Below are 72089 nucleotides of genomic sequence, written 5' to 3' on the forward strand. Positions count from 1 at the left end.
TTAAATACTAAAAAGTAAATTATTCACAATGTTGTAAATCCACTGCTTCATCTTTCTAGTTCCAAAATATTTTCAGTATTCCAAAAGAAAACCCTATACACATTAAGCAATTATTTTCTATTCCCTTTCCTCTAGTCCCTAGTGACTACCAATTAGCATTCTGTTCCTAAGTATTTACCTATTATGAAAATTTTATATATACAGAATCATACAATATGTGATTTTTTTAGTCTAACTTTTTTCCTTTAGTATATCACTTTCAAGGTTCAACTCTGCTGTGGCATTTACAAGTACTTCTGTCCTTTTCATGACTGAAGAGTATTCTGTTATATGTATTAATTATGTTTTAGTTCATTCATTCATCCATTAATGGACATTTGAGCTATTTGTACCTTTTGCTATTATGAACATGTGTGTCCATGTGTCTTTTCTGAGTTTTCAGTTCTTTGGGGTTGAATTAACCCTAGCTGAGGACTGCATGAAAAATCTGTTTAACTTTGTTTTAATTTGTTTTAATTAGTTATACATGACAGTAGAATGCTTACGTACTTTGATATATCAAACATAAATGGGATATAATTTCTCACTTTTCTGAGTGTACATGTTGTAGAATTATATTGGTCATGTACTCACATATATACATAAGTAATAATGTCTGTTTCATTCCACTATCTTTTCTATCTCCACACTATCTTTTCTATCTTCTGCTGCCCTCCCATCACTTCCCTCTACCTAAACTAAGGTAACATTATTCTTCCCTAGTACCACCTGCCTTATTGTGAATTAGCATCTGCATGTTAGAGAAAACATTTGGCCTTTGGTTTTGTGGGATTGGCTTATTTTGCTTAGCATGATAATCTCCAACTCCAACCATTTACTGTCAAATGCCATAACTTCACTCTTCTTTAAAGTTGAGTAATATTTCATTGAGTATATACACCACATTTTCTTTATAAATTCATCTATTGAGAGACACCTAGGTTGGTTCCATAGCCTAGCTATTGAGAATTAAGCTGCTATAAATATTAATGTGGCTATGTCTCTATACTATGCTGATTTTAGATCCTTTGGGTATAAACCAAGTAGTGGGATAGCTGGGTCAAATGGTGGTTCCATTCCAAGTTTTCTGATGAATCTCCATACTGCTTTCCATAGTGATTGCACCAATTTTCAGTCCCACCAGCAATGGTTGAGTGTGCCTTTTTACCACATCACCAACATTTATTGTTTCCTGCATTCTTAGGAAGTGCCATTCTGATGGGAGCGAGATGAAATCTTGGAATAGTTTTGAATTTTATTTCTCTAATTGCTAGAGATGTTGAACACTTTTTCATATATTTTTTGATCAATTGTATTTCTTCTTCTGGGAAGTGTCTGTTCAGTTCCTTAGGTCATTTATTGACTGTGTTATTTGTTTTTTTGGTGTTAAATTTTTTGAGTTCTTTATATATCATAGAGATGAATACTTTATTGGAGGTGTATGTAGTAAAGATTTTCTCCCAATCAGTAGGCTCTCTCCTCACATTATTAATTGTTTCCTTTTCTGACAAGGAGCTTTTTAATTTAAATCCATCCCATTTATTGATTGTTGATTTTACTTCTTGTGCTTTAGGAGTCTTGTTAAAGCAGTCAGATCCTAGGCTGAGATAGTGAAGATTTGGGCATACTTTTTATTCTATTAGCCATAGGGTCTCTGTTCTAGTACCTAAGTCTTTGGTCCACTTTGAGTTGATTTTTGTGCAGGGTGAGAGAGAGAGGTTTAATTTCATTTTGCTACATATGGATTTCCAGTTTTCCCAGCATCATCTTTTCTCCAGTTGAATATTTTAGGCACCCTTATCAAGTATGAGATAACCATATTTATGTGGGTTTGTCTTTGTGTCCTCTATTCTTAACCATTGGTCTATAAGTATATTTTGGTGCCAATACCATGTTGTTTTTGTTACTATAGCTCTGTAGTATAGTTTTTTTAAAGTCTGGTATTGTGATGCCTCCTGTTTCACTTTTCTTGCCAAGGATTGCTTTAGCTATTCTGGGTCTCTTATTTTTCCAGATGAATTTCATGACGCTTTTTCTTTCTATGAAGAATGTCATTAGGATTTTAATAGTAATTGCATTAAATTTGTATAAGGCTTTTGATAGTATGGCCATTTTGACAATATTAATTCTGCCTATCCAGGAGCATGGGAGATCTTTCCATCTTCTGAGGTCTTCTTCATTTTCAATTTCTTCCTTTAGTGTTCTGTAGTTTTCATTATACAGGTCTTTCACCTCTTTTGTTAGATTGATTCCCAGTATTTTTTTTTAAATGCTATTATTAGTGGAATATTTTCTTTCCATGATGTGTCTTTGTTTGGTTTTGGTATCAGGGTGATATTAACCTCATAGATGAGTTTGGAAGGGTTCCTTCCTTTTCTATTTTGTGAAATACTTTGAGGTGTATTGGTGTTAATTCTTTGAAAGTCTTATAGAACTTGGCTGAGTATTCATCTGGTCCTGTGCTTTTCTTGGTTAGTAGGTTTTTGATGGCGTTTTCTATTTCGTTACTTGAAATTTATTTGTTTAGACTTTTTAAGGGAGCAATACTGTTTTGCACAGTGAATGAACAATTTTACATTTCCGTTTAGAATTTATATCGGCTCCAAAAAAATTAACAACCTCAACTCAATTTATTTTTCATCTATCCTATAGGATTTGAATTAATTCCTCATCTTGTATTTTATTTTTATTTCTCCAATGCTACTAATATTGAGAATTTTTACACGTGTGATTGGCCATTTGTTTATCTTCTTTGGAGAAATATCTATTCAAATCTTCAGCCCATTACTTAAAATTAAATTCTCTTTTCTTTTTTTCTTTTCAGGTGTATAGCCTAGCTTAAAATACATACAAAATATCTGTTCCTATATAGTTCAGTCCCATTTTATATATTTATGTTCTTACATATGTCATGTGCCTGTTATAATTATTGCTAGGAATGTATCTTTTAAATAGTGGAGAAAGTAGGAAGACAAGTAACAGATTTTCAAAATGCTGACATTTTTGCTATGAACTGTTGATTGCTCTGTTATGCCTAATGGATGCCAAAATCCATGGGTTCTCAATTCTCTTATATAAAATAACATAGAAGTACTTACAACCTAAGTATATCTTCCTGTTAACTTTAATTATCACTAGACTACTTATGCTACTTAATTTAATGTAAATACTGTGTAATCAGTTGCTCTATTGAATTGTTAAAATGAAAAAAAATCTCTGTGTGTTGAATATAGGTGCAACCATGGTACCTAGAACACATTGGCAACAACTTCATGTTTTAATCTGCCATTGAGTGAATCACACATGAACAATCTATACATACACAAGACCACCGGTGCTGTCTTTATCTATATATAGTTACCTTTTATTTCTTTCTGTGGCTGCAGTCTAATATCTAGTTTCCCTTCATTTCAGTCTTCAGAACTCCCTTTAAATTTTCTTATACTGGCAACAAACTTGTTCTGTCTTTCTTTATTTAAGAATGTAACTTCTTCATTTTTAAAGTAATTTTGGCTGGATACAGAATTCTGGGTTGATAGCATTTTTAAAAACAGCCCTTTAAATACTACTTTACTGCCTTCTGGACTCCATGGTTTTTAAAGAGAAATTGACTGTTAATTTTATTGAGATTTCCTTATACATAAAAAAATCATTTTTTCTTGCTTCTGAGATTCCCTTATACATAAAAAAATCAGTTTTTCTTGCTTCTTTCAAGATGCTTTTTGTCTTTGTATACAGTTCGAGTGCAATGTGTCTCTGTGTGGATTTCTTTGATATTATTCTGCTTACAGTTTGTCAAACTCCTTAGATGCAATATTGACTTAATTGGGGAAATATTCATCTAATTTGGAAAGTATTTTGCCATTATTTCTTCAAATATTCTTTCTCTCTCTCCTCTTTTTTCTCCTCAATGTCCTGTGAATGCACATGTTTCCTGACCTACAGCTTACTTAGGTTTTGATTATTTTTCTTCACTATTTTACCTGCTCTTTCGATTGGACCATTATAATTCTTCGGCCTTCAAGTTCAATGATTTACTATTCTGTTTGTACATACGTGTCATTTTCTCCTGTGAACTTTTTAATGTACTTACGTTTTTCAGCTCCATAATTTCTGTTTGATTCATTTTTTATCATTCTATCTCTTTATTTTTTTATTCTCATCCTGTTCTTATATCAACTTACTGATTTATTCTTTTGGTTCTTTGTTCATGCTTTCCTTTATCTCTTTGAGCATATTGAAGACAGCTGTTTTGAAATTGCAGCTAGTAAATTTTCTCATCATTCTAAGAGTCATCTTTCTGCAACTTGTATTTTTTCTTTCAATGGGCTGTGCTTCCTGACTTCTTCTACGGCTTTTATTTTTCATTATTGTTAAAAACCAAGGATTTGAATAAAATGATGAGATGAATCTGGAAGTAAGATTGTTTATTCTTATGATTTACTGGTTTTACTTGCTGAGTTCTATAGTTATGAATTTAAGAAACTTAAAAAGTATTTTTTGCAGAATCTAGTCCTGGTCAGGTGTGGTCACTGAAGAATCTGTTCCATTATCTCTCTGATCATCCAGTGACCTGAAAGAGATTTTTTAAATCTCAGTACCAGGAGGAGGGGAATAATAGTTTGATCGTCATACAAGCTTAGTTGTAGGACAACATAACTGGGACACTTCTTTAATATTAAGCAGGATGCCTATAGCTTTTCTTTTACCTTTATTTCCTACTTGCACAGATCCCATGTATCTGCCAGAGGTACAAATCTAGAGTCTTCTGAGATTTTTTCTAAGTATGCATCAAGTCCTGAGCATATGCATATGTATTGCACTCCCTCTTTAGAATCCTTAGTCCCATAGAATACTTGCTCCTTTGCCTTCTCCTGCCCTTTGCTTATGGGTCTGCATAACACTTGCCCCATCTGCTGTCCTGTGGCCTGGATGGTTACATAATGCATGTCTTTAACTGTTTTGACAGATGTTGCTGCTACTCAGAAAACTGGTCCAGTCCAATGTATGGAGGAAGGAGCAGCAAAACAAAGGTTAGCCTCTGCACTAGTACCTATGGGAAATATCAGAGGAGTCAAAATGTGCAACTCTAACATTTTAAAAACAAGATGTAGGCTCTCTGTTCACCTCACAGATTGTTTCTTTTGCTGTGAAGAATTTTTTTTTTTAGTTTGAGTCCGTCCCATTTATTGATTATTGGTTGTAATTCTTGTGCAATAGGAGTCTTATTAAGAAAGTTGGGGCCTAATCCCACATGATAAAGATTAGGGCCTACTTTTTCTTCTGTTAGACACAGGGTCTCTGGTTTTATTCCTAGGTCCTTGATCTGCTTTAAGTTGAGTTTTGTACATGGTGAGAAATAGGGGTTTAATTACATTTTTGTTGCATATGGGATTTCTAGTTTTCCCAGCACCATTTGTTGAAGAAGCTATCTTTTTTTTTCCAATGCATGTTTTTGGCACCTTTGTCTAATATAAGATAATTGTAATTTTGTGGGTTAGTCTCTGTCCTCTATTCTATACCATTGGCCTACCAGTCTATTTTGCTGACAATACCATGCTGTTTTGTTACTATTGCTCTGTAGTATAGGTTAAGTTCTGGTATAGTGATGCCACCTGCTTTATTCTTCCTGCTAAGGATTGCTTTAGCTACTCTGGGTCTCTTATTTTTCCAGATGAACTTCATGGCTGCTTTTTCTATTTCTATGAGAAGTGTCATTGGATTTTGATCAGAATTGCATTAAATCTGTATAGTTCCTTTTGGTAATATAGTCATTTTGATAATATTAATTCTTCCTATCCAAGAGCAAGGTAGATCTTTCCACTTTCTAAGCTCTTCTTTGAATTCTTTCTTTAGGGTTTGTAATTTTCATTACATAAATTTTTCACCTCTTTCATTGATTCCCTAGTATTTATTTTGAGGCTCTTGGGAACAAATCTTTACCCCTCACACATCAGATAGAGCACTAATCCCTAGGGTATAAAGAATTCAAAAAAATTAATAACCCAAACAATAAATGGGCCAAGGACTTGAACAGACACTTCTCAGAAGAGGATATACAATCACAACAAATATACGAAAAAATGCTCATCATCACTAGCAATTAGAGAAATACAAATCAAAACTACTCTAAGATGTCATCTCACTCCAGTCAGAATGGCAGCTATTATGAAGAAAAACAACAATAAGTGTTGGTGAGGATGTGGGGAAAAAGGTGCACTCATACATTGCTGATGGGACTGCAAATTGGTGCAGCCAGTATGGAAAGCAGTATGGAGATTCCTTGGAAATCTGGGAATGGAACCACTATTTGACCCAGCTATCCCTCTCCTCAGTCTATAACCCAAAAACTTAAAAATAGCATACTACAGGGACACAGCCACATCAATGTTAATAGCAGCACAATTCACAATTGCAAAACTGTGGAACCAACCTAAATGCCCTTCAATAGATGAATGGATAAAAAAAATGTTGCATTTATACACAATGGAATATTACTCAGCAATAAAAGAGAATAAAATGATGGCATTTCAGGTAAATGGATGGCATGGGAGAAGATAATGCTAAGTGAAGTTAGCCAATCCCCAAAAAACAAATGCCGAATGTTTTGTCTGATATAAAGAGACTGATACATAGTGGGGTAGTGAAGGGGAGCATGGAAGGAATAGAGGAACTCTAGATAGGGCAGAGGGGTGGGAGGAAAAGAGAGGGGGCATGGGGTTAGAAATGATAGTGGAATGTGATGGACATTATTATTCAAAGTACATGTATGAAGACACAAATAGGTGTGAATATACATTGTATACAACCAGAGATATGGAAAATTGTGGTGTATTTATGTAATGCAAATTGTAATGCATTCCTCTATCATATATAAATAAAAAAAATTAAAAAATATTTTAAGAACAAAGTTGTTATTAGTGTCCTGACACCAACAAGCTGCATCAGAAATGTGGGAAGCCTTCCCATGCTATCACTGTCCTAGAAGATGGAGACTGTGGATGAGAAGGTCGCATTAGTTTTTTTACCAAAACTCAAGTTTTCTTATCTCTAATCAAGCAGTACTCCTGTTGGTATAAGTTTTGGATAAGATTCATAAGTTCTGCAAAACTTGTGTTGACCCATCTTTGAGTGTTCCACTCTGTCATTTTCTCTAATGTTACTCTTAATGTCAAACTTCAATATTCAGTGCTGATATAATAGGAGTGCTATTTTTTCCTGTATTTAGTATTTATGAGCTTTTATTTTTTCTAATTCCAATATGTCCAAGTGCTTGGCATATTAATTTTTACTTTCTAGAGGGAACTGGGACCAAAGACAGAGCAGGCCCAGCGGCTTGCTGAGGGGCAGAGCCGCCCCCCACCCCCCTCGCCTGCCAGGTAGGGGAAGGGTGACCACCGACAGAAAAGGCCCAGTGGCCCAGGGCGGGACAGAGCTTCCAATCACTCCTGCAAGGTAGGCGGGCCTGCGACCCACTGGCAGAAGAGGAGCAGCCGCCTGCTGAGAGGCTGGGCCGCCCCCTCCCCCTGCGCTGACATAGTAGACGGAACTGGGACCAATCACAGAGCAGGCCCAGCGGCCTGCTGAGGGGCAGAGCCGCCCCCCACCCCCCTCGCCTGCCAGGTAGGGGAAGGGTGACCACCGACAGAAAAGGCCCAGTGGCCCGCGGCGGGACAGAGCTTCCAATCACTCCTGCAAGGTAGGCGGGCCTGCGACCCACTGGCAGAAGAGGAGCAGCCGCCTGCTGAGAGGCTGAGCCGCCCCCTCCCCCTGCGCCGGCATAGTAGAGGGAACTGGGACCAAACACAGAGCGGGCCCAGCGGCCTGCTGAGGGGCAGAGCCGCCCCCCACCCCCCTCGCCTGCCAGGTAGGGGAAGGGTGACCACAGACAGAAAAGGCCCAGTGGCCCGCGGCGGGACAGAGCTTCCAATCACTCCTGCAAGGTAGGCGGGCCTGCGACCCACCGGCAGAAGAGGAGCAGCCGCCTGCTGAGAGGCTGAGCCGCCCCCTCCCCCTGCGCCGGCATAGTAGAGGGAACTGGGACCAAACACAGAGCAGGCCCAGCGGCCTGCTGAGGGGCAGAGCTGCCCCCCACCCCCCTCGCCTGCCAGGTAGGGGAAGGGTGACCACAGACAGAAAAGGCCCAGTGGCCCGCGGCGGGACAGAGCTTCCAATCACTCCTGCAAGGTAGGCGGGCCTGCGACCCACCGGCAGAAGAGGAGCAGCGGCCTGCTGAGAGGCAGAGCCGCCCCCTCCCCCCCGCGCCTGCAAGGTAATCGGAACTGAGACCACCATCAGAACAGGTCAGACCTGCAACCGAGAGACAGAACAGGCCCAGTGGCCTGAGGAAGGGTAGAGCCGCCCCCCCCCCACGCCTGCAAAGTAGGCGGACCTGCGACCCACTGGCAGTACAGCCCCAGAGGCCTGCAGAGGGGCAGTGCCGCTGCCTGCGCCTGCAAAGTAGGCAGAACGGCGACCACCGACAGAACAAGCCTAGCGGCCCGCAGAGGGACAGAGCCGCCGCCCGCGCCTGCAAGGACGGCGGACCTGCTACCGACTGGCAGAGCAGGCCCAGCGGCCTGCCGGCGTGGTAGGCACATTGCCCCAATTGGCGGAGGGGCAGAGCCGCCGCCCGTGCCTGCGAGGGAGACTTTGCAACTATACAAGACCAATATAAATATATAGGGGGAAAATTCAATAGCACAACAGTTTCACCAAGAAGAAAGGAACGCGAACAGTATGAAGAGACAAGGAAAGAAAGGACCACAAGCATTGCAGTTCAACTCAACTTTAGAAGAGGTAATAGCTGCAGCTGATGGAATGTCAGATAAAGAATTCAGGATATACATGCTTCAGATGATCTGGAGTCTCAAGGAAGACATCAGACAGCAAAATCAGACAATGAAAGATCACTTCAACAATGAATTACATAAACAAATCCAAGAAGCAAAAGATCAACTATACAGGGAAATAGAGGTTATAAAAAACAAACAAACAGAAATCCTAGAAATGCAGGAAGCAATAAGCCAACTTAAAAACTCAATTGAGAATACTACCAGCAGAGTAGAACACTTAGAAGACAGAACATCAGACAATGAAGATAAAGTATTTCAACTTGAAAAGAACATAGACAGCTCAGCAAGACTGTTAAGAAACCATGAGCAGAACATCCAAGAAATATGGGATAACATCAAGAGACCAAATTTAAGAGTCATTGGGATACAGGAAGGAACAGAGTTTCAAACCAAAGGAATGAGCAATCTATTCAATGAAATAATTCGAGAAAACTTCCCAGACTTGAAGAATGAGACAGAACCCCAAATCCTAGAAGCCTACAGGACGCCGAATGTGCAAAATCATAAGAGACCCACACCTAGACACATTATAATGAAGATGCCCAACATACAGAACAAGGAGAGAATTTTAAAAGCTACAAGAGAAAGGAAGCAGATCACATTTAGGGGTAAGCCAATCAGGATAACAGCTGATCTTTCAACACAGACTCTGAAAGCTAGAAGATCCTGGAATAACATATTTCAAACACTGAAAGAAAATGGGTTCCAACCAAGAATTGTGTTTCCAGCGAAATTAAGCTTCAGGATGGAAGATGAAATTAAAACCTTCCACGATAAACAAAAGTTAAAAGAATTTGCAGCTAGAAAACCATTTCTTCAAAACATCCTTGGCAAAACATTACAGGAAGAGGAAATGGAAAATAACAATGAAAACCAACAGTGGGAGGTAGGACACTAAAGGGGGGAAAATAATCAAAGTGGAAAACAAACCATGTTTAGTAACATAAATAAACAAATATGGCTGGAAGAACAACCCATATCTCAATAATAACCCTAAATGTTAATGGCTTAAACTCACCAATCAAGAGACACAGGCTAGTAGAATGGATCACAAACAAGACCCAACAATATGCTGCCTACAGGAGACGCATTTGATAGGAAAAGACATACATAGGCTGAAGGTGAAAGGTTGGGAAAAATCATATCACTCATATGGACTTCGGAAACAAGCAGGAGTATCCATACTCATATCAAATAAAATAGATTTTCAGCCAAAGTTAATCAAAAGGGATAAAGAGGGACACTACATACTGCTCAAGGGAACCATACACCAACAAGACATAACAATCATAAATATATATGCCCCAAACAATGGTGCAGCTATGTTCATCAAACAAACTCTTCTCAAGTTCAAGAGTCTAATAGACCACCATACAATAATCATGGGAGACTTCAACACACCTCTCTCACCACTGGACAGATCTTCCAAACAAAAGTTGAATAAGGAAACTATAGAACTCAATAACACAATTAATAACCTAGACTTAATTGACATATATAGAATATACCACCCAACATCAAACAGTTACACTTTTTTCTCAGCAGCACATGGATCCTTCTCAAAATAGATCATATATTATGTCACAGGGAAACTCTTAGACAATACAAAGGAGTAGAGATAATACCATGCATCCTATCTGATCATAATGGAATGGAACTGAAAATCAACGATAAAAGAAGGAAGGAAAAAGAATATATCACTTGGAGAATGAACAATAGGTTACTGAATGATCAATGGGTTATAGAAGACATCAAGGAGGAAATTAAAAAATTCTTAGAGATTAATGAAAACACAGACACAACATATCGGAATCTATGGGACACATTGAAAGCAGTTCTAAGAGGAAAATTCATTGCTTGGAGTTCATTCCTTAAAAAAAGAAAAAACCAACAAATAAATGATCTCATACTTCATCTCAAAATCCTAGAAAAAGAAGAGCAAAACAACAGCAAAAGAAGTAGAAGGCAAGAAATAATTAAAATCAGAGCTGAAATCAATGAAATCGAAACAAAAGAAACAATTGAAAAAATTGACAAAACTAAAAGTTGGTTCTTTGAAAAAATAAACAAAATCGACAGACCCTTAGCCATGCTAGCGAAGAGAAGAAGAGAGAGAACTCAAATCACTAACATACGGGATGAAAGACGCAATATCACAACAGACACTTCAGAAATACAGAAGTTAATCAAAAATTATTTTGAATCCTTATACTCCAATAAATTAGAAGATAGTGAAGGCATAGATAAATTTCTTAAGTCATATGATCTGCCCAGATTGAGTCAGGAGGATATAGACAACCTAAACAGACCAATATCAATTGAAGAAATAGAAGAAACCATCAAAAGACTACCAACTAAGAAAAGCCCAGGACCGGATGGGTATACAGCAGAGTTTTACAAAACCTTTAAAGAGGAACTAATACCAATACTTTTCAAGCTACTTCGGGAAATAGAAAAAGAGGGAGAACTTCCAAATTCATTCTACGAGGCCAACATCACCCTGATACCTAAACCAGACAAAGACACTTCAAAGAAAGAAAACTACAGACCAATATCTCTAATGAACTTGGATGCAAAAATCCTCAATAAAATTCTGGCCACTCGGATACAAAGGCACATCAAAAAAATTGTGCACCATGATCAAGTAGGATTCATCCCTGGGATGCAAGGCTGGTTCAATATAAGGAAATCAATAAATGTTATTCACCACATCAATAGACTTAAAAATAAGAACCATATGATCATCTCGATAGATGCGGAAAAAGCATTCGACAAAGTACAGCATCCCTTTATGTTCAAAACTCTAGAAAAACTAGGGATAACAGGAACATACCTCAATATTGTAAAAGCAATCTATGCTAAGCCTCAGGCTAGCATCATTCTGAATGGAGAAAAATTGAAGGCATTCCCTCTAAAATCTGGAACAAGACAGGGATGCCCTCTCTCACCACTTCTGTTCAACATAGTTCTCGAAACACTGGCCAGAGCAATTAGACAGACGAAAGAAATTAAAGGCATCAAAATAGGAAAAGAAGAACTTAAATTATCACTATTTGCAGATGACATGATTCTATACCTAGCAGACCCAAAAGGGTCTACAAAGAAACTATTAGAGCTAATAAATGAATTCAGCAAAGTGGCAGGATATAAAATCAACACGCATAAATCAAAGGCATTCCTGTATATCAGCGACAAATCCTCTGAAATGGAAATGAGGACAACCACTCCATTCACAATATCTTCAAAAAAAATAAAATACTTAGGAATCAACCTAACAAAAGAGGTGAAAGACTTATACAATGAAAACTACAGAACCCTAAAGAGAGAAATAGAAGAAGATCTTAGAAGATGGAAAAATATACCCTGTTCATGGATAGGCAGAATTAACATCATCAAAATGGCGATATTACCAAAAGTTCTCTATAGGTTTAATGCAATGCCAATCAAAATCCCAACGGCATTTCTTGTAGAAATAGAGAAAGCAATCATGAAATTCATATGGAAAAATAAAAGACCCAGAATAGCAAAAACAATGCTAAGCAGGAAGTGTGAATCAGGCGGTATAGCGATACCAGACTTCAAACTATATTACAGAGCAATAGTAACAAAAACAGCATGGTACTGGTACCAAAACAGGCGGGTGGACCAATGGTACAGAATAGAGGACACAGAAACCAATCCACAAAACTACAACTATCTTATATTTGATAAAGGGTCTAAAAGCATGCAATGGAGGAAGGATAGCATCTTCAACAAATGGTGCTGGGAAAACTGGAAATCCATATGCAACAAAATGAAACTGAATCCCTTTCTCTCGCCATGCACAAAAGTTAATTCAAAATGGATCAAGGAGCTTGATATCAAATCAGAGACGCGCCGTCTGATAGAAGAAAAAGTTGGCTACGATCTACAGTCGGTGGGGTCGGGCTCCAAATTCCTCAATAGGACACCCATAGCACAAAAGTTAATAACTAGAATCAACAAATGGGACTTACTCAAACTAAAAAGTTTTTTCTCAGCAAAAGATACAATAAGAGAGGTAAATAGAGAGCCTACAACCTGGGAACAAATCTTTACTCCTCACACTTCAGATAGAGCCCTAATATCCAGAGTATACAAAGAGCTCAAAAAATTAGACAATAAGAGAACAAACAACCCAATCAACAAATGGGCCAAGGACCTGAACAGACACTTCTCAGAGGAGGACATACAGTCAATCAACAAGTACATGAAAAAATGCTCACCATCTCTAGCAGTCAGAGAAATGCAAATCAAAACCACCCTAAGATACCATCTCACTCCAGTTAGATTGGCAGCCATTATGAAGTCAAACAACAACAAGTGCTGGCGAGGATGTGGGGAAAAGGGTACACTTGTACATTGCTGGTGGGACTGCAAATTGGTGCAGCCAATTTGGAAAGCAGTATGGAGATTTCTTGGAAAGCTGGGAATGGAGCCACCATTTGACCCAGCTATTCCCCTTCTCGGTCTATTCCCTAAAGACCTAAAAAGAGCATGCTACAGGGACACTGCTACATCGATGTTCATAGCAGCACAATTCACAATAGCTAGACTGTGGAACCAACCTAGATGCCCTTCAATGGATGAATGGATAAAAAAAATGTGGCATTTATACACAATGGAGTATTACTCTGCATTAAAAAATGACAAAATCATAGAATTTACAGGGAAATGGATGGCATTAGAGCAGATTATGCTAAGTGAAGCTAGCCAATCCCTAAAAAACAAATGTCAAATGTCTTCTTTGATATAAGGAGAGTAGCTAAGAACAGAGTAGGGTCGAAGAGCATGAGAAGAAGATTAACATTAATCAGGGATGAGAGGTGGGAGGGAAAGGGAGAGAGAAGGGAAAATGCATGGAAATGGAAGGAGACCCTCAGAGGTATACAAAAGTACATACAAGAGGAAGTGAGGGGAAGGGGAAAAATAATACAAGGGGGACAAACGAATGTCAGTAAAGGGGGCAGAGAGAGAAGAGGGGAGGGGAGGGGAGGGGAGGGGAGGGGAGGGGAGGGGGGATAGTAGAGGATAGGAAAGACAGCAGAATACAACAGACACTAGTATGGCAATATGTAAATCAATGGATGTATAACTGATGTGATTCTGCAATCTGTATATGGGGTAAAAATGGGAGCTCATAACCCACTTGAATCAAATTGTGAAATATGATATATCAAGAACTATGTAATGTTTTGAACAGCCAACAATAAAAAAAAAAAAAAAAAATTTTTACTTTCTTTTTCTTTTAACCGTTCCTCGGGATTTTTTTTCCATATTTTGTAATTTTTGCTGTGAGATCTCATTTAGTGTGTGTGAAAGGTTGGGACATATTTATAATGGGATATAGAGAGAAACTGAAGATCTACCTTGCCAGGCTTTAGCTTTTGTATACTTCCTTAGCTTACAAATATTGTCTACAGATAAGTAATACAAATTCAAACTTCACACCAATTTACTCTACAATACCAGAGTTTAGTTAATCCATGTTAAATTTCATTATTTTTGACCTACAACCTCAGGAGTAGCAAGAAGCTTCATTACCCCTTTGAGTCATTAGGCATACTTTTTGCTAGCTTGTATAAGCATAAATAATCTACAAGAGATGTATAGGAATAGAATAAAGGGAGGGGCAAAACTAGTAGTGACTGTAAAAAGAGTCTCTGGTCAGGAATTGACTCAGTTTACGAGACTCCTTTCACATTCCAGAAAAAGGCCTAATGCTCTCTCCTTGGGAATTATAGGTATTTATCATGATCCGAAAGCCATGCATGTCCCCTAAAACTGCTCAAAGGATAAGTTGACTGTTACACGATCTTCCAGTTATATGACCAGATAGTTATATATGACCTTTCCAACCAACCAGTCTTGTTGGGGATAAAAGGGGAAGATGACAATAATCAGCAGACATATGCCCTCTATTTTTACCCAGCACAGGTGTATGACATCTCCCAAATGGGCAACAGCTAGACAGAGTAAGTTTCCTGGCACTGCAAGCACTACCCTTTCTTAACAAATGATAAAACTTAATCATCTCAGTATATTTTGGCCCTCAGGTCCCTAGCCAATCAGTCTAACCTCTTTGTCTGCAGGTGTATCTCCTTTTCTCTTGTCTTTCTTGTTCCTTGCCATAAGCCTGTCTTAAATGCTTTCTCTCCCACATTGTATACTTATGTGTGTCTCCCAGGATAATTGTTTAATCAAGGACCAAGAAACAAATCATGTGCTCCACAATGGATTCTCTACCTCCTTTAACAATTTTTCTAATGGTTCTATATTCTATGCATGTTTCTCAGATCTAACTTCAAACCATGTATTCTCTTTAATGGATATTTAAAGCCATTACAAAGTTGGATTATAGTTTATTCCTTCCCATGAGACTCTCAACTCTCTCTTTCTCTCTCTCTCTCTCTCTTTTTTTCCTGATAACTGGGAATGTCCCTTTTTTTATAAGTACTAAAATAGATTTTTTGGGAAAGCTTTCAGTTGCAAAACATGTCTAAATATTTCTAAATAGAACAAAATTCTGCATACTCTTGTCCTATTTTGACTGAGCCTGATGAATTTTTTTTGACATATATAATAATATCTTTCTTTTTATATTTGGCAGCAACTGGTAAAACAAATAATTTTTTTCTTTTGAACATACTTGTATAGTTGTATTTATTGTCTGATATATATATTTACCTTCTGATTTTTCTTTTCATTATTTTCCCTGGATGTTGATTCAATAATCTTTTGTTATTGAAAGTTTTCTATAGTTTAATACCAGGTTCTCTTCATTTCTCACTCTGTAGTGTATTACCTGGTATTTTCAAATATTCTTATGACTTATTAATACATATAGATACATATATGTACATAGATACATTTTTTGGCTTGATTTTGACTGATACAAATGTCTCATATTTATACTTAATTCCTTAGGCATTTCAACCAAATACTTCCAAATTTTAGCATTTATTGTTTTTCTTCCTAAAATAAATATTTTCACTCATTTTCTGTAAATACCAAATCTATTCTAATTTATTGCTCAAGTTAGGATCCTGTGAAGAGTCAGTTAGGCTTCATCTTTTCATTCTGTTAATTATAAATAAAACTTGTCATCTCTACTTGTAACATAATCTTGATTCCACTCACTTTTTTTACCATTTTAATTGTTACATCCTTATCTAATGCATGATCTATTCTCATGTAATAGTATACAACTTCCTAATTAGTTTCATAATTTCACTCTTCTCTAAACCATCAAATGTCCCAAAAAAATCAGAAATCTTTTCCAAAAATGAAAAAAGGAGGCTGCAACATGTCTGATCGAAGTTCATCTATGGCTTCCCAAAGCAAATGATGATTGAGAAAATAGAAAATACAAAAAGAACAAGCCAAAGACAAAAAACAAAGTGGCAGACTTAAATATTAATATAGCAATAACTGCATTAAATATAAATGATCTAAATACAGCAAATAAAGGCAGAGTTTCAGAAGGAATTTTATAAGTTACCTGAAAATATGCTTATCTATAAGAAACTCACTTTTACTGTAAAAACTAATTCTGAAACTTCTAGATATGAATATGTAAAAAAGGAACATTGGAAACTTCTTCCTATAATGCTCAGAAAATAATTTAAGGTGTGTTATAATCTTAAAGATAAGTGAGTCAAAAGTATAAGTGTTTTGGATGACATCATGTAAAATATGTATAATTTTAGTGAATTCAAGTATTGCTTAAAGCACAAAAAGTATAAAGTGATAAATTTTACCTAAACACAATTTAAAATTTTAATTCTAACTTGAAAAGCAACCACTGAAAAAAATGAAAAAGAAGTCAAACAACAACAAGTGCTGGCGAGGATGGGGGGAAAAGGGTACACTTGTACATTGCTGGTGGGACTGCAGATTGGTGCAGCCAATTTGGAAAGCAGTATGGAGATTTCTTGGAAAGCTGGGAATGGAGCCACCATTTGACCCAGTTATTCCCCTTCTTGGTCTATTCCCTAAAGACCTAAAAAGAGCATGCTACAGGGACACTGCTACATCGATGTTCATAGCAGCACAATTCACAATAGCAAGACTGTGGAACCAACCTAGATGCCCTTCAATAGACGAATGGATAAAAAAAAATGTGGCATTTATACACAATGGAGTATTACTCTGCATTAAAAAATGACAAAATCATAGAATTTGCAGGGAAATGGATGGCATTAGAGCAGATTATGCTAAGTGAAGCTAGCCAATCCCTAAAAAACAAATGCCAAATGTCTTCTTTGATATAAGGAGAGTAACTAAGATCAGAGTAGGGATGAAGAGCATGAGAAGAAGATTAACATTTAACAGGGATGAGAGGTGGGAGGGAAAGGGAGAGAGAAGGGAAATTGCATGGAAAAGGAAGGAGACCCTCAGGGTTATACAGTGGAGGGGGTAGAGAGAGAGGAGGGGAGGGGAGGGGAGAGGTGGGGAGGGGGATGGGTGGAGGATGGGAAAGGCAGCAGAGCACAACAGACACTAGTATGGCAATATGTAAATCAATGGATGTGTAACTGAGGTGATTCTGCAATCTGTGTATGGGGTGAAGGTGGGAGTTCATAACCCACTTGAATCAAAGTGTGGAATATGATATGTCAAGAAATTTGTAATGTTTTGAACAACCAACAATAAAAAATTAAAATTTAAAAAAAAAAAGAAAGCTGTATGTTTAGATTATATATTCTACACATACCTATATACACAAACACAGATTTATAATACAGATGTGGAAACTTAAACAAAGAATTTGTCCCAAATATGCAAAGAACTGTTACAACTTAATTATAAAAAATGAACAATCTGTTAAAAATGGACACATGACTTGAGCGACAATTCATAAGAAAAGATATATATGGTCAATAGAAACATGTAAAAGCACTCAAACTAATGACTCATTAGGAATATACAAATGAAAATCACAAAGACATACAACTACAAACTTACTACAATGGCTAAAATTTGAAACTATGAGAAGTGAAAATTTCATAAGATTGTGGTGCCAAATGAATCTCTCATACATTATCGATGGGCCTACAAGCTAAAATTATCAATTTGTAGAAGTGTTTGACAGTTCCTACTATTGATAAATACAGATAAAATATACAGCTAAATAATACATTTTCTAAGCATTCTCCTCCTTGATATCTAAGATGAACTAAATCATATAAAACACATATACTTGTAAACAAATATTCACATATTTTTTATTAATAGCAGCCATAATGGCCAAACACTGGATACAACCTAAATGTTAGCCAGCAGGAGAATATAACCCAAATGTGATATATTCATGTAGTGTACTATAACTACCATAAACAAATGAACAAAGAAAGCAAACATTGGTACATGCAATGATAGATCACTTTTCAAAAATGGTGGTGGTTGGAGACAGTTGGACACAAAGTTTCTATTTCATTATCCCATTTATATGAAATTCAATGAATGGCAAACCCAATCTCTAGCACTAAATATCAGAACAATGGGTAAGAATTATTAACTAGAGCGGGCCATGAGAAAAGTTTTCCAGTGATTTCTTTTCTATAACTTGATTTTATATGGTTATACACATTTATCAAAATTCATCCTTATTATTCACTTAAGATCTATGTAGTTGTCCATGTATAAATAGGTAAAATAGACAAATGTTAGGGTATTTTTTATGATACATCATAAAGTTTGAAAATAGGCAATCTGAATTTGAATAGTATGCTACTTTATTGCTGAGAACTTCTCTCTCCTTAGCATCTTTCATATGGACTTTCACTCTCAAGGTTGCCTAATGGTGAATTGATTGTTAATAGAGCTTCAGGAATAATTGTCCCTTTTGTGTTAAGAATACAGAATAAAGAGGAAGTTCAAGATGAGGACTCTCAGAGTATAAGCACAATTTTAAGATTTGGGGTATATGTTTCAACTAATAACTATCAATTCACATGTCCTTGGACAGTTATCCATAAGTGAGCTGAGCAAATACAATTTTAAAAATTTAAGCCCAGTGCCACTCCCCACAGCATAGAAGTTCTATTGTTAAAGTGGTGAATGGATTTGGGAAAGCAAACACTAGTCTCTATCATTGTCTCTCCACTGAGGCTTATGAATTTTCAAAAGTTGTCTGAAAATCACAGTTTATATATAATGCCTTTCCACCATCTCTAAAGATGATTAACTCCTAAGCCTCCCTGGTTATTACATTCATTTTTGACAAAACAGCCCAAATATATGCTAATATAAAGACCTCTCTGCCATATACAGTTATAGATCCTCACTTTTTAGTAGCCAATTACTTTATGATATATACATTCTATACAGTAGTTGAAAATAAACCATACGAATACTATAATAGCTTCATTTGAAAAGTGGAGAAGTGAAAAGTTCACAATGGTCACTGGCTCATAGCAAGCATCACCATCTGGGAAGAAATAGCAAACATTCATTTGCTAATTTATTTTTTTATTATGATTCACATTTGAGCAAAACCAACAAATTGCTGAAGAACAGTATGGAGAGGACAGATGGTATTCTGTGTCTTCTGCTATAGGAGCAAGTTTTTGTTTTTCTTTCCTTCTCTCAGATCTTAGGTTCCCTTTCTTGAATAAGACCCATGAACCCACCTGCTCTGCTTGTAAGAATATGGTGATTGTTATTCCCCATCTCTCATTCTACTTCAGCTCTGCCCCTAGGTGGTCATACTTAATAAAAAGTGGGTATTGACTTATTTCTATTTAAGTTCTACCTCTGCTTTTGTCCTTTATTTTGAATATCCTCTAATTTGCATTTGATATTTCTTCTATTGACTCAATTAATAATTTGTTTGATGGAACTTACAAAGCAATATCACTCATTTTAAAGAATCAGAATTTTTTTAAACATTCAAAGTAATATACATTAGTCCAAATTTTCTCCTGGAATCAGATCAAAATCAATCAGTATTAATAGGATTCACTTCATGTCTTTGATGGGGGCTTTATTTTCTAAATTCACAAAAATTAATTATTTATCTTTAATATTTTATTTTGGATTAGATTCCAAGAGAAAGAAAAAAAGTTGTTTTTCCCCCCATTGTATTAATATTAAATGGAAGACTTGAGAGATCCTTAGCACTATTTAAACTTTTGGATGGTCAGGCTTTCTGTCTTAATAATATCAGGTCACTAACATATCTGAAGCATGTCCATGGCAAATGTGCCCTAATTGTGCCATGCTGGTGGTAATGACAGCACATCAAGTAGGCAATAGGAAAACTATTTTGAAATATATTTAGTTAAATATTTTAAAGTACCTTATTTCCTCAAGAAATCTTGAGTAAAACAAATCCCAGTGAGAATTTCTTGGCTTACCTATTAAGGCTATTAATAAATATAGATTCCAGAACAGAGTTGCCTCATGGCTACAATAAGAGTGATTGTAGAAGTACAGATTCCTATCGACATCAGGTTGCCCTAATTCTCCTAGTTTTATAGGAATGAATAACTGAAGGAAATTTAAGAGTGCCTGCATATCCCTCAATGATACACTTCATAATGATTTCCATGAACCTGATCCTCTTCCACAATTTCAATTGATTAAAGTCTTTTATTGAAGAAAATTTCTTACTCTCACATTTTGATGCTTCTTTAAAACAAAAGCTTGCCCACTATCCTATCAAACAATTCAGGTTAAATAACTTATAAGTTCAGTTTCTCTCTAAGTAACCAGAAAACTTCTATCTCCTCCAATTAAAAAAATATTTTTTTTCAAAATGTTCTATAAAATTTTAAATTGTGCGTTTGTATTTTCAGATAAAATGGAATTTTAATCTATAATATCCATGGATTCTGAAAGAAGGAATATCAAATTTTCACAAGAGAAGAATGTGAACAGGGTAGGTATGAAGAGAGCCATTTTCCCTTACATAAAGGAAGAGGCCAGTTGCCGGTTCATACTGCACCTAGGGGTCAAATTAATTTGTCTTCATTTCATAGAAGCAAAAAGGGTCATGAATAGTAGCATCATTGCTCCAAATAGCTGTATTTATTGAGATAGTAAAAATGTTTCCTCAGCAAAGAATTAAAGTAGATTATAATATACTGCAAATCTGTAGATGACTTACATTGAAACTTAAGAAGATACTCTGGAACAAACCTCAAATCACTTGCTTCATATTCTGGGATGTTTACCCACATCCTTCTAATCCTGGCTCAAAGTTCTGTATAAGCGTTCAGTTGCAGGTTTTAGAAGCCCTTGTCTACCATATGTTTCCTAATATCATAGATGTTCCATTAGGGGGTCCCAATAACAGAAGGAAAATGGCGATTATAAGAATTATTATGACTTCAAACAATAAGAACCATAATTTCAAAGCTGCAATGAGTTAACATGAGAACTGCAGGGTTGAAAGTACAAGAAGGTAATTTTCAAAATGAAGAAGTAAATTAATATTTTTATTAAAAAAGTGCTGGTAGCCAGATTTTAAAAAAATATAAGTGTTCACAACTTCATTACTATATTATAAAATAGGGCAAAAAAAGTTTCCAAAAAAGCATACATCAATTAACATAAATTATATTAAACAAAAATATTATAATATTTCTAAATGTTTTGCATTTTTTAGTAAATTTTGATAAACTTGATAACTGACATGTGCTTTTGGAGCATGTGCTGACATTGATGGTAACTGAACTGAATTTGGTCTTCTTTATGCCATATCCTTTTTGCTTCTATGAAATGAAAACAAATGAGTTACTTCTGTCAGTAATACTTCCAGGAAATATCAGAAATGTTGCTTTAAGAATAAAAAGATAAATTGTAATAATAAAATAGCTTTTATTCTGTTTATAAGGTACTTGACAATAAAACTAGTGTATTGAGCATGTTGATAGTAAAGATCATTTAATCTGCCTGATAACCTCATGATGAATATGGTGCTGTCATATCCATAGCTGAACACACAGTAGGTCATCAATAATCACTATCTGCTACTAATTTGATTTTTAGTGACTTTGTGATTGCAACAAATATAATATTATAACACACCTTTTTTTTCACCCCCCTGTGGGATAAGAGTGAACCTAGGTCAAAAGCTGTTAGGACCTTCAGAGGATATGAAAAGTAGAACTAATATTGAAGTAAAAATAAAATCTAAGAAAATTATTTAACAAGCTTCTTTTTTTCCCTAAGTTTTATTTTGCCCTATAGACTTATTTTTGGAGACAGTGGAGAAGAAAGGTTAGAAATTGCCTGGATTTAGTTCCTACCTGGCCATTTACGGTTTTGTAATCATAGACAAACTACTTAATCTGTCTTTACATTGTGGGGTTCTCTTTTAACACCTGATATCTCTCCTTTCAAGTGTAGGAGAAAAAACAAACTTTTACTCTCCAAAATACAATTCTATTTTCTATTTCTCCATCTTATGGCATTAGAAGGACATAACTGGAAGGAGCAATCTGCTGTGATCCTTGAGCATCGCTTTGCATTCTTGTTCAGTGTTTCAAGACCAGACTGTTTTTTATCTAGATTATTCCACAAGACTGTTTTTGCTGAACAAACCTGAAGGATTATGTAACAAAGAGAAAACTGATTTCATTCACTCTAAAACTTTGAAATTTCTAGCTGGATCGTAATGTTACACGTGGAAAATGATTAACTATCATGAACATCATACCTATGCTCCAAGTACTGTGTTTCTGCGTGAATATTAGTTCTTTGTCTCTGACTCAAGAATTTTTTATCTCCATGGAATTTATATATGGCAGACTATCTTGTTAGCTTTTATATAGGGTAAAATTTCATGTTTTCTTACTCATCATAATTGTTGACCATCACACCCTGTATTAGTCAGGGTTCTCTAGAGGGACAGAATCAATAGGAAGTATGATAATAAAAAGGTAAGTTATAAGATTGTCTTATGTAACCAGAAGTTGGATAATCCACAATGGCCATCTGTAGGCTGGAGAGCTGGAAGAACCAGTAGCTGCATAGTCTAAGAGGCTGAAGCCCCAGAATAAGAGGGATCAATTGTGCTACCCTCTTCTGAGACCAAGGGCTTCTGGAAACTCCCTAGAGATATCACTGGCAGAACCTGCTTTGGAATACTGAAGAATCAAGAGTCCAATATCCTCAAGCAAATGAAGCAACAATCAAGAACCCCTTCAAGAAAGATTGAGCTTGCATCTGGTGCTGCTTCCTTGTTCTTCCAAGCCACCATTCTCTTGGATGGTGCTGCCTACACTTCAGGAGGGCCTGGAATTCAGTTTGCTATTGCTTATTCCAATGATTCCTAGACACCTCATTAACACACCCAGAATCCTCTTAATCATAGGCATTTCTCAATTCCATCAAGTTGTCAATTCAAATTAACCATTACACGCCCTATGGTAGTAGATGATATATGTTTTTCAAAAACAGGGAGGAAACCCCTTTAACTGACAGAAGATAAACAATGTAAGAGAGATTTCATAAGAGCACATTGCATGACCTAAGAAAATATGGTTGGTCAAAACAGAGACTTTGAGATGTGAAAAGGAGGGAGATGCAAAGTGGGAAAATGTAAAGACATGAGAACTTAGGTTTCTGTATGGACTAACTTCACGTGAACTCTAAAGTCTCCAAGCCCACATATTTAAAAACAGATAAAAGTTCTTGCATGATGACTCATGGCAGGTTATTGCCTTTGGTTAATGCAAAATCCTTTAAGTAAAAACAATTAAAAGACTGATGAGCATTCTTTATTCAGCAATATGCCCTAACTAGTAAAAAAGTTGATAAAGCCTGTAATTAATGGTTCACACCTATGATGTTGTGATAGGACAATGTCCTTTGAATTGTTTATTTTAGAGATACAGATTTAGCAACTCCAAAAAATTTGGTAGAAAAAGAAATATGTATCTTCTGAAAATCTATGTAATATTCTAAATACAAACTATTTGCAAACTGATGTTTAATCTATGTTAATTATTATGGTATAGACATGAGGTGTTCCCCAAAAGCTCATGCATAGAACAATGCAAGAAAGTTCAGAGGTGAGATGATTGGGCTTTGAGAGCTTTAACCTAAATAGTGCTCTAATCCCCTGATGAGGATTAACTAGGTGGCAACCATAGGCAGGCAGAGTGTGGCTGGGGAGGAGGTAGGTTCCTGGGGGTGTGCCTTTCGGGTATATGCCTTTGGGGTATATATTTATCCTTATGGAGCAGAGCTCTCTCTATTCCTGATGACATGTTCTCAGCTGCTTTCCTCTACCCCATTCTTCCACCATGATATTCTGCCTCATCTCCAGCATGGAGCAATGGAGTTGGCCATTTAAAGACTGAGACTTCTGAAGCCCGGCACAAGGAATACACTTTTCCTCTTCTAAAATTGTTTTTGTCAGGTCTTTTGGTCACAGCAGTGAAAAAACTGATTACAACCTTATATGAATGGAATAAATATGGTTAGACTAGTTTAAGAGTGTATCACAGAATAAGATAAATTAATACAATTGTTCTGTCTTATAAAATTAGCAGACAAACTTTACTTCCAAATTAGAATAGAAATAATGATTAAGCTTTCATATATAATAGAATGAAATAGTCTATGGCAAGTATATTCTCACTCATATAAGAAAGAGCAGCTGGATAAATTATGAAAATCATAGGTTTAAAGGTGTCTAAACCTCAGAATACATTAAAGAAGGAGAGAATCTTTATAGCTGAGCTGAGCTTTTGTAGCTATCTTCAGAAGTGTTTACCAATTCAGGGAAAGGCTAGTTTCTGAAAATTTAGGCCAGGCTTAGGTCATCAGATGTTACTGGAAGACATAGAGGTGATGTAGTAAGATGGCAGATATTAATTCAATTAATTACATTTCTTAACTAGAAAGTGTAATATATAATATATATAAGCAGAGATAATGCCAAACTATAAACACAAAATAAGAGATATCTGAATAAACCATGGTTCAAAATAATAAATTAAAATCCAAGTATAAGATATATTTCCAATTGAATGATAATCAAACATATGAAAACTTGTAGAAAGAAAAAAGTAACAGAGTATGTATTTTTTGAAGAGGAATTACAACATTTAAAAAAAAATCAGTGATCTAAACATTTATCTTACTCAGGTAAGAGAATAACATATCAAACCTAAAAATTAATGTAAATTAGGTAAAGAAAAAGAATACAAAAAAATTGCATAAAAAACAAATGTTAAACACATAAATATTAATAAGTAAAAAGTTTGCCTTTCAAAAGAATTGATAAAATTGATAGACCTGAAGCTAAATTGCTTAAGGAAAAAAAAAAAAACTTTTAAAAATGTTTGCTACTATATCATGGACATAGAAGATAAAATCACAATTGATTTTGCTATTTTAAGAAAGCAATAAGGTAATTAACATGGTAAAAGGATGACTTTTTTAAACTGCAAATTCAAAGCATGAAATAAATTAGATTTCATAATTTATTATTAGTAAATAAAATTAATTTCAGTTTTAAAAGGCTTCTCACAAACAAAAGTATAACACATATCTTCTATCAAACTTAGCTTCTGTGTGGAGACAGCAGGAATCTTTTTTCTTGTGTGGAACAGATTCTTACTTATGTCTACCAGCCAACTGGACAGGAACATATACACTGGTATATCTAGCTACAACAATGAGAAATAGCATCTAACAATCAATCTCTAATCATAACTTTAATAACATATAGTATAGCAAAATGGGCTATACAACTAATTCCTCTCCTAATAGGATTAGAAATGGCTGCTGGAGTTGGTACAGGGGTAAGGGTAGGGGGCTAACCTCTCCTATTTTTAGAGTTTATTTATATGATAACCTATTCAGTTTATTTATCTGGAAAGCATTACTTATCTGTCAAATCAGATAGATTCATTAGTAGTAGTCACTTTCCAAAACAGAAGGGGACTGTAAGTGTTAATTGCTGAGAAAGGGAGATTATGTCTCTTCCTGAAGGAAAAATGCTATTATTATGCAAACCAATCTAGGATTGTTATGGATCCAGCAAAGAAATACCAGTCTGCACCTTCAAAATTCAGCAGCAATTGTCAGAGTCATGGGGATGATGGTCAAAATTGTGGAACTGGATGTCTTGTTTACTATCCTTCCTGTGTGGAAATGTAATTACTTGCTCCCACACATGCTCCCACCATTTAGTTGGCTATGATGTGACTCAGCTTAGAGGATCTTCACCATTACTGAGTCACTGCAAGTGCCATTGGGTGCCCTTGGACACCCAAAACTATAAACTAAATAAACCTCTTTTCTTCATGAGTAGCCTGACTCAGCAATCTATTATAGTGACAAAAAGCTGGCTGATACAGTGCATTGGAGAAAAACTGTGAAATATAATACAATCAAGTGGATGGTTATACTATGAAAATAGTTTGGAAGACATGATATTATAGAGTTCTTCCAAAAAGATTATACTGTCAGTATAATTCCCAAGCAAAATTCTTGAAGGAATATCAGTGAGACTGTATGTGAATGTGTATGAGGGGGTGGGACAGTTATTCTAAAACTATGGAAATGTAAAGAATAAAAAAAAATTCAATGCAATCTTGAAAAGCTATGCTTTTGTAAAGAAATTGTACATAAAAATGTTTGTCGTAGCTGTATTCATAAATGTCTAAAACTTAGAAGCAATCAAAATGTCATAAAATATATAAATGCGTAAGGAAATATGGTACATGCAATACTGGGTATTTTATCACTGTACAGAGTTAAAAGTAAATGAGCAATCAAGCTGAGATGACATGGAGGTATCTTAAATGGGTATCGCTACATAGAAAAAAATCAGTGGAAAAATCATTGATTAGCTTAAAACTCTCATATGAAAAAGTTTATTTATATGATTTGAGTTATATGTCATTCTGGAAAATTGAAAACTATAAAGGCTATAGAAAGTCAATGATTGCTATGGTTTCAGGGATTGGAGGATAAATACATAAAACAAAAGGGATTTTTAGGATACCAAAATTAATCTGTATAATGCTATGCTTATGGATATAAGACATTATGGGTGCAAAGTGTTTACATTGTGTTTGCAAATTTTATATATCTGAGGAAACTTGGAAAGATGCAGATTATATGTAAGAATATTCAACTGTATAAAAACAGCAAGAAGCAACTGCATTGAGGGATATGGATAATGGGGAGATAATTGACCTATAAACCATTGGAAATGAATTTAATACTATAGGTGAAAAGAACTGCACATACTGTACTCTAGTTGCTAAAGTTGTTTCTCACAGAAATATGCATTAGCAATTCTGTTATTTCTATAGATGTTCATTGTAATAAATAGTCACATGAATGGATGACAGATGGTGGAGCCTCATTTATCACTGTTGAAGTGGGAATTTGTAATAAGAGGAGGAAACCAGAATAATCTATGTGGATATGAATAGGAATTGAAGATGTCAGGGTAAACTTAGACTTATTATAATATGTTGCATATGGTAACATATATTTTAGATGTGTGTATATACATGGTTTAGTATATACATGTACATTTATTGTTTTGACAGCTGAAACAAATTAAGATAAATGTCTGGCAGTATAAACATGCCTCATACTTAGAGCTCAGTTCCAGATAGCATTTTATGATAAAAGGAGCAAGGATTTCTTGAAGATAAGAAATATACCATATAAGAATTGGACACCCAGATTGCTTTCGAACACATAGAATAGAATAGGTGAAGAAAAAGAATGATTTTACTACAAAAATCTGACAAACTTGACAAGCACCACTTTAGACACTTGATGAAGGCCACCATCAATAATCATACATCAGTTTGATAATATCTATATTAAAAATGATGCGATAAATGTAACTTCTTATCTTCATAATCATTCACTTAACATCTTTTTTATTCAGCTTTTTTGTTGCTCTGACCAAAAACAATTAGAGGAGGAAAAGGTTATCTTGGGGATTATGGTTTCAGAGGTTTTTGTCCAAAGACAACCAACTGGTTCCATTACTCTATCCCAAGATGCTGCAGAACATCATGGCAGAAGAATGTGGTAAAGAACAGTGATTCAGGAAATGGGCACCAGGCATCAGAGATAGGCTAAGCTCAGTTCACAAATACATACCCCAAAGGCACAAACTCCCAATGACCCACCTTCTCCAATTCCCTTCCTAGAGTTGGCACCCAGTTAATCCCTATTAGGAGATTAATGCATTGATTAGGTTAAAACGCATAACCCAGTCTTTTAATCTTTAAACTTTCTTGCATTGTCTTACATGTAACCTTTGGGGGACACCTAGTATCAAAACTATAACATTATCTTACAACACCAATCTTAGGATAAATACAAATTTCAACAGAGGTGCACTCTAAAAAGCACCTATTTGTCTTTGAAAGTGTCAATATCGTGAAATTGTAGAAATTGTAAGAAACTGTCACAGTTAAGGGGAACATAAAGATCCATCCAGCTATGAGTAGGGGAGGAGAAGGGGAAGAATGAAGACAGCTTATAGCATTCATAGATCACCATCAAGTGAACCAATATATGCATTATGGAAAAAGACTAAGAGAAAAACAAAAGGGTAGAAAACACATTTAAAGAAATATTGGCTAAAAGTATTTCAATTCCATGGAGAAAAATGAATATCTAGATCCAGGTAAACCAAAGAACCCCAAAACATGTTGACCCCAAAGATATACATACAAATATCCAAAGGGGGCAAACTGAAACTTTTTTGGAAGAAATTGATAATTTTATGACATTAATAGTGACAGAGATAAGTTAATGGTTTTGATAGTTTTGATAGTTTCATGGGTGCAACTACCTTCAAGTGTATCAATTTGTATACTTTAAATGACTACAGTTTTTTTTGCATGTCAATTATACCTCAACTTAGTTAATAAAACAATCATGGGCCTTAGTTAACAATGATGAATGCATATTGGTTTATTAATTACAATAAATGTATCATACTTAAGTCCAACATTTATAATAGGGGAAACTATGTGAAGTGGATATGAGAAGTATATATGAGTTATATTTTTCTAAAATCTGAAATTTCTAAAAAGTATTTTATTTAAAATAAATTTAAAGCCGAATCCTTCATGCCTATTTCACATCATTTTTATATAGACAAACTTGCTTCTTTATGACAGTGAGAAGATTCCATTAACAGGCTGATTGATTTGATAGATATTATAATAAGGTTTTCTCCTCTTGATAGTTGGTGTTTATGATGGTATATAATATTGAACATGTGGTTGTTTATTGATGTTCTTTCAAAGAGTCAGCAGTTTCTAAAGTTGTTGTCATTACAGAATGGCTACCCTGAGAAAAAGTTTGAAGTTTTAAAACTAGTTTATAATATTGAATGAATCTCTTTTAGTGATGTTTGAATGTTAACCTAATAGCATAAAAATCAATAAAGGAGGTTAATTGTGTGTTTTTTCTCCTCTCTATAGAAATATCACAATTCTCAATGTTGCACAGTACTAATTCAGTCAACATTATCCAGCTGTCTACAATGTATACATTAATGTGTACATACATGCATCTATCTGCCTAATAACTCTCCCCTACCTATATATTAGATATGGAATACATGAATGTTCACCTATAAAATATTTTAAATAGTGATAAAATAATTAAATGAAAATGCATTTTGGGGTGGTTATTGTAACTACATATGAATTTATTAATTAAAAAAAAAATCCTTGAATGTTTATAACATGTATGTCTAAAATTAAGTTTCTTCTCATCCTATTTTCTTAATAGGACTAAAGGCAGTTTGCTTGTTTTTGTTTTGTTCTTGTGATGTACAGAGACCATAGAGGAGTTGGGATAGGAAGTCTTTTATAAAGTATATGGTACTTGTGTGTCACTCTCTCTTGGATAAATAAAACCATGACACCATATTAGTTCAAGTCCCTACAGCATTAATGACTCCAACATGTGCTGTCAGCTCAAAAAGACTGATTGGTGATGGTTTATGAACACTTAAATACCATTCAACTAAATTGGAATATTCTGAGGAACATGTGAGCATTAGCTTCCAGAGATTACCAAGAGGTAATAACTTTAATGGTCTCTAGTGAAAATGCCTTGCTAATACCACTTCCTTGGCTACTTTATCTGGCTCATTTCCTAAGTTCATCTCTCAAACAAGTTACTGACTATTGGGTCCTTGTCTTGGAATTTGCTAATGGAAACTATGATATATACTTTATGATAGGTACCAGTAGCAAGCCAGCAGGAAGGCAGTATCAAAGGAAAACACTTGTTAACAAGGCTTGAGAAGCTGGAAAATTGGTGGACACATTGCATGACACTACACAGAAACAATACTGGTTAGTTCAAGAGCTTTTCTTTTGCTCTTCTTATGATATATAGGTAAAAACAGTGCACATGCAACTAAATACATTTTAAAGTCATTTAATCATGAAAAATACCACTGAATTCTGACTGAAAGTATGTTCTATTTAAAGATTGATTTGGGGGGAATTCTACTATTCTCAATATCCATTTTATCCTGAGAGAATAGGGCAGTTTCTCTTTCTCTTCAATATTTATTCATATTTCCTGGTGGCATTCTATAATATTTTCAGAGAGGTCCTGGATAGTAAACAGTTGTTCTTCATTTTTGAGATATTTCTACATCACTATGAACAAGATTTGTAATTCTGTACACTGGTATTCTACAATACTATAAAGAACATAACTTTTCAAGTTTTATTATGTCATTTTGCAACTTAATTAAATCTCTTTTTAGTTGTAATGTATTTCAGTAGGTTTGCTTGAATTTTTAGTTATAAAATATTTCTACTGGCAAAAATGATAATTATGCTTATCCAATTTTTATGGAAATATTTAAATTCTTTGTGCAGTCCCTATTTCAATGGCCAAAATAAAAGAAAAATGTTGACTAGTACTGGTGATAATGAATAATCTTGTTTTCTTAAAGCTTTTTTTGGTAAAACCTACAGTGCTTCAGCACTTTACAATTTTTTTTTTCTATCAACAACATGGCCTTCTATGGATGTGAAAATCTATTAAGTTTCATAATCTTTTATTTCATGATAATAAGGGAGTCTTAAATTTTAATGGCTTTCCTATATTTCATGTAATAATAAGTTTTCCTTGTTGAAAATTGATTAGTAGATTAATACTAAATTATTACTCTTATAGTCTTATTACAACTTTGGGTATCATAGTAATTTAATTAGACATATGGAAACACAGAATTCTTCATTACAGGGTATGGAATACTATGATCAAGGATCAACATAGTTTTATGGTGACTTTTTTGTATAAGTTCATCAGAATTATGCTGATCTTATAAATTTAATTGGAATATTTCTGTCTTCTGTTTCCAGAAAACCAAATAATTCAATTGAAAGTTATTGCAATAGAAATTATTACATTATGTAGAACTATAATTCTTTTCTAGCTCATGTAACCATCTGGCCAGTATTTCTCTAAGAGAAAATTTTACAACTTCTTTTTTATCTGTTCAATTTTTATAACATTTTGAGACAAATTTAGGAATTATTAGTTTTCATAGAAATTTGTTAGGAAAAAATAAACAGAATCTAAAAACATAGCACTAACATTGTAATACTAAAATTTTGTAAGCCCAAACTAATTGGGCTTATTTCTATATGTTCTATTTTTTCCTCTTCATCATTTTTTCAGCTTCAATAATTTTTATTATTTCTTTTAAAATAGTCTGATTTGATCATGAATTTCCACAAAGTCTTCTAATTAAAATTTTTACTCTTATTTTTCTCAACTTAGTTTTTTGACTTTTCAAAGTTTGTTTTATAGATTTTAACACCCTTTTAGATTACAATTCATTTGTTTGATTGTTATGTGCGAAAAACTTCTGTGTTATAATATTTCTTCTATATGCATTTGGATGAAAACCACTTATCACATTTTCCTCCACTTTGTCCACTGAAGAGCTTGAGAGGTTACTTTTGTTTACAATGGTGTTAAATAAATTGCATTACTGTTTTTGCCAACACTTGTTCCTGGAAAGTTTCAGATGTCTTGTGGCCTTGATCTTACCCTACATACCATGTTAAATAAAGTAACTTCTGCTCTCTTTTTTCTTTGAAACTCTTGTGTTACTATAAGCTACAATTTTCTGAGTGAACATAGAAAACAAAATAGATCATTAGCATCTCTTCAGAAGGAAATCTGTGATTGATAAATGCAGAGCTTTCTGTTTCATTGCCAGGCTTAATCCTGTGATATGAGATTGGATGTGGACATGGGTAGATGCTAAAGCCACTTTTTTTTTCTTTCTTTTTTTTTTCAAACAGTTATGAGTGACTTGGTTACCAATTACTTCTTTCTATGGCTCATTCTTTTCAATTAGTGACAATTTTTCAGGAGATTTGGCACACTTTTGAACAATAGCTTTTTCAATAGATTCTTTTTCTTGTGTTCTTTTGAATGTTTTAATTTTAACAGGGAAATTTTGAAAAGATGTCTCAGTACCATGTGATTAACCAAAGATGCATTACATATATCTTATGGATTTCTCATATGTGAGCATCCTCATATACATTGTAAAAAGAAGTTTTACTGGTATTTCTGATACCAGTAAACATTATATTAAATATCAAATTAATATTTTTCTGATTTTCTATTTGAGAAAGATCTTTTTTAAAGAGAAAGCTGTTTGAATATTGGGCATATAGTCTGTATTAAAGAAAGAGATAACAATTGCTAAAACTGTTTATGCATTTCATATAATGACATATCAGTAAAATGTCTAACAACAAGTGTTTTAGTCAGCTTTTTTGCAGCTGCAACTGAAGACCTGACCAGAACAATTGTAGAGGAGGAAAAGTTTATTTGAGGGCTCACAGTTTCAGAAGTCTTAGTCCATAGAAGGCTGTCTCCATTCCTCAGGTGAGGTGAGGCTGAATGTCATGGTGGAAGAGCGTGGCAGAAGGAAGCGGTTCACATGGTGATCAGTAAGCAGAGAAAGACTATGTGATCCAGATATAAAATATATACCCCATAGCCACGACCCACAGTGAGCCACTTTCTCTAGCCACAACACACCTGCCTCCAGTTACCACTCTGTTAATCCCATCAGGGATGAATTTACTGATTAAATTAAGGCTATAGCCCAATCATTGTTCCTCCAAAACTTCTTGCATGTCTCACATGTGAGCTTTTGAGGGACACTTCACATCCAAATCATAACAACAGTTTATTGAATAAACTATATATTTATGTATATTTAAGTTTATTATAAATTTTACTTGTATAAAATATGCATAACACAATTTATGACCAACAAAATAGCTTTTAATTATTCAATTTAGCCACTGAATCTCACAGAATGCTTTCAACTGAGTTCTGCCAAGGTCCACGTTTGTAACTAATTTGTGGTTGAAATTGTCACTGTTGTAGTTCCAATATGACTGTTAGTTGATTGTGTTCATACACTAATGAGAAAGATGAACATACACAGTAAGAGTGTACTTGCACAGGGGCTTCCCTCATTCACTGATGGAAGTGACTTTATTGAAGTGGCTAATAGTTTTCTAATATTAAAAAAACTTTCCTCAATATTTTTGTGTTATTTATGACATAATGGGTACAGACATCCGCACCTCTGACCTCAATCTGCATGTTTACAGCTCTCTAGGAAACAAACATCACAGCCAGATAATGAGTACTCTCCTGGCACAGGCAAGTCTCCTCCCCTATATCTTTAAATAGTAAACACAAAAAAGCCATGTTGCATAGTGCTGAATAGTTAAACATGAGGGAAGATGCAAAAGAAAAATATGAATGCAAAAAATGTAGGAGTATTTAAAATAATATTCTAGCATTATAGGTTTTTATACAAACATTTCATATACATTTTTCCTTCTAATGTTTTTGCATAGGTGTTATGGATTTTTTTGTGTAAAACTCAATGATGATTTGTCAGTTTAATGCAAATCAAGTCTCACTGAACTAACATGATTATAATTTTATTTCAGTTTAATAATACAATTGAGGTTCCTTAATGGTTCATTAACTGAGTGAAATAGATTTCAGTGTGAGCCAATTTATTGATGTAGGGATTGATTTACCACGGCATCGATACGTAAGTTAAGTATGGCTTGTAATGTGTGGCCAACATAGTCCTTGATATAACTTTGAATATTAACCAACAAAAAAAATACACTATTTTCTTATATATAGCCAGGTTCATTTTGAGAAAATTTTAATTCAAGATAGTAAGACACTCTTAACTAACTGATCCATAAAAGTCTTTGCCAAATTTAGATTATGCTACAGAATGTTCATTTTAAAAATTTTGTACCTAAGGAGACATTCTTGATAGTAATTTTTTAATTTGAATAATCTTTTGATTTTCTCTTTTCTCTTTAAAGTAGGAACATTCTCCTTCTTTATCACTAACTTCACAAATTATCTTAATTGTCATGAAAGTATTATTTCTGCCTGAGGGTAGTTTCCTTATTAGAGATATATATTGTAGATATATAATACAAATTTGAGTAGACTACACATACCTTATTTTTCTGAAAGTAAAATTAATTGTTATTAGGAAGAAAATCTTTCTTACTACACTTCTACTATATCTTTCAATACCATATTTCTTATAAGACATATCTTTCAAATATTTAAATTGGATTATTAATTTATTCTTACAGCTCAGGGGCAGAGTTTAAATTTATATGCAAATGTCACAACTTCTAAAGGTCTGAATTCATCTAGTTTGTTGAAGTGTGACTTTGCATCACAGATAGTATTCATATAATCTCCTAAAATAGAAATGACTTTCTCCAGTTATTTTTAGTATAATAATTGAACAGTAATATTTGAATACTTATAAATGTATAAGATCTGCTTTATAATTCCATACATATTTTATACAATAGAGCCTTACAATAAGTATTATCATCCACTTTCAAGTTTATATTATAAAAAACATGATTAAGCCAAATAAATATCTCTTTGGATTTACTGTCAAGCACTAATAAAATTAAAATGACAAAATATGCACACAATAATGTGCAGAGGAAAAGAGTATTTTCATACAATCCCTGGTAAGAAATATAATTATACACAAGTTGATTTATCCTTATTTTGAAATAGCTCCAGAAATAATAATTGTGCACCCTATGCTAACCTATTTTTAAATAACTATTTATAGAAATATATTCTTCATATGGTGCTTAATAGCCTCTTAGGTTTTCAGAAAGATTGAGAGCAGTTTAATGCCTCTTCTTTCCTAACCTTAATATGATCACACTCTGTTATTAAATCATCCCTAATGGATCTGTTTTTCAGGCTAAGTGCATCCAGATCCTTTTTTCATAATAATTTTTTTTTCCTGCAGGTCAAATTGTCTCAACTACTTGGCTATAGAACCATTCCAGGGCAGAACTAGGTCTTATTTATCATCACTGTGTCTCTCATAACTCATACCATCCTCTACACTTATAGTAGACACTCAATAAATATTTTTAGAATGAAAGATTTCCAAATCAAACTTAGTACATTGCTTAACTCTAATCATGCAGCATGAAAGGTATTTAAGATAAATATGATTTAATAGTATATTGCAACTGAGAAAATATCAAACATGGACAGAGCATGTTTATAAAGAAAATGATAAATGTAGTTGTAGAAAGATGAAAGGTGAGACATATGCAATCAGGAGAGAGAATTTGAGATAGAGGAATTGCAATATTCAGCACCCTGGAGGTTCAACATAGGCATTAGTTTTCCAAGAATATACATAATTTAGTATTTAGAGACATCTAAACTGAAGGAGAGTTATTTGGGTGTAGACAAGAATATGGCATAGAAACATTTAGCTGGTAACTTGTTCATACAATATTAAGGGTATATTATACATCCATGTCTCCACTACAATGAAATGCCACCTGTGTTTTGAAATTAAATTTTTATGTATTTGGTTCTATATTGTGAACTTTGAATTAAGTTCAGTTGTCTGTCTATTCCTATACTATTTGGAATGCATTAATTCATCTAGATTTATACTTAATTTGACTAGCCTGTATGGTGAATTTTCTTTTCTCAATAATTTACTATATGAGCTGGGCATGGTGTGGCACACATCTGTAATCCCAGTGACTTGGGAGGCTGAGGCAGGAGGATGGCGAGTTCAAAGCCAGCCTCTGCAATGGATAAGTCTTACCAACTCAGTGAGACCCTGTAAAATACAAAAATAGGTATGGGGATATTACTCAATGATTGCGTGCTCCTGAGTTCAAACCCTGGTATGTATGTATATATATATATATATATATATATATATATATATATATATATATATATATACACACACTATATGATAAAGAATAAGAGTGATTTTAGATTTGAGGAGAATGGAAAGATTTGGAGTCTATAAGTTGCAAATGGAATATTGTAGTTGGCCAACAAAAAGAAACACCAGAATTTTCACAAAATGAAGGATCAGGAGTAAGAAAGTGCAAAGGAGGAGGAATAATGCTGAAATAAGCGAATAATTCCTAATTGCTTTTCGGGATTAAAACAATTCCTAGTGAGGACAGGATAAAGTTGTGATCATGAAAGCCCACGGTAAAGTAAATTAGAATTTTGGTCCCATGACTTAAATGAATCTTATAAATCAGATTAGAATGTAAAATGTTCTTTGTTCATAGATGATGAGCTCCCTTCAGGAGGAGATAATCTTTTGAAATATGAGATGCCTTTCTTTAGGATATCTGACAATAAACAATGTGTTTAGGAAAACCCAGGAAAAGGAAATGAGGGAGGCAGGAATAAAGAGTGAGTGCTGGTATAAAAAGAATATGGTGGTTGCCATTATTATGGAATTTTCTGAGCTGCTTATATGACTACATGCTTGATAATTATGATGACACTGAAAAGGATTATTTGAATGACTGGCACTTGCACTTAACCTAAGGACTACATCTAGTTTTTTATAGCCAATCACGATAATATAAGTAAAATATAGTGGGATTAAAAAACTCTTAGCTTGACCTGGGGATGTAGCTCAATGATGGAGCATGTGCTTAGCGTGTGCAGGACCCTTGGTTCAATCTCCAGCATCCCCCACAAAATCCTTAACTTGACATTTCCCAAGACCTTAATAATTAGCTTTTATTTTCTATGTCTTAATTGTCTCTCATGCCAATCTAGTCTGGGATGATATCACCATATATCTGGGCCTTCTTCTCAAACTCTGCTCATGTACCTAGTCAAACAAATTATATATTAAGTATTTTTTAAAATATTTATTCTTAAGTTTTAGGTGGACACTATATTTATTTTAAATTTATGTGGTGCTGAGGATCGAACCCAGTGTCATGTGCATGCTAGGCGAGCACTCTACCACTAAGCCACAACCCCAGCCCCCATATATATTAAGTATTTATCTATTTTATTTTAAGGAGTGTTTGGTTTTCTTCAGCTACATTACAAAATTCTCACCACTGTTTATTCAAACTTCAAAATGAGGTGCTTTGGCACAGTCTCACAGTTTGTTTCTTTTTCATATCTGGGAGCTCACTGAAGTACATCCAGCCTCCTTAGACTCTTGCTTTTCTGTTCCATGGAAGAGATGTTTTTCACAAGTGCAAAAATACATGGAAGCAATGGGATTTCTTATCAGTACTGACAAAAAGTCTCCATGACTCAGGTGTCTATTGTGCTATTGTATACTAAACTGTATCTTCTAACTTTGTATTTTCTTCCCTATAAGTTAGAGGACATTTGAAAACATTTGAAAGTACCATGAATTGCTTGGACTAATACTGCACTAATTTGACACTCACTGAATTAGTATGGTTTATACCCATTTAATTTGTTTAATTCTTTCTTTGATATTGTGGGCCACAGAGTATCAGAGGACAAGGGGAAAATGAGACTACTTTATTTTTGCTGAGCTATATTATAGTACACCACACTGGCAGAATTTCTGTGACTAAAAACCAAATCCATTTATCTCTATTTTTCTAACTTTTTTTAGCTTAATAGCTAGACAAAATTTAATCAGAATTCTCCTCATAAAACACTTTGCCATTTATTAAACAAATACTAAGTACCTCTTCTATGCACAACTCTCTTTCATGGGTTTAAGGATTAAAGTCTCATAGTACATTAAAGCATTATTCTTAGGTTATTTGATTTGGATTTCACCTTATGGGTTTGCTGATGCTTTTAGAAAGTAGGAGTTTGTAAACACATAAGTGCACCCAGATAACTAGCTTGACATTGTAGAAAGATGGGTTTATTTGAGGAGAAGAGCAGGGAAGACTTTACTCTCCAAACAATAAGAAAGCTGAAATGATATATCTTTATTCAAATAAACTTGCTTATGGGTTTTTTGAATATTTATATTATCTGTTTATAAACTTATTCATTTTAAGCTAATTTCCAAGTATATTTTCAGAATTAAAACATTGATGCTTGTTAGCATTATGTTCATTACAAAGATCGCCATATGTTTACAAAAATTTTTAATTGAATAATCAATTAAAGAAAATTTTACAGGCTTAAGATCATTGAAAATTTTGAAATCAATATTTAAGTCATTTAAGTTGAGAGTCATTACATGTTCACACATATAAATCCGTGGCCCATTTTTGACCAAACACTAAAATTTAAGAACTGAAACCATAAAATTTATACAGGAAGATAAGAGGGGAAAACTTTGTGGCATTAGGCTACTTAGCTTTTTCACCATAATATCCCTCACTTTACAAATCAGAAAACCAGGACATATATTCTGCCAGCTGCAGAGTATACATTTCAATAGTGCAGTCTGGAATTAAGGAAATAAATACAGAGTAGTTTCAGGCACTTGCTGGTCCAATTATGAGTTGGATCTGACATAAAGCTATATTGATAGCTTGACCTCCATAAGCCCTGACTTGGACGGGAGGGCTGCAGTGAGGTTTTGGGTCTCTTGGAATTATTGTCAGACAGAGTCAGAGACAGATCCTGTAGTTTCTGAAAAGTCTATTTCCTTTACTCGATTTTGTTGTTACCCTTGTAAAGGTCCCTTTAGAAAAATCTGAAAGAAAGATTAATAGAAATTTTGTGAAATTAGTGGCATTTATCCTAAAAGGATTCAGCTGAATCCTTCCTTCATTCACAGGATTCTGAACCTGTAAACTCCTGATTATTAATATAAAAATGAATTTGTGGATGTACTAAGGATTCAAACTCTGTTTTGAAAATTCAAGCTAAACTTCTGTTCATTCTGTTTCTACAGATCAAGTGTGAATAGTGCACTTCCTATCCATTTCACTTGTAGAGATGCCATAATCAACTAGCCAATGTTATGGATTCTGCAAGTCAGATTTTTCTGATTCTTGCTTTTACTCTGAGGTTCATTAAAATAACCACACCTTCTTTATTTTTGGTGACAACTCTTGGCACTTGCCACCTGAGGATCCAATTATTCCTATGGTATTTATGGATCCTGTTTCAATGTACAAGCAGTTCATGTTAAAATTTCTGACCTAAACCACAGAGCACCATCGAGGAGGTTGAGACCTCCTTCACATCCTTATTCTTTATAGTCATGATAAAACGTATATTCTGTGGACCGGAGGCTCCCAGCCTGGGTGACCAGGTATCATGTGAAACATCCACTCTAACATTTCAATCTCCCTAGGCCTTTGAAACCATACTCTTATCAAGACATTCTGTCATTTAGTGTTGACCACGTTTCGATCTATGTTTCAGTCAACCACGAAAACAAACAGAGCTATTTCTAACCTCTCAAGCTGCAACATTAAATCCAGAATTTCAGTTTATAACAATAAATATGTAACAATAAATATGTCCCGGTACAACTTCATGTTCTTTCCACAATTATTCTCCACCCTTAATATCCATCCACACACCTATTCACTAGATATCTGATTGTATAAATTGTAAGAACCTTGTAGTTCTTTTTCAGCATAGTAGATCTTTTAATGGGTCACACTTTAAAACTCACCTCTTAGACCTTGCAGGGACTTGAGCCTAGTTATAGATCTATAAAGAAGGATAATGGAGGAGGGGGTCCTAAAGTGAATCAGCATTGTCTTGAATGACATGTACCTCAGAAAGGCCAGTGCAGTCTCTCAAGCAAAGCAGGTTTTACCTTCATAGGAGCAGAGCGGATACTTCTACTGGCAAAGAAGACCCAGGAGAATTTAGAGGGTCATCAACTCTCTTTATGAGGATCTGTCTAAATGTCTCCATTTCAATTTTTCAAGATTCAATTTCTTTGCAGTCACTGCTCTCCTTTAAGAGCACATATCCTGAGCGACTGAAAATTCTATTTCTATTGTAGTTCTTCCATCTCAAGATGAGACTGTAGGTTTGTTTTTCAGAGATCTTGGCTCTACAGAGATACAAAATGTCATATGCTGAATGATTCCATTTGTAGAACATTCTTGAAATGTCAAAACTGTACAGAACATTAACAGGGTCAGAGATGGGATGAGGAAAGTGAGGTGGCCAGTACTAACCAGGCAATATGAGGGCTCCTGAGGTGATGGAAATGTTCTGTGTATTCACTGCATCCAAAGCATCATCCTGGTTGTGATATTGTGATATAGTCTTGCAATATGCTATCCCTGAAAGAAAGTAGATAAATAGTACAATGCATCTCTGTAATTTTTCTTAACAGCTTTAAAAATCTATAATTTTCTAAAAATAAAGGTTTAAAACCACTGTAGACATTCTACTTTTAAAAAATGCATGACCTTCTCTATGTCCTTATTCCATCATATGCTCTCTCAGAACCATATCAAGTCATAGTGTCATTTGCCTATGCTGATTTGTGGCTACATTTCCTCATTAATACAATCTGTTTTGTTTGTTTTCTAGAATCCATTTTGTGCCACCCATTTTAGCTACGCTACTGCTAAAGCATTTTGAAACATTTCTCTTTAGCAATCTGACTTGTAGAAAATTAAACAAATTTGTATGATATTTATCTATGTACAAAATGGAGATAAATAAACCACTTTGTAACATGAGCTAGTTGCTAGTTAAGCAACATGACATTATTTTTCCCCACAGCCATTTAGCTTATGACTTCCAACTGTTCAATTCTCTATGGCTCCAATAATAATTCAAATCCTTATTATAAACTAAGCTGAGCAGTTTGCCATACTTAATAAAAAAGATAATAATAATGATAGCATTTAAGGATGGACAACTATGTAATTAACTCTGAGTTGTTTACATAAAAGAGAGATAAAGATGTTATATTCATTGGGGAAGTAAAAATCATGAATATCTGTTAATCATCTTAGAAGTTTTTAAAATACTTTCATGTCTTTCAAAATTAATAAAGTAATAAATAAAGTGATTTCAAACTCCTAGAATATTGAATACATTAAAACGCCCTAGGTAATTAAGTGATTCTCTTTATATTGATTTTTTTTCTCATTTTGAACTAAATATCAGAATAAATATCTAGTTTCAGATATCTCTAATAGTTCTTGACTTATTTTTCCCTAATTTTATACTAAAATAACCTTTAAAATTTGGGAAGGGATGAAAAAACTTAAGAGCAAATCTCTGTAGTATGCAATTGATAAACCCTGAGAAAATTTCCCATAAATGCATGAATTAGATATTTAATTTAAAAAAGCACAGGTGGCAACTGATGCTGACAAAATCTTCACTCCTTATAACTGTCTGGTATCTACATTGTTCTTTATTGTCATTGTATAAATATAAGTATCCTGGCAGTGATTTTGTAGTATATAACAAGATGTTACCTTTGGAGGAAACTGGGAACATGAATGGCTCATTGCACCTTTTTTTTATTTTTTACAACTGCATGTTAATTTTCCATTATGCGAAAATAAAAATTCATATTTGCAAAGCTACATAAATCAATGCTTTATTATTTTGAGTGAATGTAGTTCCCTTTATTTGCTCAACTTTTAACATTTAATTATTGTATCTCTTCATTTTATATTGACTTCATATCAAATGGTATTATAATTTTTGCTTAAACTACCAAATATTATTTATATTCCATTGAGATACTTATTCCTATTTTTATTCATGCCAATGCTCTTTCCTATTTCATGTTCCAAGCTGTCTTGTTTTTATTTTCTTTCTATTTGAAGGTTTTTCTGGAGTCTTTCTTTAAGGGTAGATTTAAGAAATTGTCTTTTTGTGTACGTTTATTCCCTCTTTATTTCAGAAAGATATTTTTGTCAGGTATGAAATTCACATTTGACAGTTTCATGCTCTCATTACTTGCAAATGATTTTGCCACTTTCCTTTTTGCCTCCACTGTTTCAGAACAGAAATTTCTGTCATTTGAATTTGTGCTCTAAGTACTATAACATTGTTTTCTGATAAAATCTATTGATATTTTATTCTTGGTCTTATAACTTTCACAGTTTTGATAATTATGTGGCATGATGTGGATTTCTATGCAATTCTCTAATTTAGGTTCCACTCAATTTCTTGAGTGTGTATGTTTACAGTTTTTGATAAATTTGGTAATGTTCAACCACTATTTCTCTGAAAACTATTTCATTTTCATTCTCTTTTACTTTTCCATCTCTCCTTCTATTATCATATTTGATAACATGAATGTTCACTCTTTTTATACATATCCATGTGACTGTTTATTTCCTTTTTATTTTTTTTATATCATAAGTTCTATTTATTGGTCCTAAGTGTATTGATTATATCTACTCTCATCTATCACCTATTGAGACCACCAATGAGTGTTTTATTGAACTTTATTAAGTGTTTATTTTAATGTGTTTAATAAAAAACACATTATAAGGCATTTAGGATAATAAACTGCTTCATTTTTAGTCAGACTTTCCATTGGTTCATCGCTATAAGTTCTATTACTTTCTTGAGATTTTTCTACTATTTATGATTCAAGAAACTCCCTAAGTACTTTTCAAACACAACTGCTTTAGAATCTTTCCCAAATAATTCCAACATGTAATTTGCCTTGGTGCTGACATCTGCTAGCTATCTTTTCTCCTTTATTTTTTGATGTTTCTGGTTTTTCGAGATGATAAATGATTTTTACTTATATGTTGAGTATTTTGAATAACATATTACGAGTTTCTGTGCTTAGTAAACATAATTTATTAGCAGGCACTCCCCTATTGAGGTATTGCATAATGGTCAGGTGTGTGTGTTTGTCTTCTCTCTGGGCTTCACTTATATCAACTTGAATATGGTACATAGATCTACCACCTCTTCTTACAAAGTGTGGTTATAAGATCTGTTCCTTGGTAGGTTCCAGTGCCACCAGGGAAGGTGCAAACAGAGGTTTGACTCACACTAATTGGTTGTTTTATTCTGACAATAGAAGATCAACTCCTTGGCTGGGCCCAAATGGCTCTCAGGAGGCTGGGGAAAGCCAAAACCATCAGGTAGCTCCTTCATTAATGTACTTTATAGGTGGCAACTCAGCTTTCCATTGGCCTTGCTGAGATCAAGGAGGGCTGTAAGCTGAGTTTTGACTTCCACACCTGGTTTTAACATATTCTATCTGGTGGGGTTGTGGCCCAGCTTCCTTCTAGGACCTGTGACATCAGTGGCTAGAAGAGGGGATACAAGTGACAGTTCTCACTGTTTTTAATTTCTTATTTCAGTCTCATTGCTTTTATATGAGCATCCGGTTTCAGCTTGCTCCTGCACCCAGTGACATCAGGCAGGTGAATGAAGGAGGATTAGAGTGATATCTAGCTCTGACTTATCACCTTGATCAATCTTGATGGCAGGTGAGGGCCAAGTTGGTTATACTCAAAAGCTGGATAGTTTGAAAGTGGGTATAAAGAGAAAAAGGCTAGATGTGAAAAGCATCCCCTTTTTTGCACCACCTGAGTTCACTCTTGTTACTGCTGATTTGAGGTGGGAGCTCAATTTGACGCTGGGCTATGTTGAAACTGTTCTTGTGGGATGATTATAGCATCCCCTACAACCTCCTTCAGGGAGTGGAAGAGCCCTGATGGGCTCCTCCAATACTACCCCAGGAAAGAAATTGTGCACTCCTCTTACCATTACATGTGGAAGAAAGATCACTTCCCTAGCAAGCATGCTGACACCACTCTATGGGACTCTAGTACTTCCATCTGCTTCCTCAAAGGAGGGAGGATTGTGTTGAAGAGGAGTAGGAGATGGTGGATCAGTTTTTCACTAGGTCCCAGTTGAATCTTTGGGAGGAAAGAATTTGTCATTGGTGCTGAACTGAACTCTGAACTTGGGACCTATGTCTAGAAGATACCTGCTATTATGCATCATTTTCCTCACTCATTGTCTCTAGGAACAGGCTATCTTGGAGCCTTGATGGTCTGTTCCTGTTGGAGACAGGTTGGAGGCTTCTGTAACTCTCTTTGGGGTGCATGGGAGGAAAAAAGACATCCTTCAAGTTACAGGATCCCTAGGGCATTTTAGACATTTTCAAAGTATATCGGTTTGTTGATTCTGGCTGTAAAGGGAAAGTCTAGGAGTGTAGAACTAGAAGTCTTAAATGCTTTTGAAAATAAATTTCTACTTTTTGTTCTTTTCAACAGGGTTTTAGCTATTCTTGTTCTTTTGATTTTTCTATGCAAGTGTCAGAATTATCTAGTCAATTTTCCCAAAAGTATCTATTTGGGACTCATTTATATTTTACTTAAATTGAGATCTATATGGAGATAATTAACATTTCTTGAATCTTCTAATCCAAGTAGACATAAAATTTTCCATTTATTTTGTCTTGTTTTCTATCAATTCTACATTGTAGCTCACTGCATGTTATTTCACTTCTGAAATTTATTCCCAACTTTTAAAATAAATTGTTGCTATTGTAAATGGTTTCTTAGAAATTATGAATTAAAACTGTTTCTGCTTTACATAACTGCAATTGATTTCTTTACTGACACTGCACCTAGCAAACTTGCTAATGTTTTATTCATTCTAGTAATTTATTCCTTTCATCTTCTTGATATAAACTTGCATCATCCATTGATAATGACAATTTCACTTTTCTTTTGTCTTTTTTCCCCTGCTTTATTGGTAAAACTTCCAAAACAACATTAAATCTAACTAGTAATGTAAATCATCTGTTTCAATATTTTTTTATTTCTCAATATACCTTATTGTTTTATATATAAAATATTGCTTTGCTTTTATTTCTTTATTTTCTGAGAGAGATATAATAATAACAATGTCTTAGTTTTTATATGCCAGAAATTGCATTTCTTTTTCTCTCAAACATCAAAGTAACTTGGAATTATAATTTCAGTTTTCTAATCTCTGTTTTATCTAACTTATGCTCTATTTCTTCATAGCATTAACTCTTTATTGATTTATCGGAAAAAAAATCTAGTGTGAATCTGGTTGTCATTTTCTTAGATATACATTTTTCTTCTTGGAAGTTACATATCTGTATGTGTGTGTATGTGTTTTCAGTGATATTCAGAAATTTTATGAATTGTGTGCTATTATGGTTACCTTTTTTTCATGTGAATGGAGCAATCAAGTTTTTATTCCATCAGTGAAATCAGCTTTGGATGATCATTATTCTTTAATATTCCTCTTTCATTTCTTACCAAAATTTATTTACACATTATGGGAACATCTAGATTTGATCTTCATGTCCTTTATATTCACTCTGATGGTTTTAACCCTTCAGCTGCTTTCAATCTAACAAAGCTGGTGTTTGCATTACTTTGGTGATTTGTATTATCTTTTTGTATACATTAACAACCTAAGAGGAGATCATGTACCCCAATATCTTGCCTAGGGCTACAGAGGCTGTGCCTATGCCTGGTGATTATTTTCTTACAAAGGTCTCATTTTGTCTTAGTGAATGGTAGTCAAATTCCATCATGAATTGTGTCACCTCCTGATCAGTGTATTTCTGATGACTTCTATCCTTTATCATGGAGACAGAAGGACAGGATCTTTATTTAGACTGTGCTTCTAGTTTGGTGAATTGTGAAGGCTTGGCTCCTGACACACCTTCCCACTGGTTCCATAATGGCTGCCTTGTTATTGTGAAGCTTGAAAAGTCATTTCAGGCATCCAGATTCTAATCAAGGCATGTGGACAAAGCACACAGAGGGCTCTTCTACACATCTGGATGAAAATAAAGCCGGGGTGGGAATAGGGATCTGATAATAAACTTTGCTTTAGAGTGGGGAGTTAAAGACAGAGGAATGAGCTTTCTATCCTGCTTCTGTGTTTCTCCTCAAAATTCTCAGATTTTAGGTATTTGGAAGAAGTTCCTTTTTAATTAATGCAATCCACCCCTAGGTATTTGGAAATGAATACCCATGGCTGTGTTGTATTCAAACTTATTTGCTAACTTCAGAGTTAATGATTCCTTGACCTAATCTAAAGAAATAAAAAGAAAAAACAAAACAACAACAACAAAAAAATGCCTCAACCATCAGAAAAAAATTAAATTTTCTAGAGAAAACCCAATGAAATCATAGAATTAAAAAGCAATTCAAAATAAACAGGATTAAGATTGTTGAATATCAAAAAGTAAAGAAAAATCAACATTCTGCTGATCAATAAAAACTAAGGAGGCAATATGAGTTTTTTAAAGCCTCACTCAGAGTAGCAACCTACCACTAAGATTTTGAAGAATAAATCTAATAAATGAGGTTAAAGAATATTATGGAGAAAAATATGAAAAATTATTAAGAATATAAATGTAAATTGACTAAATGGAGAGGTAAATTCTATGTTCTGAGGTTGAAACTACATGCATTAGAGTTAAGTACTTCCTAAAATGTATTAAAGTGAAACAAAAAAATTTAAAAATTTTAACAATTTAAGATTTAATTTATGTTCATAGATAGCATCTAAAATGATAGAAACCTAGCTAGAAAACATCTAAAAGAATTCTGTTTCTAAACGTAACTTTATTTACTCACAGATGTAATGTCAAAAATTTAAAGAAGGATCAGAAAGAAAATCTTCAACTATTAGCTATTAAGATTGAAAATAAAGTAGTGTGACATTGATGCCAAAATAAGCAAATCATAAAAATAAAACCACTGAGATTGGAAATAAATAAGAATCAATATTTTTTTCAAAAATATCAATTTTGAAATACAAAAAAAGGAATATTTTATGATATGCAGAAAAATGAACTGTGGAATAAAAATTTGAATACACTAGAATACATTATAAACATACAGAATACCCTACTACTTGCAGGTTTCCATAGACTTTTTGTTTTATATTAAAAGGATTTTGATAATACATTACTAACCTCAGGTATTCTTTAGTTGACAAATATTATTTCTTTAAAAGTTGAGAGAGTCACAAACATTGAAACTTTTGGCATAATCAAACATTAAAAAAATACTGTTACATTGTTTTTTGAAATATTTCCAAAAGAATTTACATAGTGATTTCCTGTCTTCCATAATGTGTCAGCATTTCCTTAAATATCAGAAATTGTATGTTCTGTCTTTCTTCTGATAACGTGATTCCACTGCATTTCTCCTGCAGAATTTTTTCCTAATATATTTTGTGCTCAAAATTACTTTTTTAATTACTCTCTTATAAATGATGCAAAGTTTGTGTGAAATGCAATTTCTAAAAATCTATATTTCTAAGTGAAGGAATAGTCTTCACTGTTTATTATAATGACTAGTATTAAAACTTGAACACTTTTTCTTCTATTAGACGCAAAGTTTCTGGTTTGATTCCTAGCTCCTTGATCCATTTTGAGTTAACTTTTGTGCAAGGTGAGAGAAAGGGTTTCAATTTCATTTTGTTGCATATGGATTTCCAGTTCTCCCACCACCATTTGTTGAACATGCTATCCTTTCTCCATTGCATGCTTTTGGCACTTTTGTCTAATATAAGGTAGTTGTAATTTTGTGGATTGGTCTCTGGGTCTTCTATTCTGTACCATTGGTCTACCTGCCTGTTTTGGTACCAGTACCATGCTGTTTTTGTTACTATTGCTCTGTAGTATCCTTTAAAATCTGGTATTGTTATACCGCCAGTTTCACTCTTCCTGTTTAGAATTGCTTTTGCTATTCTGGGTCTTTTATTTTTCCAGATGATTTCATGATTGCTTTTTCTATTTCTGTGAGGAATGCCATTGGGATTTTGATTGGCATTGCATTAAACCTATAGAGTACTTTTGGCAATATGGCCATTTTAATGATATTAGTTCTGCCTATCCATGAACAAGGTATATCTTTCTATCTTCTAAGGTCTTTTCTATTTCTCTCTTTAGGGTTCTGTAGTTTTCATTGTATAGTTCTTTCACCTCTTTTGTTAGGTTGATTCCAAAGTATTATTTTTTTTGAGGATATTGTGAATGGGGTGGTTGTTCTCATTACCATTTCAGAGGATTTGTCACTGATATACAGGCATGCCTTTGATTTATGCGTGTTGATTTTATATCCTGCCACTTTGCTGAATTCATTTACTAGCTCTAGAAGTTTCTTGGTAGAACCTTTTGGGTCTGCTAGGTATAGGATCATGTCATTCACAAATAGTGATAATTTAAGTTATTCTTTTCCTATCTTTATGCCTTTAATTTCTTTCGTCTGTCTAATTGCTCTGGCCAGTGTTTCGAGAACTATGTTGAACAGAAGTGGTGAGAGAGGGCATCCCTGTCTTGTTCCAGATTTTAGGGGGAATGCCTTCAATTTTTCTTTGTTCAGAATGATGCTAGCCTGAGGCTTAGCATAGATAGCTTTTACAATGTTGAGGTATGTTCCTGTTATCCCTGGTTTTTCTAATATTTTGAACATAAAGGGATGCTGTACTTTGTCGAATGCTTTTTCTGCATCTATTGAGATGATCAAATGGTTCTTATCTTTAAGTCTATTGATGTGGTGAATAACATTTATTGATTTTCATATATTGAACCAGCCTTGCATCCCAGGGATGAATCCTACTTGATCATGATGCACAATCTTTTTGATATGTTTCTGTATCTGATTTGCCAGAATTTTATTGAGGATTTTTGCATCTATGTTCATTAGAGATATTGGTCTGTAGTTTTCTTTCTTTGAAGTGTCTTTGTCTGGTTTAGGAATCAGGGTGATGTTGGCCTCGTAGAATGAATTTGGAAGTTCTCCCTCTTTTTCTATTTCCTGAAATGGCTTGAAAAGTATTGGTATTAGTTCTTCTTTAAAGGTTTTGTAAAACTCTGCTGTATACCAATCCAGTCCTGGGCTTTTCTTAGTTGGTAGTCTTTTGATTGCTTCTTCTATTTCCTCATTTGATATCGGTCTGTTTAAGTTGTGTATATCCTCCTCGTGGGGTCGGACTCCAAATTCCTTAATAGGACACCTATAGCACAAGAGTTAAAATCAAGAATGAACAAATGGGACATACTCAAACTAAAAATTTTTTTCTCAGCAAAAGAAACAATAAGAGAGGTAAATAGGGAGCCTACATCCTGGGAACAAATATTTACCCCTCACACTTCAGATAGAGCTCTAATCTCCAGAGTATACAAAGAACTCAAAAAATTAAACAACAAGAAAACAAATAACCCAATCAACAAATGGGCCAAGGATCTGAACAGACACTTCTCAGAGGAGGACATACAATCAATCAACAAATACACGAAAAAATACTCACCATCTCTAGCAATCAGAGAAATGCGAATTAAAACCACTCTAAGATACCATCTCATTCCAGTAAGAATGGCAGCCATTATGAAGTCAAACAATAACAAGTGCTGGCGAGGATGGGCGAGGATGTGGGAAAAAGGGTACACTTGTACATTGCTGGTGGGACTGCAAATTGGTGCAGCCAATTTGGAAAGCAGTATGGAGATTCCTTGGAAAGCTGGGAATGAAACCACCATTTGACCCAGCTATTTCCCTTCTTGGACTATACCCAAAAGACCTAAAAAGAGCATACAACAGGGACACAGCTACATCAATGTTCATAGTAGCACAATTCACAATAGCTAGACTGTGGAACCAACCCAAATGCCCTTTAATAGATGAATGGATAAAAAAATGTGGCATTTATACACAATGGAATATTACTTAGCACTAAAAAACAACATGGCATTTGCAGGGAAATGGATGGCATTAGAGCAGATTATGCTAAGTGAAGCTAGCCAATCCCTAAAAAACAAATGCAGAATGTCTTCTTTGATATAAGGGGGGCGACTCAAAACAGAGCAGGGAGGAAGAGCATGAGAAGAAGATTACCATATTAAATAGGGATGAGAGGTGCATGGGAATGGGAGAGAGAAGGGGAATTGCACAGAAGATGGTAGGAGACCCTCATTGTTATGCAAAATTACATATAAGATTGTGTGAGGGGGAAGAAAAAAGAGGGAGAGAGAAACGTGTCACAGTAGATTGGGTAGAGAGAGGGGAGGGGAGGGGAGAGGAAGGGCAGTACAATACAATAGACACTATTATGGCCCTATGTATAAATGTGGCTGTATAACAAATGTGATCCTACAATCTGTACATGTGGAAAAATAAGATTATGTTCCCCATTTGAATCAAATGTATGATATGTCAAGATCATTGTAATGTTTTGAGCAACTAATAAAAAATTTAAAAAAAACTTGAACAAACTATGGAAATGCATTGTTTTTATAATTATTAAACATTAAAAATATTATTTAACTATATCTACATATATTAATAAACAGTATCAAGATTTATTTTAAAATATGTTTCTATTCCTCTGAATAAGAATTACCTCCTAATTGGATGAATCAAATTCAACATCATACAGGCACTGGGTATGTGTTCACACACACAAATAAATAGATGAGCATGAGAGTTTTGTCACTGCAGTGACATTTAATTCTTTAAATTTCCTTTGAGTCATATGCCAAAAATGATCCAGTGGTTTGTCATCAATCATCACCTTCAATGATCTAATAGCTGTCAGTTTGATTAGCTCTTTTCTCAGTTATTGAAAAGAAATGAAACTAAAATCTCAGAAAAACATGATTTTTCTTCACTGTCAATTATAATTCTTTCATAAAATAGAGAAAAGTGATTGACAAAGTTAACCTTGATCTTAACCAAAGGTTTATTCCTAGATGAATTGTTTTTAGGAAACACAATATAATAATGAAATTGATAACCTGGAAACATACTTCTTCTATGAACCAGAGTTCTTAGATAGCATCTAAAATGATAGAAAGCTAGCTAGAAAACATCTAAAATGAATAAAAAAATGGAACGAAAATACACATCATAAATGAATCACAAAATGTATATTTGTCAAATTACAAGCTACAAATGCAATATACTGTATTATATCTTATCATACAAATGCAATATACTATATTATATCTTATCATTTCATAAATTTTCAAAACACACAATAATTATGCAGACACACATATGCACACAATAGAAACCATATTAAATATGAGGTACATTTTAAAAGTAGAGAAGAGGGTGTAAATTTCAAAATTTTGATTTCTATGAAGATAGCATAGAATGGCTTTCATTTTTTCCCCTAAAATATGAAGGAATGATAGAGGGAGGGAAGGAAGAAAGAAATGAAAGAGAGATGGAAGAGGAAAGGTAAGTCAGGGAAGGCTAAGTAATAAAAGCAAGGGTAATTTAAAAATGTTCTCAAAAGAAAAATTAGAGAAAATATCACTTCATGGTGAAATATCAGAAGACAAATAACATAAAAGATGCACTATAATTGCCCAAAATATAAAAGTTCAGCAATGAGTAGATCATTCTATATCAGACATGAATGTCTTAATTTATATTGAGATATCATATTATATGTTAAAAAAGAAGTAGAAAACTCAAAGATTATCAGACAAGAAAAGGAACATATTTTGCCTAGTTATTTGTTTTAGAATATGTAAAATCACAAATGACCAAAGAATAAGGACATTTTCCATATAAACCAGGTTTAGAATTACCACCATTCTATATGAATACATTTTCAGGTACAATTTCAGTACATTTTAATAATTCTGTTTAAATGTTATAACAGCATTCATCTGTGTGTTTTAAAATATCAGATTGAATAATACATGTACAAAATTGGAAGTCAATTTTGCTATGATCAAAATCAGGAGAGAAATTGAACAGAAATATTTCAGTAAGAGAAATATAGCAGAAGGGTTGGCAGACATAAAACTTTGACCTTTTGTATATCCAGAGAAATACTTGAAAACTCATTCCCTTAAGAGCTCTGAGAGGATAGGTTTGCCTGACTGATCCTTATTCCCTACTGTGTCTGTGTACTATTAACTATTCTACCCAGAAAATAAAAAAATCACCAAAGTTATTGGTTATGCTAGAATGGAGAAAAGAAGGCCATAAAAGAAAACCAACTGTTTCTATTTTTGTGAGTAGGAGGGGGTGGGTGTCCCAATTCAGCTTTTGGGTGAATTAAATACTTTAAGCCTCATTTCATAAACAGAGCATTCTCATAAAGGATGAAATAAAATTCATGAACATAAATGGACAGCTGGTTTACAAATTTTCATCGTCTGGTCACTCTACAGTTTTACTAAGTGAGGGAGGAACTAAGCTTTGGACTCACTGGCCTCAGTGAAATCAGGTTTTGGTGACTATACAGATGGCTCATGTGATCAGGTTCAGATCCTCTTAGAACTGAATTCAGCTGATATTATTGAAGAACACTTACAGATTCTTTCCACACTTGTTGACTACTTCCTAATATAAAAAACAGAAGATAAAGAATTTGAAAGGACTGTTTGGGTAATAACTGAGTCTGCTTAGAGGACAGTAAATAACTGATGTTAAACCTCTTTTCAGATGCTGTCAGTTTTCAGAAGGAATTCCTACTTTTGAAAACTTTTGTCATACATTAAGATAAAAAACATTTCAAGTACATATAAGGGAGAGGTAGATTCTTATAACTACAGAATAAAATGAAATATATTACACCTTGCCCATTTTACTGAGCCAAAGTTCTGTTAAATTCCTGGAATTATAATTGGGTTCACATGCTACATCCATAATAAAAGTACCCTGGAGTCACAAATTTTGTTAGCATAGCAACTATGGATTTTTTTTTGGGGGGAAGGGGGATTGAACTCAGGGATACTCAACCACTGAGCCACATCCTCACCCCTTTTTTGTATGTAATGTAGAGACAGGTTCTCACTAATTTTCTTAGTGCCTTGCTAAGTTGCTGAGGTTGTCTTTCAACTCACAATCCTCCTGCCTCAGCCTTCTGGGATACTGGGATTAATGCATGTGCCACCACCTGAAATTCTTAATGTGCCTGGCCTGAAATTCTTATTTATTCTAACTGAAGTAAATTGTACCTCATGAAGAATGTCTGAAATTAACTTATACATCATTTAACATCTTGAACTGATGGTCAAAAACTTGAAAACAATGAATGATAGAATTTTTACATTTTTATTCTATGGGTATTATTCTTTTATTCATTAATCATACCACTTGGGGAAAAAAGGTTAATATGAAAATAACTGCACAACTGAAGTGGCTGTTGAAAAGTGTTAAGTAGTTTATAGAGGATAGGAGAGTTGGGATTCATGGGCAGCAAGACTACTTAAACTGCTTAAAGTTCTGAGCAGTTATTCCATTTGTGAATTCAGCTTGTGAATTACTGAGCATATGTTGTTCAGCTGAGTGTTTATACAGAGAGGGGGTGTCATTAAATAACCTTATAGCAGTAGCAGACATAACCTAAGATATGATTGAACTACAAAGTTGAAAACAACCTGTGGGATGTGAGAGCATACAAAGATGGTTCCTGTAAGCAAGGATAGCCGAAAAAGACACAGAACAGACTAGTTAAAAACTGATTCTGGAATTTTCAATTTTGTCAGAATGGGAATCCACATTTGGTATGGTAGTAGAGATTAAGTTGAATTTGCCCTTTCTTTAATAGATAACAATTATATATTCTTGAAAAAGAACTGTATAATGGCACTGGAAAACTACAATACTTGTAGAAATGGAAGAAGAGTAAAAACTTAAAGAAATAGCATTGAGAATTAGGTTCTTTCCAATTATCCCAGTTGAATCAATAAGCATGTGGCTTGAGGATTCAGGTAACAAACATCAGGGCTACAAAAACAGGAGAATGATGACATAAATTCCTGAAAGAATATTGTCACAGGGGAGGCCACAAATATTTGGCTGACTTCTTAATGGCAAATGCACAATAATAAGGACACAAACAGAAGGTAACACCTGGAAGTGATCTGGCCATTTCCCATCTCAGAAGAGGCAGCTTGGAGTTACAGATGAACTAAATAAATTCTCTGCCAGAACAAAAGCCAATATTTCTCCATAGAAAATAGTGGATTTCATAGTCTCTACAACATAAAATCCTCAAATGTTCAATATATCATAAAAATCATTAGAGAAGCAAAGAACTTAGATAACATGACCAATTGTCAAAAGGAAAACTCAATAAAATGCAAATACTGAACGATTCAGCTATTGAAATAAACAGAAAAGAATGTAAAGCTATTGAATGTGTATAAATGTATGTTTAACATAAAAAATATGTGTAGAAGGTATGAACATAAAGGGAAAACAATAGAGGAATATAAACTGTAAAATCCAACTAATTGGAATCTTAGATCTTTACTAGATAGACATGAAATTGAAAATGAAAGAAGAAAGGGTTAGTAAACCTAGAGAAATGTTCATAAAATTAATCAGAATGAAAAACAGAAAGAAGAGTAAAGTGGGTAAAAATGTCAAATGTTAAAATGATATGACACATATAAACGTTGAAGATCCATTTAAAAAGGGGGAAAGAAAAGTAGCCAGAAAAGTAATTAATTATGGCAGAACCATTCTAAAACATGTTGAAAAACTTCAAAGTACAATAAAAAATGGCTTGACAAACTTTTAGTATGATAAGAAAAAAAAAACACACCTACCTACATACATCATAGGATTGATATGGTTAATTTTACATGTGAACTCAGATTGTAGACAAAAACAATGTTGCTAGATGTATCTGAGCTGGTGCTTCTGGAAGAGATTAGCATTTGAATTAGTTAATAAAGAACCCCTTCACAAATGTGAATGTGCATCATCCCATTTTTTGAGGGTTTGGGTAGAACAGAAAGAGAGGGTAAAGTAGTTTCGCTTTTTGAACTGATACACCCCATCTTCTTAGATGGATCTTGGATTCTCTTAATTAGACTGAGACTAACACCATAGAATTTGATCTTGTGTTACTCATTTTTTTTTGTTGTTGTGACCAAAATACCTCACAAGAAAACTTAGAGGAGGAAAGATTTATTTTGACTTATGGCTTCAGAGATTCAGTCCATGATTTGCTGCCTCCAAGGCATGAGGATATGGTAGAGAAAAATTGCTAAACTCTTGGTGGTTGTTAAGCAATCAGGTAGTTTGTGTCCTAAAAGGGATTATCTTTTCCCTGCCACTCTCTGCAAGTATAAGAAATACGAAGAAACCTACATTAGGAATCTTCAAAAATTATTTAAAATGAGTGATGCATTTTTAAAATAGATTAAAGATTTTTAAAATAGATTAAAGATTTTTAAAATCTTTAAGCGTAAAGATGTCATGCTATAAAGAGAGGAAAAAAAAATAAGACCAGAAAAAAACAGGAGAACACAACTTTAAAGTCTGCAATCTGAGCCCAAAGAAAAAAAATACATTGATCTAAAATTTTATACCTAACAAAAATATCTTTTAAAACATGTAAAAAGACAGGTGTAAAAAAACCACTTTCCAGGCATTAGAAATGTGTTATTCATCAGTATCTAAACTTAATTACAAAAAACACTGCAGTATCTTTTTTAGACAGAAGAAAAATATTCTCTAAGGCAAATCCATACTAGAAAGGAATGGAGCTGGGCTTGGTGGCACACTCCTATAATCACAGAGAATTGAGAGGCTGAGGCAGGAGGATTGCAAATTTGAGACCAACTTCAACAACTTACTGAGACCCTGTTTCAAAATAAACTATAAAAGGAACTTGAGATTTAGTTCAGTGATAGAGTACCCTGGGTTTATGCCCCAGTTAAAAAACAACCTAATGGAGACCACTGGAACCAGTAACTAAATGAATAGTTGTATATGGACATTTTGCAAATTATTATTGCTTCTATTTTCTATTGCTGCTATGATATCAAACATAATGACATAATGCAAATGTATTATCTTACAGTTTTTGAAGTCATGAATCTAAAGTCAACAGAGCTGTTTTCTCCATACATTTTGTAAAATAATCTGTTTCCCAACTTTTTTCAGTTTCTAGAAGGTGTCAATTCTTCTTGGCTTGTGGGTCCTTCATCCATGTTGAAAATCTACACAACATAATCCTTGTTCCCTTTCTACTACTCAACTTCTCATCAGAATCCTTGATTTTACATTGAGCCCACCCAGGTAATTTCTCCATCTTGAGATCCTTAATCACATCTGCAAACTCCTTTTTAGCATGTGAGGTGACATAGACATAAGTGTTGAGGATCAGGGTTTGGAAATTTGGGGAGGGAAATAATATGCCTATCACATTAAATTCTTAAAAGATGATTGATTGCTAAAATAAAAATAGAAACTGTATTACAATGCTTATACCAAATATAAGATAAATGATTAACATTAGCAAAGCCTGTAAGAGATATTGTAGAATTCATACACTATGCAATAATATATAGTATCACTTGATGCTAGTTGCAGCAAATTTGTGGGTATGAAAAAGATTATTTTATGAAAATAGAATTTACTAACTAAAAGGACATATACATCCTAAATATTTAAACAGGAATAATATAATTTAAAAATATATAAGCAAAACTAATAATGCTAGCAAGAGAAATGAACACATTTATAGTTGTAGTTAGATATATCAAAAGCCTTCTTTAAATAATTAATAGAAAAGGTATGCAGAAAAATCAGCAAAGATATTATAGTCTTGAAAAACACTACCAACCAAGGTGCCAGATTGATAGTTACTGAACACTCCAACTAAAAACAGCAAGAAACACATTCCTCTTGAGGGTGCATAGAACATTAACCAAAATAGAACAGAGTCTGTCCACAAAACAAGCCTCATATTCATAATGACTCAAGACCTTTAAGGTATGCTTTCTGACAATAAGAAATAAAGAGGGGCTGGGCTGAAGCTCAGTGGCAGAGCGCTTGCCTCTCACATGTAAGGTACTGAGTTTAAGCCTCAGTACCACATAAAAAATAAAGATATTATGTTCATCTACATCTAAAAAATACTTTAAAAAAAGGAAATAAAGAAGGAAAGAAAGAAATCTATTTTTAATAAAGCATTAACATATTTCTAAATTATTCATGGATCAAATAAAAATTTATAAAAGAATTTAGAAAGAAGTTTGTACTGAATCCAAATAACAAAACAACCAATCAGAATTTATAGATTATAATTCATGTTCAGGGTGAAATACATAGCAAATGCTTTAATTAGGAAAAAAATAAGCAAAAAACAATGGACCTTGAAGCTCACCTTTTATATTAGAAAGAGAAGAATAAACTAAATACACACAGGCAGAAGAAAGAAAATAATGCATTTTAGAGTAATAATTAATATATTTGAGATAGAAGTTGAAGTATGAAAAAGGAATATGGATATCAAATTCCTCCAAAATTATTAGCAAAACATATTTAGCAACATATACAAAAGAGTATGTACCATAAAATTTGGATTTTTCCCAAGAATTCAAGTTGGTTGAAATTGAAAAATAAATTTCTATAATATGCTAAAAAATTACAAAATTATCTTAGTAGAGGAAGCAAAAAAGCATTTGATAAAATCCAACACTAATTCATGATAAAAATCTCTGATGGTTAGAAGAGAACTTTAGTAACTGGACAAATATCTTCTTTAAAACTTCTACAGCTAAAAAAAAAAAAAGGAATAAGAATTCTACAGCTTAGAGTATTAAACAATTTAACAAAAGAAGCATGATGTTTTTACACTAAAACAGTGAATCATTGCTAAAAGGATTAAAAGAGGATCTAAATTAATTAAGCCATTTCTATTTTTATTCATTGTAAAAAACAATATGGTTAAAACAGCAATTCTTTCAAATTGATCTATAGATTCAATCCCTCTGTCAAAATCCCAGCAGAGTTACTTTTACAAAATCTACCAACTGATCCTAAAATCTACAGGGGATTTACAAAGAATCCAAACACCCAAAAGATCTTGAAAATATTTGGTAACTTGGAAGATTTATTTTTTGTATTTTGAAACTTACTACAAAGCTACACTATTTTTAAAGAGTATGAATCATGGGCTGGGGTTGTGGCTCAGTAAAAGAGCATCCGCCTCACATGTGCAAGGCCCTGGGTTTGATCCTCAGCATCACATAAAAATAAATAAATAAAATAAAGTTATTGTGTCAAACTACAACTAAAAAATAAATATTAAAAGAACTAGTATGAATCACGTAATAGAGACAAGTAGATTGATGGGAAACAGTTGAAAGTCCTAAAAGAAAGTCCCTTTGTGATCAATAGAATTTTAATAAAAGTGTCAAAGTAATTCAGTTGGGAAGGACTCTTTCAGCATTTGATAATCACAGGCACTTACAGAAGATATATTTACAATCCAGGTCAGCAAAATGCACTCACAAGGAATGCCCAGTCCCAGGACATTTTACAAATAATGTTTCTTTAGAACATGGACATAACTAACCCATGTTTCCTGTGACTGAGTCACAATACATCAGCACATTTGAACAGCAGAGGCAGGTACTACAGCCCCTAAAGCCTAAATGCATACTATCTCGTGCTTTACAGATGAAGTTTGCATTATTTGATTTAGATTCGTACCTCACACTATCCAGAAAAATTAACAAAATGGAAAACAGACCTAAATGAATCAGAAGAAGCTACTAAATTCTTCAAATAAAACCTACAAATAAATCTTCTTAACTTTGGGTTTGGAAATATTTTATGTAATATAACAGAAGTACATGCATTGAAATTACATAAAATGAGAAAATTGAACTTCATCAAAATAAAAAAAAAGCTTGTCAAGGCCATCATAATGAAAACAAAAAGATAAGACAGAGTTAGAGAGACAATTATTATAGATAATATAGCAATTAAAATTCCTGAATTCAGGATATATGATGAACCCTTTCAGTTTAAGACAAATAAATGATTTTTTTTTTCTAAAAATGGGCAAAATATTGAATAAACAACTCAAAAAAATGTAGAAATGCCCCCCATGCTTAAAAATATCTAAACACAATTAGTTGTGAAAGAAATGCAAATTGAAACCACAATGTCATTATTACTTTAAGATACACACTAAAATAGTTATAATAAAAAGGAGACAAGCACTATGTTAAAGAGGATTGGAACAAACTAGAAACCTCAGCCTTTGATAACATGAATATAAAATGATTCAGCTTCTATGGAAAACATTTTGTCAATAATTAATAAATTTAATTGTATACCTAGCTTATAATCCATGTGCAAGTACTTACCTCAGAAAATGAAAACCTATATTTCCACAAATATTCTCATTAATCTTTGTAGAATCTTTGTTTATAATCACCAGGAATTAGAAATAACTTAGATGTTTCTGAGCTTGAAAATGAACTCTTGCACATCAGTACAATGTACTATTACCCATAAAATATATAAACTATTGATATGCACACCACCATTATGTATGCATTTTACTGTGCGAGATAAGCCCATCTCAAAATCTTCATGCTATATCATTCCATTTATATGACATTCTATGAAAAGGCAATGCTATAGGAGTGGGTCATAATTCAGGGGTTATGAGGGACTGTAAATGAGACAGGGTTGATTACAACAATGTGACAAAAGATTTAAGAAGAGAATGATGGAAATATTGGTTGGGATGACCGGTGTAATGACATTGTGCATTTTTCAAAATGCATAAAAGAGTATATTTATCAATATGTAAATTACAAAATACATTTTAAACAGAAAAAAAATTAGAGAAATTAAAAGGAAGGAAAATATATTAATCTAGAGGAAAGTAGGCAAAGTAGGACTATAGTGAGAAAAGGGTAACAGAGAGAAAAATGTAATTTACAGCAACATCATATTGATACACAAATGCAATCATGCCAATAAATTAAGTGTAAATGCACTAGACACTGTAATGAAATTCAGAGATTGTCCAGCTGCATAGATAAATAAAATCCTACATATTCTGTGTTCAAGAGCCATTTTTCAAATATAAAATTTTGTAGTAAATTAGGTAAAAGGATGAAAAGTATATTACATGCTAATTTTAAGCAGAAAAGTAACCTAAAGTAGTTGTAATGATACTAGACAACCTGGACCTCAAAGCAAGAACACATACACAAAGGGGCATATCATACACACAGATTGATTTATAAGAAAGACACAACAGTCCTAAATTGTTAGTGTATAATAGCAGAGCTCCCAAGCAGGTACAACAGAACTAACAGAATTAAAGGGAGCAATAAGCAAACTTATTTGGGGATTTTAATATACATTTATTCTAAAAAGTGTTTGATCCTGATAGGATAGGAGAATTCACTGCAGAGTTACTTAAGAGAAATTTCTGGTTTGAAGAAAATGTCCCATTACCTTGAGAGAGTCATGAATTACTTAAAATATATTCATTAGTCAAAATTAATAAAATTATACGTTTAAGATATATGGAAATTTCAAATATATGCATATTTTAAAAATAGAGCTCTAAGAAGACTGAATGTTTGATAATGGACTTTTTAAGTAGGTTAAATCAGCACTTCTGAACCTCAATTCTCTGTATCTAGCCTTGAGCAAATGTGTAAATAGATTGAAGGTAAATAAAGGAGAGCAGATTTCTCACTCCAGAGAGTGGAATTACATAAGGGGTGCAGGGTTAGAGGGATCAATAGACAGGGCAGGCTTGGTTGTCTTACAAAGATGAAGGTCATTGTCTGTGAACTGAAGCAGGCTCTGGGTGTTGACTGTACTCTGAAATGCATTAATGGCTTTTTCTTTGAATCATTCTCACCAGACACAGTCCCTTATGCATAGAAAAAACACTGGGAATCCCTTTATGAAAAGCTATTCAACAAGGGGAATGTATGCTAATTTCCTGGCTTCAATAACTGTTCTATAATTAAAGTTTGATAATATTAGGGGAAAATGGGCAAACTAAATTTTCTTTTTTTAATAATTTTTATTGTTGCTTGTTCAAAACATTACATAGTTCTTGATATATAATATTTCACATTTTGATTCAAGTGGGTTTTGAACTCCCATTTTTATCCCGTATACAGATTGCAAAATCACATCGGTTACACATCCACTGATTTACATATTGCCATACTAGTGTCTGTTGTATTCTGATGCCTTTCCTATCCTCTACTCAAACTAAATTTTCTATGCTTGTACCTGGAACATTTTATTGGAAGCTAAAATTATTTCCTCCCCCAAAAAATAGTTTTAAAAAAATCTATTCCCTGAATCTCGGAGATCTGTTATCATCTCCTTAGTATCTATCTGTGGGCAATTTTCAAGAAATATCTGAATACCATCATGGATTGATAAAACCTCTGTCAGTTCCATTGCGTGTTCTTACATTCCCCTTAAAAATGGAATAAGAATCATCATTAATAAATATGAGTTGCAACTATAAAGGAAAAAAAAAAAGGTTAGTTTGCAAGCTCCATATGGTAGCTGCTAGTAGGCATCTGTTACATGGTAGACATTTATATGTTTGTGCTTCTATGATCCTGAATGTTTTCACTACCAACATGATGCTAAAGTGAATGGAAATCTTAATACAAAATGTGTATGAAGAGTGTGGCTTCAGGAGGGCAGGAAGCCTTCCTTTTTCTCTTTATACTGCACTCTGCACTATACTCTGAGATAATCACATACTTACTTCTGGTTGCGGGGTTTCTGTTCTCTCAACTAAAAGGCTCAGGGGTCACTCTGCAGAAAGAGAGAGAGAGCAAGATCACGTGCTGACCCCTTTTATTGAGGAGAAGCTATTCAAATGAGGCATGGGGTCAGGTTTCAGGGGGCTAAGTATCTTCATGATGTCCACTGTCAGCAGGTTGACTGACACCTGGGTAGGCCACACCCAAGGGCACAGTAAGAGAAGGGGGACACACACAAGGCACTTCCATGGAAGATTCTATCCTAAACAGGGCAATGGGTTATATTACAAAGGAACAGGTGAGCATACCTTCACCCATGGGGCTGTAGCAAGACATGTACCCATGCACGAGACAGGGACCCTCAAACCCCCAGCCAGGGAATGTAACCCAGTCACGTGTAAGGTTGGTCCCCCACATCTGGTATTAAATTAATTCAATTGTCCAAATACATCCAAGATATGTGCTGATGATCCAATCATAAGTTCCTTTTACATAAATCTAATTCAGAACCTTAAATAATGCAATCTCTGTGATTTTTGGGGGGTAGGGGGGTACATTTGTTTTTTCTTTCTATAAAAGTATCACATTAAATAGAGAAAGTTTAGAGAGCATACAATGAAAATAAGATTCACCTTAAATAAACATACCTAACTTTATCATTCTTAAAATCTCCTTAGATTTTTATACTTTTCTATAACAGTATATATTTTATAAAATTGTGGCTTTCTTTAGATTATATAAGATGATTTTACCTTCAACCTCTAGTATTATACCATTTCATATATTGAATATTATTGACAATTTTTTCATACATAATAACTTTTCCTTGAAAAAAATCCCACTCATCTAAGATAATTTGTAGACAGTTTCTTTTTAATCTGCATCTTTTAATGAATACATTTATGATTTAAACTGTTCAAAAAAATGCCATTAGCTGGGATGTAGTTCAAAAAATGTCTTTTTTTTTAAGTTTCCAAGATCCACTTATTTATAATTAATCAAGAACCTGGAGATGTAAATGTTTTCTCAGACAAGAATAGTCTTATTTGTTCAGCTGCCACAAAGCCCTGCTGAGACTATATTCCTTCTGCAAGACAAGAAAAAGCTTTCTACACATTTTCCTCAAAAATGAGGCACCAAAGGTAAGAAACATGTTACTTAGCTCAACTCTCCACTTGCTTAATCCGCTATAATTGTGGATAATCATCCACTAAAGAAGTAGCAAGACAAAAACAAATCAATTAGTCTAACATCTAAGTCCACAAGATTAAGATACACACAGTTACAAAAGGATAAGTAGGCATATTGTGTTAAATGAATTATGTGTGTGAATAAACAATGAATCAGAGCTGGAGAAGATAATCAGAAAATTAGGAAATTTGGGACTTAAGATTTAATTATAAAGAAAGTGCATATATTACCTTAAATAAAAAGCCCGGCGTGTGTTTTCTCTCTCTCTCTCTCTCTCTCTCTCTCTGTATGTATGTACATGTATGTGTGTATATGTGTGTGTGTGTTTGTGTGTGTGTATTATATATATACACATATATATACATATATATATATATATAGTATAGCCTTCACTGCAAAGAAGCATATTCACACACAAACTTTACTAAGAAGAATAAAATAACTATAATAATTGATATACATTTCAGTTACTGACCTCCTTTTGTCTGCACATTTGTTGCTGGTAGGAAAAGAAAAAGTGAATTACTGATGCCATGGTTACAAGATTACAGATGCATGAACACAACTTTAATTCTTCATTCAGCATTATCTAGCAAGCTTATAAAGTTTATAGAGTAAATGGATTCTTCCACTATTGTTATGGTAGCTAATGAGGTGTCCCCCAAAAGTTCATGTGTGAGACAATACAAGAAGTTTTAGAGGTAAAATGATTGGGTTATGAGAGCTTTAACCTAATCAGTGCATTAATACCCTGCTAGAGATAACTGCATGGTAACTATAGGTGGATAGGGTGTGACTGGAGGAGGTAGGGCATTGGAGAGGTGCCCTTAGGGTATATGTTTTTGTTACTGTGGAGTGGAGTTTTCTCTCTGCTTCCAGATAGTCGTGTCAGTAAGCTACTTTCCTTCACCACACACTTCTGCCATGATGTTCTGCCCCATCTCAGGCACAGGGCAATGAAGTTGGCTGTCTAAGGACTGAGATCTCTGAAATTGTGAGCACCAAATAAACTTTTACTCCTCTAAAATTGTTCTAGACAGGTCTTTTGGTAACAGTGGTGAAAGAGCTGACTAAAACAACTATTTTCAACAACGATTTTATAACTTAACTGCCTTGCACCTCTTTCTTAGGATTTTGTGTTTCTTAATATTTTGCAAATAGTTGCTTCTGATCTTTGTTTTTTTTTTTTTTTTTTTTTTTAAAAAAGATAAACATTTAAAATACCTGTACACCATTCCCCAACCACTGCTAACTCACTCTGGAGTGCCCTACTACTTTGAAATTTAGTACATTCGTTTGGATCTACACATACTATAAAACAATGTGCTTGCAAAGTTGTACTATTTAATTGCTTGGAATTTAAATTCACCAAGCTGAATAGTTATATTATTCCTTAAGGATGTTCTATACTGACAAGCCATGGTTGTGCACACTGCTAATCCCAGAACTTGGGAGTCTAAGGCACAAGGATTGCAAGTTTGAGGTCAGCCTCAGCAATTCAGAGAGGTCCTAAGCAACTTAATGAGACTCTGTCTCATTATAAAAAATAAAAAGGACTGGAGATGTTGCTTAGTGATAACGTGCCCCTAGGTTTAATCATTAGTACCAAAAAGAAAATAGAACAACACCAAAAAAAATGCTATATAGGATTCCACTGAATGAGACACTGATTCTTTCTTTTTTATGTAAAATTATTGCTTTTATTTTTCCTTATTCCAAATATATTGTGATAAAAATCTACCTTTTGCTTGAAGAGTATGTGTGGCCCGTTACCCATAAATACCCAGGATATTAATTACTTTCTTATATGATATGCTTATTCTCAAGTTAAGTAGAAGCTGTCAATTTGCTCTGTAAATTGATTTTATCAATTTACATTACCACCACCATAGTAAGGATTCACTTTCCTCCATGAAACAACATATGTTATGGTCAGACTTGTGAAATATTCATTGGTCCAATGTGTGTGAAATGCATTTGCATCTAACCTGATTATTATTATGATTGGCATGTTTGCATAATTGAAGATATGAATTCACTTTTCTGTGAATTACTTTTTCATCTACTTTGTACATGTTAGATTGGATGCTTCTGTCTAAACCTAGGATTGATACATATTCTGGAAATTAGTTCTTTGATGAAATATCTTCTTGCAGCTTGTGTCCTCTATTTCAAAATTAATCTATGTGTCCTTTTTCATATAAATTTATCCATCTTTATACAGTTCCATTTAATAATGTTTTCTTTATAATTCCCTAAAAATTTTGTTAATTTGCTTTTATATATAAATTATCAATTTATAAACGATCACTGTATAAAAGAAATGTTAAAGGTACAAATTGAATTTTTTTTTCATGGATACTAAATTGTCAACCATAGTTAAGTTGCCTTTTATTTTTCTACTGCTTTCTAATACTGTTTCACTCATACTCCAAGTATATCCTTTGGGTGTAGACTATTTTCACACTCAATATGTTCCAAGGAATTATTATTCCACCTTGACCAAATACACATAGATTTAGTATCACAATTTTTAATAGCAATTAGAATGATTCTATAAACTTATTCAGATTTAAAGTCATATAGCCTATTCTTGCCTTTTTGTTATCTTCTTTTTGTATTTTCAAATTTGTTATTTTTATTGTGTGTTCATCTGAAGTCGACAATTTTGTGTCCAACGATTTTTATGAATGAACAAATCATTACATAATCAGGAAAAGGATACACAAATTTTAAGTTATTATCTTAATATAATCATCCAACAAATCTATCGAATAGTCTATTTACTGGGCAATTATTAATATCTCATAACTCATAATTTCAGCCAATTAACTACTTAAAGCTTCTTTGCATGTTTTTTTTTTATTTTTTCTTTTTAGTTATATATGACAATAGAATGGATTTTGACATATCCTACTTAAACGGACTATAATCTCCCATTCTTGTGATCTTACATTATGTGGAGTTACACTGGTTGTATAATCATATATGACTATAGGAAAGTTATGTCTGATTCATTCTACTGCCTTTCCCATTCCCATCTCCCATACCATCCCTCATTTGCTCCTTTGTAATCAGGTGAAACTCCACTCCTTTTTCCCTGCTCCCTATTGTGAGTCAGCATATCAAAGAGAACATTCAGACCTTGGTTTTTGGGGGGATTGATTTATTTCACTTAGCATGATAGCCTTCAGTTTCATCCATTTTCCAGTAAATGCCATAACTGCATTCTTCTTTATGGCTGAGTAATATTTTGTTGTATATATGTACCACATTTTCTTCATCCATTCATCTATTGAAGGGTACTTAGGTTGGTTCCACAGATTGGCTATTTTGAATTGAGCTGTTATGAACATTGATGTGGCTGTGTCATTACAGAATGCTCATTTTAACTCCTTTGGATATAGACAGAGAAGTGGAAAAACTGGGTCAAATGGTGGTTCCATTCCAAGTTTTTTGAGGAATCTCCCTACTGCTTTCCAGAGTGGTTGCACAAATTTGCAGTCCCACCAGCAATATATGAGTGTACCTTATGAGTTCTAGATGTTTTCTGTCATGTCATCAGCAAGTAGGGAAAGTTTGAGTACTTATTTACCTATTTGAATCCCTTTAATTTGTTTCTTCTGTCTAATTGCTCTGGTTAGAGTTTCTAGAAATATGTTGAATAGAAGTGGTGAAAAAAGCCATCCTGTCTTATTCCAATTTTTTTTGAGAGAGAGAATGCTTTCTACTTTTCTGCATTTAGAATGATGTTGGCCTTGAGTTTAGCATATATAGCTTTTACAATATTGAGGTATGTTCCTACTATCCTGAGTTTTTCTAGTGTTTTGAAAATGAATTGATGCTCTTTTGCATTAAATGCTTTTCTGTATCTATTGAGATAATTATGTGATTTTTTTCTCTAAGTCTATTGATGTGATGAATTATGTTTACTTATTTCCATATTTTGAAGCAAACTTGTATCCAGGGATGAATCCCATTTGATCACGGTGTACTCTTTTTAATGTATTTTTTCCAGAATTTTTGCATCTGTGTTCTTCAGGGATATTGGTCTGAAGTTCTCTTTCCTTTGTGTCTTTGTCTGGTTTTGATATCAGTGTGATACTAGCTTCATTCTGAGTTTGGAAGGGTTCATTTCTTTTCTATTTCATGAAATAATTTGAGGAAGATTGGTGTTAGTTCTTTGAATGTCTGGTAGAATTCAGCTGAGAATCCATCTAGTCCTGGGCTTTTCTTAGTTGATAGACTTTTGATGGTGTCTTCAATTTCATTGCTTGAAATTTATCTATTTAAAATTTTTAGGTTTTCCAGATTCAGTTTGAGTAGGTCATAAGTCTCTAAAAATGTTCTGATGTCTTCAAGATTTTCTATTTTATAAAAGAACAAATTTTAAAAATATGTTCTGATTATTGCTTGTATTTCAGTAGTGTCCACTGTAATATTTCCTTTTTCATCAGGATTTTAGTAATTTGAGTTTTCTCTCTCTTCTTCTTTGTTAACTTGGCTAAGGGTTTGTTCATTACATTAATTTATTTCAAAGAAACAGCTTTTTGTTTTGTCATTTTTGAATTGAATCTTTTGTTTCAATTTTATTGATTTCAGATCTGAATTCAATTATTTCCTGTTTTCTACTGCTTTTGATGTTGATTTGTTCTTCTTTTTCTAGGACTTTTAGTCATAATGTAAGGTTATTTATTTGTTGATTTTCTATTATTTTAATGAATGAGCTCAATGCAATGAACTTTTCTCTTAGCACTGCCCTCATAATGTCCTGGAGAATTTGATATGTTGTGTCACTATTTTCATTTACCTCTAAGTATTTTTTTTTATTTTATCCTTGATTACTTTGCTATCCATTTGTCATTCAATAGTGTATTATTTAGTCTCCAGGTGTTAAAGTAGCTTCTTTTTTAAAAAATTTTATTGTTGATTTTAAATTTCATTTCATTATGATCTGATAGAATACAAGATATTATCTATATATTTTTTTTGTATTTGATAAAAGTTGCTTTGTGACCTAAGATATGATCTGTTTTAGAGAAGGATCCATGTGCTACTGAGAAGAAAGTGCATTCTATATATGTCTGTTAAGTCTAAATTATTAATTGTACTTTTAGTTCTATTGCTCCTTCCTTCCTTCCTTCCTTCCTTCCTTCCTTCCTTCCTTCCTTCCTTCCTTCCTTCCTTCCTTCCTTCCTTCATCTATCCAGTGGTAAGAAGACTGTATTAAAGTCATTCAGTATTATTGTGTTGTAGTCTTATTTGATTCTTGAAATTGAGAAGGGTTTGTTTGATGTACATAGATGATCCATTGTTTAGTGAATAAATATTTATGTTTGTTACATCTTGTTGATGTATAATTACCTTAGGCAGTATGACATGTGCTTTTTGTCCCTTATGACTAACGTATGACTAATTTTGACACATCATACATAAATGGAACTTCTCATTCTTCTGATTGTACATGTTGTAGAATCACACTGGTTCTATAGTCATATATGTATGTATGCTAATAATGTCCAATTCATTTTGCTATCCTTCCTAGCCCCATAGCCCCCCTCTCCATTTACTTCCTTCTGCCTACTCCAAAACACTCCTATTTTTCCCTATACCCACCCCCATTGTGAATTAGCATCCTCAGGCCAGAGAAAACTCTCAGCCTTTGGATTTGGGGGATTGGCTTATTTGCTTAGCATGATATTCTCCAGCTCCATCAATTTACTGGAAAATGCCATAATTTCATTCTTCTTCCAGATGAGTAATCTTCCATTGTGTGTACATGCACATTTTTTTATCCATTTATCTATTGAAGGGCATTTAGGTTGATTCCATAGTTTGGCCATTGTGAATTGAGTGGCTATCAACAAGTAATTGTAGTATGTTGATTTTAAGTTCTTTGTGTATAAATCAAGAAGTGGATAGTTGGGTCAAACGGTGAGTTTAGACCATTTACACTCAATGTTATTAGTGAGATGTGATTTTTTATTCCCTGTCATTTTGATTTATTATTAGGTTTAATTTGAAGTAGTTCCTCCATTGACTCACTGCTCTTTTAGTAGAGTTCCTCCTTTGCTGGTTTTTACTTTAGTTTTTCATTTCTTCTTCATGAAACATCTTACTGAGTATATTTCATAGTGCATGCTTTCTAATTGTGAATTCTTTTAACTCTTGTTTACCATAGAAGGTTTTTATTTCATCTTCAAATATGAAGTTCAGTTTTGCTGGATATAGAATTATTGTTTGTCTTTCATTTTCTTTCAGAGCTTGGTATATATTTTCCCAGGACTCCTTAGCTTAGAGTGTCTGGGTTGAGAGATAAGCTGAGATCTGAATTGGTTTCCCTCTAAATATCACCCAACACTTTTCTCTTGTAGTCTTTAAAATTATATCCTTATTTTTATGTTAGGCATTTTATGATAATGTGCCTTGGTGTGGGTGTGTTGTAATTTTGTACATTTGGGGTCCTGTAAGCCTATCATATTTAATTTCCCATTTTATTCTTTAGATTTACAAAATGATCTGATATTATTTCATTGAAAACATTGTGGATTCCTTTGGCTTGTATCACCAAGCCTTCATATATCCCAATAAATCTTAAATTTATGTTAAATTGTTTCTTGTAAGTTCTGTTCATAGTCTGTTAACATATTTTCTCCATGGGCAACTGTGTTTTCAAAATTATATATTTTGTCTTCATTGCCTGAACCTCTGTCTTCCAATTGAGCTAGTGTTTTGGTGATGCTTTCAATTGGGTTTTTAATTTGATTTATTGTTTCCTTCTTTTCAAGGATATTTTGCTTCCCCCCCCCCCCCCCGCAGAATCTGTCTTAAATGAAGTGATTTTTTACTTCCTATATTTGCTCTCTGATTTTATTCCTTGTACTGTCCTTCACTTCAGAGATCAGTTTAACTATGTATATTCTGAACTCATTCTCTGACATTTCTTCCATGGTAGTACCAATGGGTTCTATTACTGGAATATCTTTATTGTATGGAGTGAATTTTTTCCTTGCTTTTTCATGTAGTTTGTGTGTCTACCCATCTAACAGTATGGATCTGAGGTAGCAAAGTTTTTACTCTGTGGATTTATGGTGTCCCTGAAGGTTTCTACTACCTCATAGTTTATGGGGAGACAAATATTAATAACCCACAATGCAAACAATATGTAGCATTAAGCCACATAGTTCCTACTGTGATCACTAAAAATGTTAATTATCATAAAAGCAGATATCATGTGATCAGTTATTGCCTACAAAAAAAAAAAAACATGAACTTTGCAAATGGATTTAAATTCCAAATGGTAGACATGGAGAGAACAAAATTATATAGAATGTAATGATTATGAGGGAGGAGGACAGAAAATACAAGTAAAAAATTAAAGAAAGTGAAAAAAAGAAAAATAGAGGTTGGCCGTTAGTAGAAAAAAGAGAAAGAATGAAGGGAAACAGGTAAAAAGTTAAAATAAAAGTAAAAATGAAAGAATACAAAACAAAACTAAAATATGCTAATCAAACATCCTAGTTCTCTAAAACTGATTCATGAAAAATAATTGGCTTTAAAGAAGCTAGAAATGAGAAAAAAATATGTGTGTGTATAAATGTCTGTGTACCATTCAGGTCACAATTAAATAGAGAAAAGGAAAAAGAAAAAAAGGGAAAATAAAAGAAAAAGAAATCTCAATGAAAAATTCTAGAATTTTTTCTGTTGGAGATCAAAAGATTTTCAGCTTCTCTTCTCAGCAGTTTTTGGTGGAGTCATCTGGATGGTGATGCTACACTCTTTGTATTGCTGGAGTAAGAGAGGTAATCCCAGATGCTGAATTCCTGTAGGCAGGGTTTAGGCTTATGTGGACTCTAGTCTCTTTGCTGAATGCCAATTGATCTGGAGATTTTAAAATTTTAAATCAGTGCACCAAGGAATTGTCAGTCCATGTTGTAAAGACTGTACCCTGGGTTCCACTTATGTGGTAAAGGAGCCAATTCTTAGTCCCCTAAGGCACCTGTAGATCCTACATTTCCTGGCCTTGGGTTCAGTTTTCAAACTCAATCTCTTCTGCTCCAGCCGTTCCAAATTCCAATTGAGAAGCATCTCCGAGAAGTTCTAGAAATCAGCTGGATTGGAGGGGAAGGGGAAGAGCTGGGTGGGTTTCAATGACATGACCAGTTTTCCCCTCTGTAAACCTCTCTCCATGTTTAATTTTCTCCTGGGTACTTATGCATGCTCTGTGTCATAAATCATGTATTTACTGGGCCTGTATTTTGGGCCAGACTTAAGTTGCTAGGAATCTGCACCCTCAGTTGCCAGCCCCTATGCCATGGCTGCAAAACTGTTCCTTCCTTTGTCCTCAGCATGCTGCCTGGAGAGATGATGGCTTCTTCCTGCAAAAGGATATTGTGCACAGTGCCTTTCTGTTTAGTCAGGCAATGTCCTTGATCTCTAAACCTTCAGTCCCCAGCACACTGTAAGCATCCTAAAAGATTCAGGTTCCTTCAATTCCCTGCACTTTGCTCACAGAGGGACTGCTCTGGCTGGTGCTATCAGTGGAATTTCTTTCTTATTATATCCAACCTCCTGAGTCCCCATTATGCTTTGGATGTCCAGTTTTAAATTCCAGGAAATCTCCCCTTAACCCTATTTTTGTTCACCTTGCTGAGAAGCTGCCTGTTTTCTTGGTTTTATGCTACAGAGCAGCTAGGAAAGCAACCGCTTCTATTCTGCCATTTTGAAAAACCCCAACAGTCTGAATTTCTGCCTCTCCGAAGTCAGAGAAATGCTTCCTGCCTCTTGCCTAGGACCCAAAATTGGGGAGAGACAGAAGTCCCAAGGCTTCTTGCCCCAGCTCTTCCCCTGTGGCAGGGTCCTTTCTTAGCATTTTAACACAAAGCTTCTTTCATCAATTTTATTGAGTAAATTTACATAAAATAAAATTTACCTATTTTGGTTACAATTCAGTGACTATTGCAGTGAGTTACTGTAAATAGATTAGTGATGAAACCATACTGCCTTTTTGCATTCTGTTTCTTTTACTCTTCCTTATATATGGTTAATTTATTTTATATTTTTCCATACCAGCATATTTTTTTAATTTTCAATATAACTGTATTAAATCTCAAACTATAGTTCTGTGTTTAAAACGTTTTCTGGAAACAAAGAATTTGTGTTAGGGTTAGAGTTTGTGATTTATCAGGGTTATC

The sequence above is a fragment of the Marmota flaviventris genome, chromosome 1 (assembly GCF_047511675.1).
Source record: "Marmota flaviventris isolate mMarFla1 chromosome 1, mMarFla1.hap1, whole genome shotgun sequence".
Lineage (NCBI taxonomy): Eukaryota > Metazoa > Chordata > Mammalia > Rodentia > Sciuridae > Marmota > Marmota flaviventris.